A 71,492-nucleotide genomic window follows, 5' to 3' on the forward strand; every position below is an offset into this window, starting at 1 on the left:
TCCCATGACTGGAGTGCTGCAATGCATGGCTACAAGCTCTTCAGAAGGAACAGGCAACTAAGGAGGGAGGTAGCATAGCTCTTAGAGAGTGTTTCAGTGCTGTGGAACTCAGGGTTGGGAATGACAAGGTAGAATCCCTGTGGATAAGGATCAGGGGGTTGGCTAACAAGGCACACATCCTGGTGGGGATACGTTACAGATCGCCAAACCAGGATGAAGAGACATATGAGGTGTTCTGTAAGCAGCTGTAAGAAGTCACTCAGTCACCAGTGTTTATTCTCATGGGGGACTTTAACTTTCCAGACATATCCTGCAAATACAATACAGCCCTGAGGAAGCAGTCTAGAAGGTTCCTGGAGTGTGTGGAAGATAGCTTCCTGACTCAGCTGGTTAGTGAGCCTGCCAGGGGGGTGTCCTGCTAGACCTGCTGTTCATGAACAGAGAAGGACTGGTGGGAGATATGGTGGTAGGGAGCTGTCTTGGGCAGAGTGACCATGGAATGGTAGCGTTCACTGTTCTTGATGAAGTCAGGAAGGGGGTCAGTAAAACTTCTACCTTGGACTTCCAGAGGGCAGACTTTGAACTGTTCAGAACCCTGGTAGGGAGGGTCCCTTGGGAGTCAGTCTTGATGCGCAGAAGGGTCCAGAAAAGCCAGATGCTCTTCAAGAAGGAAGTCTTAAAGTCACAGGAACAGACTGTCCTCGTCTGCTGTAAGATGAGACACAAAGGAAGAAGACCAGAATAGATGAGCTGGGAACTTTTGCTGAGTGTCAGGGAGAAAAAGAGAGTTTATGTGGAAGAAGAGGCAGGCAACTCGGGGAGAGTACAAAGAAGTTACAAGCATATGCAGAGAAAAAAATCAGGAAAGACAAAGCCCAGCAAAGGCTCAATCCAGCCTCTATGGTTAAGGATAACAAAAAATATTTTTATAAATCTATTAACCGCAACAGGAGGCCAAGGAGAATCTCCATTCTTTACTGGAAGCAGCGGGGAACATGACTACTGAGGATAAGGAAAAGGCTGAGGTTCTTAATGCTTTCTTTACATCTGTCTTTATTAGCCAGATCCATGGGGTACTCAGCCTCCTGACCTGGACATCTGGGATGGAAAGCAGAAGACCCAACCTCCAGTTCAGGTGAAAACAGTTAGAGACCTGCTGCTCCACCTGGACATCCCCTTTAATATCTTCATTGATGATTTGGATGAGGGAATTGAGTGCACCTTCAGTAAGTTTGCAGACAACACCAAGTTGGGGGGAAGTGTCAATCTGCTGGAGGGTAAGAAGGTCCTGCAGAGGGACCTGGACGGGATGGGTCAATAGGCAGAGGCCAATGGGATGAGGTTCAACATGGCTAAGTGGTGGGTCCTGCACTTTGGCTACAACAACCCTATGAAATGCTACAGGCTTGGGGTGGAGTGGTTGGAAAGCTGTGCAGAGGAAAAGGATTTGGGGGTGCTGATTGATGCTCACCCAAACATGAGCTGGCAGTGTGCCCAGGTGGTCAAGAAGGCCAATGGCATCCTGGCTTGTATCAGGACTAGTGTAACCATAAGAACCAGGGAGGTGATTGTCTCCCTGTACTCAGCTCTGGTATGGTTGCACCTTGAGTACTGTGTTCAGTTTTGGGTCCCTTACTACAATAAGGACATTGAGACCCTGGAGCATGTCCAAAAAAGGGATATGAAGCTGAAGGGTCTGGAACACAAGTCCTATGGGAAGCGGCTGAGGGAACTGGGGTTGTTTGGAGCAGAGGAGGCTGAGGGGAAACCTTATTGCTCTCTACAACTAACTGAAAAGAAGTTGTGGGGAGCTGGGTGTTGGCGTCTTCTCTCAGATAACTAGTGATAGGACTAGAGGGAATGGCCTCAAGCTGCACCAGGGGAGGTGAACAAGTCTTGCTGATCACTCCTTGGCTCTCCAGATGATGAACCAACTCATGGATGGGAGTCATAGAGTCTCGTTTGGTATATTGCTGCCAGTGCACCACTGTGGTAGCAATTGGTACCTGCTCTTCTTCGACCCTCAGCAATCCTAAAAAAAAGGGTCCTCTGAGAGACCACACAGGGTAGACATCTGCTTAGTCTTCTCTGTGCTCAAAACAGCTATGCCAAAAGCCCACCTGTACCCTTTTGGGTCCTTGAAATATCCTCTCCTGAGACTCTCTTTGAAATACCCTCCCTCATCCCATGCCAAGGATGCACAGAGTGTCTGGGCCAGTCACAATAGGGCGCTTTTGCCACTCATTCCAAGTTAGGCTCACTTCAGCCTGTAATCAACAGTTAGATGTTGAGATCCCCCTGTCACTCCAGAGACACAGATGAGTTCTGCCCCTTGTTAGCCTGATGACATTAGGGTACGCTGTGCGCCGGTGTCCACTAGAGCTCTGTATTCTTGTGGTTCTGATGTTCCAAGCCATGTTCCAAGCCACACAGTCCAATTAATTGTCTGATTGTCTCCTCTACCTGGACAGAATCAGGGCCCCTCTAGTCCTGGTTGGAGTATCTATCAATTAATTCTTGAAAATGTGAAGCAGAGGTCCCTCCATCAGGGTCAAAAGTAACATCAGCCTTTCTACTCACTTTGGGGAATTGCCCAACAGAAACCAGAGCAGCAGTTTTCCTGGAACAACCCCTTTTTGCTGTTGTATTTCCTTGCACTTCACGTACTTGAACTGCTAGGGTCAAGGTGGGTTCACCATCCCACTTCCTCATATCTTCTCTGTGGTCACACAGACAAAACCTCAAAGTGCCGTGTGGTGTGCATTCTGGGTACTCCCTCTCTCAAGCAGGAAAATGCTGATTCTTAATGGCTGAAATACTACTCCATCTGTGTGAGGAGGGAGATGTATGTTCTTCAAGGTGGTGGACCCTTTGGGATAGTTTCTCCATAGACTAGAAAAGGGTCTGTAGTGAGGCAGAGAGATTTTCTTCATATCGCTGAAGCTGGCTGGACACAGCATTCATTGTGTCCACATTCACACCCATCCCATCTGTCCTATTCATCACTGCTAGAGTGTTGGCATGTGATAATAGTGCACCCCACACAAACTTACACCACATGGGTGTCATGCACTGGACTTCATCAGGATCTTTAGGTGTCTGGTCATTGTCCAAATCACTATAAACCATCTCCAGCACAGCTAATTCCCTCAGATGCTAGAAACCTTTCTCCATGGTGCTCTACTTGCCTATTTGATATACAATACCTTCCTTGTAGGGATACTTTCATACCTGACAGGAGTCACCTCCAGAGGCTGAGAACTTGTGCCTCTCTCCCAGTTTCTTTGTCAATGCCCCTTTCTCTAGAGAGGGATCCCAGCTGCTTAGCTTCCTTGCCTTCTAGTTCTTGGCTATTGGCCCCGGTGTCCCAGCATTGAAACAGCCAGGTGAAGATGTGCTCACCTGAATGTCGACTGAAATTCTTTCGTATATCTTGAAGCTCACTCAGGGATAGGGATCGGGTGGTTTCAGATTTATTTATGATTTCTGTCTCTTCTTCCTATTGTTGTTGTGATGACTCTGCTTTAGGGTTGGCTTCCTTTTTCCCTTCTTCCTCTTTCTTAGGAGTAGCTTCTTCCCTTTCTAAATGAGCTGACTTCCATTTCCATTATTTTTTCTTGACTATGGGGATGACTGATAACATAGTTGGTTGGTCCTTTGGGTTATCCATAGTGTGTGTTATCTGGTCATCATATTCACAGACTTCCTCCTTTCCTTGAGGGTGCTGAGCAGCATTAATTACTTTTTGATAGGTAGCAGGTCAAGGGACATGATCCTCCCCCTCTATTCTGCCTTGGTTAGGCCTAACCTGGAGTACTGTGTCCAGTTCTGGACTCCCCGGTACGAGAAAGACAGGGATCTCCTGGAAAGAGTCCAGCGGAGGGCCACAAAGTTGATAAGGGGCCTGGAGCATCTTCCCTATGAAAAAAGGCTGAGAGACCTGTGTCTGTTCAGCCTGGAGAAGAGAAGACTGAGAGGAGATCTCATCAATGTGTATAAATACCTGAGGTGTGGGAGACAGAGCGATGTAGCCAACCTCCTTTCAGTGGTTTGTGGGGATAGGACAAGGAGTAATGGTCACAAGATAGAGCACAGGCAGTTCTGCACCAACATGCGAAAGAATTTCTTCATGGTGAGGGTGACAGAGCACTGGAACAGGCTGCCTAGGGAGGTTGTGGAGTCTCCTTCTTTGGAGATACTCAAGGCCCGTCTGGATGCCTACCTGGGCAGCCTGCTCTAAGGAATCTGCTTTGGCAGGGGGGTTGGACCCGATGATCTTTCGAGGTCCCTTCCAACCCCTTCAATTCTGTCATTCTGTGTGATTCTGTGATAGGCCAGAACCCAGCACAGTGCTGCAAGCTGTAGTTCTCCAGCATTGCCAGGGTCAGCGCATGCAACTTTCAAACATTTTATCAGTTTTTTAGGATTTCACTCTTGCTCAGAGGTGAAGTTCAAAACTATTGCTGGAGACACCTGTGACAAGTACCTGCCCATATCCTTCCACACACCTTGCTACCTGCCACCACACTGTCTCAGGCGAAATTCCTGTTCTAAACAAATTGATTAATCTTAGTGAAAAGAAGAAACACATTATGCAGACTTAGTAATAGGAGTATGTTGGTTACACATGGATATTCAAAATGCTCAAAAACTGTTGCAAGTAGCCCTTTGGGAAAGAAGGAGAAGGAGGTACCATTCCTGATATTATTCATAAACTGACTTCCAGGGTCATAACAAACCCATGCAGTGATATAGGCTTGGGAAAGAGTGGCTGGAAAGCTGCCCAGCAGAAAAGCACCTGGAGGTGCTAGCTGACAGCCAGCTGAACATGAGCTAGTGATGGTGTAGCCGGGTGGCCAAGAATGCCAATGGCATCTTGGCCTGCATCAGAACTAGGGTGGCCAGCAGAACTGGCAAAGTGACTGTTCTCTTGTACACAGCACAGAATCATAGACTGTTTTGTGTTGGAAGGGACCTTAAACATCATGTAGTTCCAGCCCAGCCCCCTACCCCACCCCAATTGTGAGCAGGGACATCTTCCAATAGATCATATATGCTTATGAGGTCTCTGACAGCTGAACATCTGATAGGCTGGGAGCAGGCCCATGGCAGGTGCATGTTCCAGTGATGCCAGTGATGCCTGTGTAGCTGACAGGCCAAGAGCAAGGATGGCCTATGCTAGACATTGTGAGGACCCTGGTGTCTGAGAAGCTAGTGGGCCAGGAATAACCACATGGCTTGTCTTTTGGAGCTTATATCACATCAGTGATAGTACCCCATGCTTGATTACTCCTGAAATCCTACAGAAACCTCTGGCATCCCTCTACCAGTGCGTCACACTCATTCATAGGTGAGCAGGTAGCAAATAGGTGTCTATGTGATGATCAGGTCAGTGGTGCCTGTGGAACTGACAGACCAGCAGCAGGCCCACAGCTCTTGTAAGAGCTTGTGAGGTCACTGGTGCCTAAGAAGATGACTGGGAGGAAGGGGACCCATGCATTGGGAAAGTACTTGTGATGCCACTCTTGTCTGAGTAGCTGATAAGCCAGGAGCAGGTGTGTGGCTCTATGAATTTTTGGGTGGCCATTGGAGCCTGAGTCCTTCCATGGCAAACATGTGTCAGCTGCATGGATATCAGAGAATCACAGAATCATGGAATCGTTTGGGTTGTCTGAACCCTAATGACTATGCAGTCCACACCCCCCTGCTATGGAAAGGGAAGCCTTCCACTAGATTCTATATGTTTATGAGGTCACTGTCAGCTGAGAAGTTGATAGATGAGTAATAGATGAGTGACCTGATAAGCACAGACATAAGTTCTGGAGCAGGCCCAGGACTTACGTCTTTGCTTTTTCAGGTCACTCATTCCTGAAGGGCCATGGATTGTGTAGGCACTTGTGAGGACACTGTAGTGTGAGTAGATAGGTCAGGAGCAGGCCCATGGCCCATGTGAATGTCTTGTGATGTCAGTGGTGCCTGAGTAGCAGACATGCCAAAAGCAAACATGGCTTGTGCTAGATGCTGTGAGGACCCTGATGCCTGAGAAGCCAGTATGCCAGGGGACGGCTCATGGATTGTTCAAGTACCTGTGAGATCACTGGTGAATAGCTGATAGGTCAGGGGAAGGCACATGGCATGGGTAGGTGTTTGTGAGGCCACTGGTACCTGAGTAGATGACAGTCCAAGAACAGGCAAATATGTTGTGTTGGTTGTGAGTTCACTGGTGCCTGAGGAGCTGGTAGGTCAGGATCAGGCCAAAAGCTTGTGTGTTTGTGAGGTCATTGCTGTCAGAACAGCCAGCAGGTCAGGAGCAGGTCCATGAGAACTGTAGATGCTATATAGATCACACAGAATCACTTGGAATCGTCTAGGTTGGAAGAGACCTCTAAGATCACCTAGTCCAATCTCTGACCTAACTCTAAACCATATCACTAAGCTCTACATCTAAAAGTCTTTCAAAGACCTCCAGGGATGGTGACTCAACCACTTCCCTGGGCAGCCCATTCCAATACCCAATAACCCTTTTGGTAAATAAGTTTTTCCTAATGTCCAACCTAAACCTCCCCTGGCACAACTTTAGCCCATTCCCCCACGTCCTGTCGTCAGGCACACAGGAGAATAGACCAACCCCCACATTGCTTCAACCTCCTTTAAGGTACCTGTAGAGAGCAATAAGGTTGCCCTGAGCCTCCTTTTCTCCCAGCTCCCTCAGCCGCTCCTCATAAGACTTTTTCTCCAGACCCCTCACCTAGCTTCATTTCCCTTCTCTGGACTCTCTCAAGCACCTCCATGTCCTTCTTGTAGTGAGGGGCCCAAAACTGAACACAGTACTTGAGATGCAGCCTCACCAGAGCTGAGTACAGGGGGACAATCACTTCCCTAGACATTCTGGCCACACTGCTTCTTATACCAGCCAGGATGCTGTTGGCCTTCTTGGCCACCTGAGCACACTGCTGGCTCATATTCAGCCGACTATCAACCAATACTCCCAGGTGCTTCTCTGCCAGGCAGCTTTCCAGCCACTCATCTCCCAGCCTGTAGCTTTGCTTGGGGTTGTTGTGCCCCAGGTGCAGGACCTGGCACTTGGCCTTGTTGAACTTCACAGAACTGTAGGGGTTGGAAGAGGGACCTCGAAAGATCATCGGGTCCAACCCCCCTGCCAAAGCGAGTTCCTCAGAGCAGGCTGCCCAGGTAGGCATCCAGACGGGCCTTGAAAATCTCCAGAGAAGGAGACCCCACAACCTCCCTAGGCAGCCTGTTCCAATGCTCCGTCATTTTTACCATGAAGAAATTCTTTCACATGTCAGTGCAGAACTTCCTGTGCTCTAACTTGCAGCCATTGCCCCTTGTTCTATCCCCACAAACCACTGAGAAGAGGTTGGCTACATCCTTCTGTCCCCCACTCCTCAGATATTTCACAGAATCACAGAATCACAGAATCACAGAATTTCTAGGTTGGAAGAGACCTCAAGATCATCGAGTCCAACCTCTGACCTAACGCTAACAGTCCCCAATGTATTTATATAACAGTGTATTTATATACACTGAGGAGATCCTCTCTAAGTCTTCTCTTTTCCAGGCTGAACAGACACAGGTCTCTCAGCCTTTCTTCATAGGGAAGATGCTCCAGGCCCCTTATCAACTTTGTGGCCCTCCGCTGGACTCTTTCCAGGAGATCCCTGTCTTTCTCGTACCGGGGAGTCCAGAACTGGACACAGTACTCCAGGTGAGGCCTGACCAGGGCAGAATAGAGGGGGAGGATCACCTCCCTTGACCTGCTGGCCACACTCTTTTTGATGCACGCCAGGATCCCATTAGCTGTCTTAGCCACAAGGGCACACTGCTGGCTCATGGTCAACCTGTCGTCCACCAGGATCCTAGGTCCTTCTCCTCGGAGCTGCTCTCCAGCAGGTCCCCCCCCAGCCTGTACTGATACTTCGGGTTGTTCCTTCTCTCGTGCAAGACTCGACACTTGCTCTTGTTAAACCTCATTCGGTTTCTTCCTGCCCATCTCTCCAGCCTGTCCAGGTCTTCCTGAATGGCAGCACAGCCTTCTGGCATGTTGGCCACTCCTCCCAGCTTTGTATCATCAGCGCACTTGCTGCGGGCAGACACTATTCCCTCATCAAGGTCGTCGATAAAGATGTTGAACAAGACTGGATCCAGCACCGACCCCTGGGGAACACCGCTAGTCACAGGTCTCCAACCAGACTCTGGTCCGCTGATCACCACCCTAACTTCATACAGTTGGCCTCAGCCCATTGGTCCAGCCTTTCAAGATCCTCCTGCAGAGCCTTCCTACCCTCGAGCAGATAGACACACACCTAACTTGGTGTCATCTGCAAACTTACTGAGGGTGCACTCGATCCCCTAATCCAGATTGTCGATAAAGATATTAAAGAGGACTGGCTCCACTACTGAGCCCTGGGGGAAACCACTAGTGACTGGCCTCCAACTGGATTTGACTCCATTCACCATGACTCTTTGGGCCCAACTATCCAGTCAGTTTCTAACCCAATGAAGCGTATACCAGTCCAAGCCACAAGCAGCCAGTTTCTTGAGGAGAATGATGTGGGAAAGGGTGTCAAAAACGTTACTGAAGTCAAGGTAGACCACATCCACAGCCTTTTCCTCATCCACCCAGCGTGTCACTTTATCATAGAAGGAGATCAGGTTCGTCAAGCAGGACCTTCCTTTCATAAACCCATGCTGACTGGGTCTGATTGCCTGGTTGCCTTGCAAGTGCCGTGTGATGACATTCAGGATAATGTGTTCCATGAGCTTCCCTGGCAGTGTGGTCAAACTAACAGGCCTATAGCTCCCCAGGTCTATCCTCTGGCCCTTCTTGTAGATGGTGCAACAGATGCTGCAACTGGAGCTGGGTAGTGGATAGAATCATAAAATATCCTGAGCTGGATATGGTTATAAGTTATTCAACCCTGTATAGTATCCAACAGGGTACAAAATAAACCCCTATAGGGTTTTTGGACCAACTTCGAAATGCAATGAGAAAATATACCAATCTAGGCCTGGCTAGATGGACAGACGGACAGAGGCAATTCGCTGGCCTTGTTCTAGGGCAATCGGCCCCTGATATCAGAAAGAAATTACAAAAAAAGGAGGGGTCAGACTTGAGAGACTCACAAAGATTATTGAATGTAGTGTGGAAAGTATTTAGGAATAGGGAAGACATGAAGGAAAATAAATTATCTAAGGTGATAGCCATGGCAAGAGTGGCTGCACTAGAACAGAAAGAGAGAAGTTGGGGGGGGGGGGAACAAGGGGGAGTTGAAAAAGGTAAAGAAAGGACTTTGGGAGGGTTTAGAGGAAAATTAGGACAAAACCAGTGTGCATACTGCAAAAAGGAAGGACATTGGAAAAAGACAGCCCTAGGTTACAGGATAAACTTGCAACAGTCACCCTCAAGAACAGGGATGACGGGGACATGGGGCATCTACCCTAGTAGATCCACTGGTTGAAATAAAGTTAGGGAATGAAGAGAGAGGCATGATTTTTTTATTGGTTACAGGGGCTGCTTTCTCCGTGTTAAGGCAAAATTGATTCTGGAAAGCACTGAGTCTGTAAATGTAATAGAAGCAACTGGCTGTCAGGAAAAGGCATTTGTTTTGCAACTCTTAAAATTTAAATTGGGAAAAATGATTGGAATACATTGATTTTTATACTCATCTATTCACCAAGGCCCTTGTTAGGAAGAGACTTGCTGGAAAAATTGGACGCAAAAATTTCTTTAGAACAAGGGAAAATGAAAATTAAGATCAAGAATGATGAACATATTAAACTCAAGTCCTGGTGAGTCCAGAGAAAGCTCCAGACAGGACTCCCTAAATGAATGTAATTATGAACCAAGTGTATCTGGGAGTTTGGGCTACAGGAATACCTGTGAGAGCAAAGGAATTCAGTAACTGTAAAAGTTGATTTAAAGGAAAATGCTCCCAGGGTATGCCAAAAGCAATACCTGCTGAAGGTGGAAGACAGAAGGGGAACGGAATGAATAACCAATAACTTTCTTAAATATGGACTGCTAGTAGAATGTGAGTCAGAATATAATACTCCTATCCTCCCACTTAGAAAGGTAGATGAAACCTATCGTATAGTTCAGGACTTAATGGCCATCAATAGGATCAAAAAAGATTTATACCCTGTAGTAGCCAACCCCTATAACCTTTTGACAAAATTAGAAAACAGACAAATTTGGTTCACAGTACTAGATTTAATGGATGCCTTTTTCTGCTTGCCCGTGGCAACTGAAAGCCAGAAACTCTTTGCCTTTGAATGGGAAAATCCCAACACAGGACAAAAAACTCAGCTTACTTGGACTGTGTTACCACAGGGGTTCAAGAACAATCCAACCATATTCAGGAATCAGCTAGCCCATGATTTTGAAGCTTGGAAAACACCTTCAGGAAAAGGTACACTGTTGCAATGCACAGACAACTTGATAGCTATTGAAGAAGAAAAAAATGTGTAGAATGGACAACTAGTTTATCAAATTTTCTTGGATTAATTGGATATCAAGTTTCTCAACAGAAAGCCCAGCTGATACAGCAATGAGTCACCTATCTAGGCTACGAATTATCTGGTGGACAGTGAGAGCTTGGACCTGAGCAGAAGGAGGCAATTTGCTGAACTCCATTACCCACAATGGTAAAAGAACTTGGGGGAATGACAGGTTGCTGTCAATTTTGGATTTATAACTATGATAGCTAAACCACAAGTAAGCCATTATACGAGTAGATAAAAGAAAGTTCTGTCCAGCTAGTTTGGGTCCCTGAAACCTGTAAGGCCTTTGAGGACCAAAAAAAGGAACTGATTTGTGCACCAGCACTGGGGATGCTGGATGTGTCTAAACCTTTTTGGTTGCTCTCACATGAAAACCAGGGAATGGCACTGGGGGTGCTTACCCAATGTTTATGTCCCTACAAAATAACAGTAATGTATTTCTCCAAACAGCTGAACGAGGTAAGCAAACGGTTGCCAGGATGTTTGCAGGCAGTGGCCGCAGCTATCCTAAATATCCAAGAAGCCCAAAAGTTTACTTTTGGCCAGAAGATGACTGTTTTAGTACCACACACTGTGTCAACAGTACTAGAACAAAAGGGAAACCATTGGCTTTCCCCTTTGAGACTTATGAAATACCAGTCCATCCTAACATCCTGATGATGTAAAGATTATATTCACTAATATTGTGAATCCAGCCTCTTTCCTCAGTAACAGAGTCTCCAAATCACCCATTCATGATTGCATCAAGACCATGGAAATGGTATACTCCAGCTGACCAGACTTAAAGGATACACCCCTACAAGATGTGCTGTAAAGGACATCAAACACAGGATACTAACCAATGTAGTATCTACAAAGAGGAAGTAGATTGGCTGATGCAGAGGCCAAAGCGGCAGCAGATCTGAGAGTCAAATTTTGGCAGTAGTACTGGGAACAAAACCTGGCATTAACAAAAGCATTAGAGAATGAAATAGAACATTATAAGGCCAACAAGTAATTAATTGAAGATGTAAATGGAACAATATTACTTACAGGTTTAGCACAAATGAAGGCTGGGAGAACCGTGATATCCTCGAACCTATTATATTAGATGGTAATTGAAGAACATAACAAAACACGTTGGGGAGCTGAAGCATTATATCAGTTTCTAAGTAGAAAATGGGTAGGAGGTAATTTGTATACCATTGTCTGACAGGTATCAAAACAGTGTGTCACATGCCTTAAAAATAACCCACAGATGGGAATCAAACCCCAAGCGGGAACAATAGGGAAGATAAATGTTCTTGGGGAACAGTGGCAAATTTATTTTCTGAACTGCCAATAAAAGATGGGTTTAGATACCTATTGGTCCTAACACTTTTTCCAGATGGCCAGGCGCATTTCCATGTAGAACTAACAAAGCTAGAGAAATGTCCAAAGTATTGTTGAATAAAATTATACCAAAATTTTGTGTACCATCAGTAATGTCATCTGACAGGGGACCACACTTCACTGCAGAACTAACCCAACGAGTTGACAAAGTGCTGGGGATTGATTGGCAACTACACACTCTGCACAGGCCACAGGTGAGTGGCCAAGTGGAAAAAATGAACCATTTGATAAAATAACAGATTGGTAAAATCTGTCAAGAAACCAATTATGTATTGGTATCAGGAACTACCCTTGGAACTTCTTAGAACTAGAATTAGGCCTAGGACCAAGGAAAAAATAAGCCCCTTTGAAATATTGTATGATAGGCCTTACCTTACCAAATGCCATACAAAGGAGAAGGTCTAACACAAGTAGGAAACCAATATTTACGACAGCATATTATAGTTTCAAGCAAGCAACTGGAATAAATTAATAAGAACGTTTTAGGCACTAGAGCAAAGGGATTAGATCACCCCATTCACCCTTCTAAGCCTGGAGACTCGATTTATGTAAAGAATTTTTCAGGTGAGCCACTTGAAGAAAAGTGGGATGGACTATTCCAGATACTCCTCACCACCTTCATTGCAATCAAGATTGGAAAGCGACCTGCCTGGATTTATTACAGATGGGTGAAAAGGGCTCCTGATGGACAGTAGACCTCAGAAGAGACTTGACTTCTGAAACTACAATTACACAGATGCTGAAATGTTTCAAGTAATAACTATTAGTGTTATAAATATTGCAGCTACATGGAATCTTAATACACAGTATATGTTAACATGGAATATCTCCCTGATTTTAAAGAAGACCAATTGTTGGATATGTACGAAAATACCTGAACATAGGGGGAAGGCAGTTTATTTGATTGGAATGCCAATACCTAAAGAGGAATTTACACCAGTTGTGGATGGGCCTGACTAGGAGATACAGATAGGAATCAAAAACTGGAAATTACTAGTCCTGAAATTGGCACTCTCTATTGTACATGTGTTCAAAGATGTAATCCCCCAAAGGGTACCGGAAAGGTAGACTGTGATAGGAATACATACGTAGGGAGCCACACTACTTGTAATCAGACTTTAGGTATCGGAACCTCTTTAAACCCTAATGTTACTACTGCCTGGCTGGTACCAGAAGGGCGTGGGTAGTACTGGTTGAGTAATGACATAACCTATGAAATGGTACCTGAAAACTGGAGAGGAACCTACACCTTAGGCGCAGTAGTCCACAATATGTCAATACATACCTCCCTCCACTCTCAAGGAGGATGGCTTAGATTGCCCCTCATACAGATTCAAAGGATGAACCTTTAATAGAGAGACAACATGCTTTTCATAGCTTTGTCAGGTGGTTTCTTCCTTGGTTAGGGGTGAGCAAATTAGAAAAAGTAATAGTAAACATTTTGGCTGTAATACAAGGCATTGAAAACAAAACTTTAGATGCCATCCAGGCAATACTGATCTTGCTTTTACTAGTATTCTTAACTAGTGTTTTAGCACACTGTGCCTTTTGGTGCTGTAAGAAAGGACTAGATTATTATAAAACCTGGAAGTGTAACTGAATCAAGCACCAAGTAGAAATGTGTAAGTATTTCATGAAAACTTTGAATCAACTAGGAATGTTATAAGCTAAAGAATTTGAAGCAGACTCAGCCAGGTCCAGATCACTGGGCTGGACCAGGCAGAAGTACTTCATGAATAGGGAGATGAATCACTCCCCAGCTTCCTTTCTGCATGCTGGGTGTCCACTCTCTTCTCCGAGACTACAGAGTCACAGCTTCCCTGTGAACACCTGGCTTTAGTTCTTTCCCTGTGGCTGAGCTCACAGTGAGAGATCTCTCACTTTTGGAGGGGCTCCAGTCAATGCCAATGCCAGGTTCTGCTGTCCTTGGAGGTACCCTGGTCTCTGCAGGCAGCTCCAGACTCCCCTCCTGAAGGACATCATGTACGGGTCAGATGTGGGAACAGCCCTACCTATGTAATGCAGTGACCATTCTCTACCTCCACTGTCAGCAGACATCTATGGGTGAGTCTTAAATCTAGCCCTAGGTCTCTGACAGGTCACAATGCAACAATGAGCCATTCCTTTCTGAACCCAAGGAGAAACAGACCCTTCTGGGGACCAATTCTTTGGGCCTATTCTTGGCACTGGTTTGGGAAGGAAATCCCAGGCTTTGATGATGACCCATTTTAACACAGAAATCTGCACTGACTCACTGTACAGCCTCCATATGAGACAGAGCAGTTTCATTCATTCATACTAGTGGAAGGAATACACATTTTTATGTAAGAATGCAAGAAAAAAAAGCAGTCAAAATAAAACCAAGAATTAAAAAATCAGTAAAAACAATGGTAAGAAACAATCAAAAACCCAGAATGGGATGCACTGGCATTCATTTGTGGAGAGTGAAGGGTAACTTACAAGCAGTGAAAATCATCTTTAAAACCAGTTTCCTAACAACATCCTTGAGCTCCTTGTTCTTCATACTGTAGATGAGGGGGTTCACTGCTGGAGGCACTACTGAGTATAGAACTGCCAGCAAAAGGTCAATGGATGGAGAAGAGACAGAGGAGGGCTTCAGGTAAGTAAACATGACAGTACTAAGAAACAGGGAAACAACGGCCAAGTGAGGAAGGCATGTGGAAAAAGTTTTGTGCCAGCCCTGCTTTGAGGGGATCCTCAGCACAGCCCTGAAGATCTGCACATAGGACAGAACAATGAAAATAAAATACCCAATACCTGAACAAAAGCAAAATATGATGAACCCAAGTTCCCTGAGGTAGGCATCTGAGCAGGAGAGCTTGAGGATCTGGGGAAGTTCACAGAAGAACTGGTCCAGCGCATTGCCTTGGCAGAAGGGGAGTGAAAAGGTATTGGCAGTGTGCAGCACAGCACTGAGAACACCAGCACCCCAGGCAACTGCTGCCATGGTAATGCAGCTTCTGTTGGCCATTATTGTCCCATAGCGCAGGGGTTTGCAGATGGCGACATAGCGGTCATAGGCCATGACAGTGAGAAGATAAAACTCTGCTGTTACAAAGGCAACAAACATAAAGACCTGAGTAGCACAACCTGCATAAGAAATGGCTCTGGTGTCGCAAAGGGAGTTGGCCATGGCTTTGGGAACTGTGGTGGTAATAGTGCCCAGGTCGAGGAGGGCAAGGTTGAGGAGGAAGAAGTACATGGGGGTGTGGAGACGGTGGTCGCAGGCTATGGCTGTGAGGATGAGGCCGTTGCCCAGGAGGGCAGCCAGATAGATGCCCAGGAAGAGCCCGAAGTGCAGGAGCTGCAGCTCGCGAGTGTCTGCGAATGGCAGGAGGAGGAACTCAGTGGGGAAGCTCCTGTTGGACATTTGCTACCTCAGGGCATGTAGATCTGCTCTAGGAGAAGAAAAAATGACAAGTTAGGCAGACTTCTCTGAGCAAAACCAACTCCTCCCTCACAGCAAATCCCTGTGCTGAATGAAGAATGAGTCATCTAATTCAACAACCCTCCCAACTGAATGACAGTGTGCCCGACAGTTTAAAATGGCATTTGGGCATTTTTTCACCAGCAGTCCAGTTCAAAACAGAAACTTACACTGATCTGCACCCTAGACAAAGAGAGGAGAACCACACATGGGTGGAGAAATAAGAAAGAACACCACAATGTTCCAACCAATGCTTCCAGAGGGAAAGGCAGATGAGCATGCAGGGAAGCCTTTACTTTATGAAGCTTGCATGCCACCTACAGAAGTGACACAGCAGCGTGCTCTTAGCCTCTTTGTTGTGTATCCTATTTCAGGACACAGGCTCCTCTCCTATTCTGGAGGTTCCAGCTGAGGAGTAGGTGGCTTATGCCCTAAAGCCCCTGAGGGCAGAGGCTGCACAACAGCTGCACTACCCTGCAGCCAAAGACTTACCCTGTTCCAGGCTGTGAAGATTTCTCCCGCTGTGAGCTCTCAGCATCCCCCCCTCCACACTGCCTTTAACATCTCCCCCCCTTCTCTCAGCTGCCCTTGTCCCCTGCAGGCAGTGCCCCCAGCCCTGCTGTGCTGTGCAGAGGAGCTGCTCCTGGGCAGAGCTGTCTGTCTGCAGCGCTGCCCACTTGCCAAGAGCTCCCCTTGGGCCCAGGAGCCCAGCCCAGCTCATCAGCACTGGGACCTCTTGACAAGTCCCTGGACCTCCAGGGGATTTGTCTTTGAAACAGACTGAAGCAGTCACTGATTTTTCTTTCCTCAACTAGGGAGACACCGCTCTGCCAGTGGTGTCTTTTTCCTTCATTCAAAAGAAGAGTTTGGCATGGCAATCATCTATTCTTGCCCCATTATGAGACTGGACACCCACAAAGTGACAGGCAGGGTGCAAACCCTCTTTTCCAAGCACTTGTTTATATGCACGGGAAGGAAATGTTTTCACAGGAAATGAAACCCTCTGCCGACACCAGTGGCACAACCAGTTGGTGGCCTGCAGAATCTGTCCTCCCCTTTTCTCTCCTTCCCCTTCCCCAACAGGACCTAGGAAGACACCACCTGCTCCCCCACACTCTTGGTTTTGGTGCCCAGAGGCAGGTGGCCATGCTGGTTGATTTCTATGTTGCCTGGCAATATCCATGGCCCTTTTGAAGCAGGACACCAAGAGAGGAGCAGGCAGGGATTAAACCTATGTGGGCTGAGGGAAGTGATTCTTCTGAGTCAATTGAGGCATCTGTTTCTGAGCTTGCAGGGCTGGGCTGATAGGGGGTCAATCTCCTTCCATGCCTGACACAAACCCATGGGAGTTGGCAGTCCTCTTGCCTCGGTGATCACAGAATCACAGAATTTCTAGGTTGGAAGAGACCTCAAGGTCATCGAGTCCAACCTCTGACCTAACGCTAACAGTCCCCACTAAACCATATCCCTAAGCTCTACATCTAAACACCTTTTAAAGACTTCCAGGGATGGTGACTCCACCACTTCCCTGGGCAGCCTGTTCCAATGCCTCACAACCCTTTCAGTAAAGAAGTTCTTCCTAACATCCAGCCTAAAATTCCCCTGGCGCAACTTAAGCCCATTCCCCCTCGTCCTGTCACCAGGCACGTGGGAGAACAGACCAACCCCCACCTCGCTACAGCCTTCTTTAAGGTATCTATAAAGAGCAATAAGGTCGCCCCTGACCCTCCTTTTCTCCAGGCTGAACAAGCCCAGCTCCCTCAGCCGCTCCTCGTAGGACTTGTTCTCCAGGCCCCTCACCAGCTTCGTCGCCCTTCTCTGCACCCGCTCAAGCACCTCGATGTCCTTCTTGTAGTGAGGGGCCCAAAACTGAACACAGTACTCGAGGTGCGGCCTCACCAGAGCTGAGTACAGGGGGACGATCACCTCCCTAGCCCTGCTGGCCACACTGCTTCTTATGCAAGCCAGGATGCTGTTGGCCTTCTTGGCCACTTGAGCACACTGCTGGCTCATATTCAGCCGACTATCAACCATAGTCCCAGGTCCTTCTCTGCCAGGCAGCTCTCCAACCACTCATCTCCCAGCCTGTAGCTCTGCTTGGGGTTGTTGTGCCCCAGGTGCAGGACCCGGCATTTGGCCTTGTTGAACTTCATACAGTTGACCTCAGCCCATCGGTGCAGCCTATCCAGATCCTCCTGCAGAGCCTTCCTACCCTCAAGCGTATCGACACACGCGCATAGCTTGTTGTCATCTGCAAACTTACTGAGGGTGCACTCAATGCCCTCATCCAGATCATTGATGAAGATATTAAAGAAGACACATAAAAAACATAGATGATGCTACCCAGGGCATCTCAGACAGATTTGATGCCTTTGTGCCAGTGACTGAATCCCACCAGTGCAGTGACCAAAGGTCTAGCCTTTCTCTAGCCAGTAGATGAACAAATATCAAGTGCATCACACAGGGGTCTCCACTCATGTACCTTCTTTCTCCAGCCCTACTACTTCTTTTCTCCCCGTTACATGACCATCCATATAATCATGGATCTAGCCAATGATGTTCACAGCTTGCCAGTATCACAAGCAGCCTACAAGCAAGGACTTTTTCAACACTACCTCTTCCCTCCTCAGATTGGCTTCACCACCATGGGCTGTGAGTAGCTGCAGAGACACCAAACACGGCAAAGCCCCCTCCTGCTCAGACTGCACAACCCAGTCCTGTTTCTCCGGCCTTAGGGAGAGCAGGACTTGCTCTTTTCAGTTAGGTGTTCAGGTATTGGGAACGTGGACATTGGTGTTGTGTCCCTGTACACCACATAAAAGTGTTGCCTTCCTTTGTGGTTTTGTGCAAATCTGGGACCTGTCCGGGTCCTTTGGCTAAATAATAAACAACCTTCATGTTACACCTGCATCTCTTCCCCACAAAATGGAAAAAATATGTGGATCAGGAAGAATTTAGGAGCAACACTTTCTAGAAGTGTAACCTTTACAGGTCAACAAAGAGTTGGCAGTAAGAGAAAAAGAACAGAGTCTAAATACAGCCAGTGGCTAAATAAGGAGAACCTATAGGTAGTTTATCAGTTAAGAATCACTGTTGGGAAGGAAATTAAAGAGCTTTACTTCATCATCATCAAGAAGAAGGAGTAATTCCTTTATAACCTAGTATATTTCCTGTTATTAGTGACTCTGCCTCTAATTCCAAAAACATTCTGGAGAACTTCCTTATTTTGCCTTGACTCCAAAGCTTAACAAGCTCAAATCTTGAAAGGACAACCACAAACCTCTGCAAGTCAAATCTCTCCAAACTTCTCTCATTCGTGCTCTTTTAGCTCACGATAGCTTTTAATATCATTTCACTATGCTGCCCAATCTTGTGTACTTCACCTATAAAAAGTCAGCCTAATCACTTGAAAAGCCTTACCTACAAAAGTCTTCTCTATGTGCTGATTCCACTTGTATCACCTCATGTTATGTACAGCTCCATCCTCCTTCTGGAGAGATCAGTTTTCATGGGCAGTTTTCCTGGTTTTGTTTTCTTTTCCTGCCTATTCCCCTTCAAAACCTTTTGGTATGTACCCATGACAAATATTGTCTGAAGCAACACTGTCATCTCCCATGGTTTCAGCTGCTTCCAAATGCAGTTTTAGATATTTCCCTCTTAGAGAAGACATTGTACAAAACTGCTCCATATGTAGAATCACACTTCAATTCTGAATATTTTTTGAGGTTAAGAAGGAAATCATAAACACTCTGAGGTAGTTTTCCAAATACCATTTAAAAATGTCAAAGCAGATGAACTACATAAATGCTGAGAGCCTAGGTATAAAGAGAGGGTGAACAACAGGTGAGGCTGTATTGTCTTGATTCACAACTGCTCTGTTAGTAAAAGAAAGTCCTACAGCCTCTGGGACGTATTTGTTAAGTGGCCACATGGGAAGCTGGTTTTTCTGGACCTCCTGGTTTGAGCATGTAGCATTCGCATTCCCTGCAAGGGGAAAAGTTCCAGTCCAAGCATCAAACTGTTGCCCATGCTGTCTGGAGAGCCAGGACAGTCAAGTCACACACTAGCCAGTGTCTGAGGGAAGCTGGGGGTAGAGTGAATTGAAATGGTTTGGACTTGAGTGGAGGCTCCAACCCTGAGCTGGCAGGACAGCACTGTGTGACACAAGCTCCCTGACACACCTGTGAGTCCAGAACTTGTTGGCAGAGTTTCTCACACAGCTCACTGAGGAGGGAAGGGTACTGGGGAGAGGGGAACATGCTTCAGCTTCCCAAATCCCACAACAGTGCCCAAAGCTTCCTTTTCTTGCCCTCAGGCATCCCATTTCTTGAGATGTAAACCTGGTGAGGCTTCTGTCAAGAATCCTTCAATCATCTTTCATGTGTCTTTCTGATTTCCCTAAAAGTCTCAATACCTACAGAATAAAAGCATGAATCTACCTACATTTAAACACCTGCAATGAAGCAGACTACCTCTGTGGTATCCACTCAGAGCAATGCCAATGAAATGAGTGGTTGCAATGTGAGACATGAAGCCCTATCTCTAAGTACGTATCTACCAGGCTCTGATGAAGGGTGCTTTTGCAGAGGTCACCCTTCATCTCTTCAGGTGGCACAGACTCTGTTGATTTCCCTCTGCCGTGAATGGCAGGGGATGGATCCACTTCTCAGGAGAGACTCCTTGCTCTAAAGCCACAGGCCTATGGTAAGGTCATAAAGGTCTTACCGGCACTTGTCTCAGCATCTGTTGTGATCTCTTGTGTGCTTTTCTGTTACCACCTTCTCTGTGATCAGATAAACCCACCAAAATGTCACAAAAACTTGTCAGAAAGGCCATGGAGTAGAAAAGCAGTCTCACCAGGACCTCTCGTGGGATTGAGGAAGATTGTAATGAGCACCAGGAAGAGATGGGAAGCTAAAAGTCTCTTGTGCAGAGGGCCCTGAAAGGGTATGATTTGCAGTGTGTAGAGCTGGGAGACAGGGTCAGGGGATAGCAGTGAGAAACATGAAGATGAGTGATGGTCTGGGAAGTCCTTAAAAGCATGTGTGAGTTCAGACATGGAAAGCAGTTAGTGTCTGTGGATGGAAGGTAATGTTTTTCCTGTGAATGTGGGAGGAAGGAAGGCCCCTGCAACACAAGTTAATGATGACAGAGATGTTTCTATCTTGTGTGTGTGCTTCAGCTTAGGAGATGAGGAATGCCCATTGCTGTGGCTAGCTGTGCTCAGCCATGCCCCATGAGCTGACCTGGCTCTCTTCCCCTCCATTAACACTCCACACTTGGATGGACCCTAGGAAATGTCCATGAGCCTGGAGGACGCATGAACTTCCTGAAATCCTGGCCTGTTACTACAGGGGAAGAGGGCAGGGTTTGTGAGCCTCAGGGGAGTGCAGGGAGAGCAGAGTGATTGTGTAGCAGTGAGTGTTTGAAAAACAAGTAGAGCTGAGATACTGGGGAGAGCAGGGGTTCATGCTGAAGTGAAATAGGTGGAGGTGTGATGCTGAGGCAGCAGCAGAAGGAGGATGTGCATTTCAGCGCTGAGATGTGCAGTGACCCCAAGGAGAGGCACCTTGTCTGGTCATTCTTCTTATTCTTCAGTCATGGTTCTCAGTGTGGTCCACCAACAGCCTCAGAAACTTGAAGGTTTGCTCCTGTCTTTTACTTCTTCGGAGGCTTGTTTGGTCTTTCAGTAGCTACATTTCAGGAACTTAACACCAGAGGGCTTTTTCAACATGCAAAACTCGCTAAAATGTGCCAAGTCTCCATGCATGATTCCCTTTATCTTTGATTATTTGATTAGAGAGATTTCAGGTATGTAGTCAAAGGGAGAAGATTTCAATAAGAATGAAAAATAAGAATGGATTTCTTGTGTTCCCAATTTTATTTTATTTTCTGCTCACAGATTTAAGTGGTATCAACAATCTCCAATCCATGTTGACATGGGCATCTCTGAGTGGAGTCTGAATACATATACAGACCCCTGAAGTCAAACACTCTGTGGGCAGTCTTCATCACTGTCCTCCATCTCTCCCATTTCTCTCTTCACCTACCTACACTTTCAGCCACCAGGTAGAACTCAGAGTTTTCTCCACTGAACTCTGTAGCTGGACAGTTCAGCCCCGTTTGCCTCAGTTCACACTTGCTTTACATAGAGAACACGAAGGCAGTTTCTTAACTGGCAGCTCACTCTGGTGTCCTTGTTGGGGCTGGATAGTGCAAATTTTCTTCATAGAAGCTGGTATGGTGCTGTGTTTTGGATTTAGGATTAGAATAATGCTGATGAAACACTGATGTCTTAGTTGTTGCTGATTGGTACTTCCACTGAGTCAAGGACTTTTCTGCTTTTTCTGCTGTTCTTTCCAGTGAGGAGGCTGTGGTTGGAGGCTGGGAAGCTGGAGAGGAGAACATTCTGCTAAGGTGTGATCTTTGCCAAGGATGACATTCCTCCTGCATTATTTTTAAGGTTACACTACATACTCCAAACCTAGATGATTCATGTTTCTGTGGATGTCATTGTTGCCTTGAGATACCACAGCTGTGAGCTGCAACTGTCTTGGGCAAAAAGTGTCTTGTGCACAGAGAGATCATCACTTGTACAACTCATACTGCCCAGGGTGTCATTGGTCTGCTTTGCTGATGGCTTCTGTTTTGTCCAATGTAAGCTAAAGACCACTTGGGATTTTTCTGCAGTTACAATCCTGCTGAAACAGTTTTAGTCATCATCTGGATGCAGGAGTGGAATGCATCCTCAGCAAGTTTGAAGATGGCACTGAACTGGGAGGTTCTGCTGACTTCCTGAAGGGATGAGAGGACTTGCAGATTGATCAAGATAGAGCGGAGCATTGGGTGATTGGCAATGGCATGAAGTTCAACCAAAGACAATGACAAAGACAACCAGAGAGACAATGTCAGATTCTGCACCTAGGATGAAGTAATGATGGACACAGGTCCAGCACAGTCTGGGAGACAGGTGATTAGAGAACAGCTCAGCAGAAAGGGATCTGGGGGCACTGGATGATAGCAGGCTCATTATCAGCCAGCAGGGCGCCTTGGTAGCAGAGAAGGCAAACCACATCTTGGGATGCATTAAACACAGCACAGTCAAATGGTCAAAAGAGGTGAATCTTCTTCTATATTTAGCATTGGTCTGGCCTCCCCTTGTTTACTGTACACAGTTCTGGGCTCCACAACAGAAAAAGGATGTGGACTTGAAAGCACTGGTGTCCTCAGGGAGTCCGCTCCACCTTCATGACCTTTCAAAGATAGTGAAGCTTATTGCCCTCTCCGAATGCTTGGAAGCAGCCCCTCTGGCAATGAGCTTTTCTGCCTTCCAGGGCTGCTATGAGATTCCCTCTAACAGCCCCCTGAAAAGGCACAAATATGCCCCTCTGAGGTCTGCCATCTGCTGTCTTCTGTCTCTTTCCTTACTCCTTTTGATACCTACAAATTCAGCCTTTCAGGATCGTGACTGCCAAGGCTGAAATTGATCTTCATCTCCCTTCCCTTTGAGGGTAATATCCCGTAGGAAACGAACTGCATAAAACAATGCCACGTCATGACACCACAGAGAGATCTTCTAATCAGAGTTCTCAAAATTTTTCTAAAATATACATTAAGGTCTTGTTAATGACCACATGGAGGTGGCCATTTCCTACAGGATTCTCTGGAGGAGGTCAAGATTCCACAGGGAAATGTGAGTCCAGACATGTGGGAGGCCTTCTAAAGCTTGAGCTGGTTAGGGAGAGTACCTGAGGGAGGGTGCAGGGCATCCCCTGCACCCAGTGCTCCTGAGGATACTGAGAAGAGGCCTCCAGAGGCCTCCACCTGGCTGGCATGGTTCTTGTGTGATGCCCTCTTCTCAAGTACCTGATAGGCCCATAGAGAGGTGGGCTTGGCTTCCCATAGAAAGGCTGCAGGGAGATCTCTGATGGCATTGCATGGGTGTCCTCCCTGAAATGAGGACACAGAAGGTGATTCTTGGACCTCATACTTTTTCAGATATAAGGAACAACAGTGCTAGAAATGAGTTTTCTTACTGAGTAGAGGGAGGGAGCACGAGTGACTGATTCAGCCTATTTCAAAGTTGATTCCTCTGGACGCCCAGGGGAAGAGCTCCCTGTGCTGCTGAGCTGAGTTGGGCTCCTGGGCCCAATGGGAGCTCCTGGCAAGCGGGCAGCACTGCAGAGAGACAGCTCTGCCCAGGAGCAGCTCCTCTGCACAGCACAGCAGGGCTGGGGGCACCCTGGGGACAAGGGCGGCTGAGAGGAGGGAGGGAGATGTTAAAGGCAGTGTGGAGGGGGGATGCTGAGAGCTCACTGTGGGAGAAATCTTCACAGCCCTGAACAGGGTAAGTCTGTGGCTGCAGGGCAACACAGCTGTTGTTCCTGGTGCCATCTCCAGATTTGCTGGCACATCCCACAGCCTATGGCATTTTTCAGGAGGACTCCCAGTGTTTCTTTGTATAAGAGGAGAATGACAAACTCCAGAGCAGGGATTACCTGCCAAAGCTGTCAGAGGGACAGGACATGAGGGTTCCTCCTCATGGGGTCGGCTACAGGCTGTGCAGCTGGGGTGCAGGCAGGGGTGCCCAGGACTGTGGTGCGGAGCAGGGTCCCTGCTGTGCCCCAGGGGCTGTGTGCCATGGCAGGGCCTCTGCTACCTGCCAGGCTCAGCACTCAACCTGCGCAGGGAGCTGCCCAGGGTGCTGTGGGGAGAAGCTGCAGGTGGAGAGAACCCACCCAGCAGAGCAGGGCAGAGCAGGGCAGGGCAGGGTCCTGCTGCCCAGAGGCACCCTGGGACAGGGTGCTCAGAGCTTCACAGCACACCAAAGAAAAGTCAGCAGGAAATCTTCATGAGTAAGGTGAGAGTAAAAGATCCTTGAAGAGAATTGTTCATTTTTTTGAGTTTTCTTATGCAAATATTCCTGAAAACTGCCCTGGGACAGGAGGTATATGCAGGGCAAAGATGAGCACACAGCAAGTGGGATGTGGTCTGTGAGCAATGGCAGGAAGGAGTTGTGGTGACAGGGAAGCAGCTGCCAGCAGGGATGGCTCCAGGCAGCAGAGACCTGGGCAGGGAGGCAGAGACTCCTTTGCCTGAAACGCCAAAGGAGGGGGATTCAGGCACTCCCTGTCAGGCCTGCAGTGCAGGCACCTTCTCTGCAGCAACCCCCTGCTCTCCTCTGCCACCCACCACAGACTCTGTCCTCAGGGGCTTTAGGGCATGAGCCACCTCTTCCTCAGCTGGATCTCCAGAATTGGAGAGGAGCCTGTGTCCTACAAGTTGACAGAAAGGTGAGGCTAAAAGTACCTGCCCTGCAATGACACTTCCATAGGTGGCATGTAAGCTCGATAAGGTAAAGGCTTCCCTGCATACCCATATGTCTTTCCCTCTGTCAGCTAGTTAGAGCATTGTGGTATTCTTTCTTATTTCTCCACCTGTGTGTGGTTTTCCTACTTTCTTTGTCTGGGGTGCAGGTGTGTGTAAGCTTCTGTTCTCACACAGATTGCTGGTGCCCTGCCCTGAGGGTGTCTTCTTGGGAACAAGGTGCCCAAGCTCCATTTGAAAAAGTCAAGACACTGTCATTTGGTTGGGACGGTTGGAGAATGAGCTCATTACTCCTTCATCTCAGGGAATGGTGAGTTCTGTGAGAGAAAGAGTACATTTTTCTCAGGGAAATCTGCCTAACTTGTCATTGTCTTTTCCTCCATGGAGAGCCAAGCATGCCCTGAGGCAGCAAATGTCCAACAGGAGCTTCCCCACTGAGTTCCTCCTCCTGCCATTCGCAGACACACGAGAGCTGCAGCTCCTGCACTTCGGGCTCTTCCTGGGCATCTACCTGGCTGCCCTCCTGGGCAATGGCCTCGTCCTCACAGCCATAGCCTGCGACCACTGCCTCCACACCCCCATGTACTTCTTCCTCCTCAACCTTGCCCTCCTTGACCTGGGCACTATTACTACCACTGTTCCCAAAGCCATGGCCAATTCCCTGTGGGACACCAGGGCCATTTCTTACTTGGAATGTACTGCTCAGGTCTTTTTCTTTTTCTTTTTCATCTCAGCAGAGTTTTATCTTCTCACCATCATGGCCTATGACCGCTACATTGCCATCTGCAAACCCCTGCACTACAGGACAATAATGGCCAACAGAACTTGTGTAAACATGGCAGTGGTTACATGGGGCAGCACTTTTCTCTATGCAGTACTGCACACTGCCAATACCTTTTCCCTCCCCCTCTGCCAAGGCAATGCCCTGGACCAGTTCTTCTGTGAAATTCCCCAGATCCTCCAGCTCTCCTGCTCAGATGTATACCTCAGAGAAGTTGGGCTTCTTGTATTTAGTATCTGTTTAGCATTTGGGTGTTTTGTTTTCCTTGTGCTGTCCTATGTGCAGATCTTCAGAGTTGTGCTGAGGATGCCTTCTGAGCAGGGCCGCCACAAAGCCTTTTCCATGTGCCTCCCTCACCTGGCTGTTGTTTCGCTGTTCATAAGTACTGGCACATTTTCTTATATGAAGCCCCCCTCCATGTCCTCTTCATCCCTGAATCTTTTTCTGGCAGTTCTGTACTCTGTGTTGCCTCCAGCAGTGAACCCCCTCATCTACAGCATGAGGAACCAGGAGCTGAAGGATGCAGTGTGGAAAGTAATGACTGGAGCTTTTCCAGAAAGAATAAACTGCTTATCTTCCTAATGGATTTCAGAACAGACACTTTTTTTTTTTTTTTTTCTTTTTAAAGTATGGTTATTATTTCTTTGCTTTACTTCTCATAGCTTTTTCCACAGAAAAAAAATAAGTCATTGTACTTCTCCTTCCTTCTTTGTATGTACCTGTCTCGTGTGACTCCAGTCTTTGTAAGGGAAAGGCTTTCTGTGTATTTAAATAAAAAAGGATCCTGCCGTGACGTGCTTGTCTGAGATACTTTCTCTAAGACCTATGGTGGAGCTGCAGGGGCACTTGGCTGTGTGCAGAGGTGTTGGGGGAAAGAATCCTGGCACAGCAGCACTGCCAGTGAGCCCCAGGGCTTGGTCTTCCTTATCTTCTCTCTTTCACCTCCCATGCTCTCCTTCAGAGCTCTTGTGTTGCTGTGACATCTGATTGTTCTTGGCCCTTGCTCATCGTGCTGCTGTGGGGCAGTCCTGTGTCCACAGGTAGGGACAGGCCAGGGGCACTTCTGTAACAGAGCTGGCTCCACACCAGCATCTCCAGCTTAAAAGGGGATCTGCTGAGGGCAGTGTCTGAAGGCTCAGCTCTTCTCCCAGAGCTGCTGTCATGGATATTGCAAAGGAATAGACTCTAATGAGGCTCCTTGCTTTGCTTGTTACTTTGTGGACTCAAGCAAATGAGATCAGAGTCCCAGGATAAACTTTTAGGTGGAGAGAGTTGATTCTAGTGTTGCCTGTTGGTGCCCAGCACCCATAAAGATGGTGACTTCACTGGCCTGTATCCACAGCATATATCAGGGCTGATAGCAGGCAACCGTCTTTCTGGAGGGTAGCAGGAGTTGTCAGGAGAGACCAGGGGATGGTCTCCGGGTAATGTGTGCCAGGAAGTCAATAGAGTTAGGAGCCCGTAGAGCCTGAGTGTGTCCAAGGTTATAAAGTGACCCAGAAATAAAGTGGAAACAGGGAAAGGAGAGCTCTGCAACTCCAAGTAACATAGCAGGTATAGGAAAATCTGTCTGTTGAATTAGTTGTTATACCTCTGGTGAAATTTTATACACTGAATACAGTGAACCACCCCATCTCTCAACATTGGAAATTGGTATGACTCAATGATCCTTGTGGGCCCCTTCCATCTCAGGCTATTCCAGGAGCCTCTGACTCTGAAGGAGGCTGGCTATCTCTGTGTACCCTCCATGGCCAAAGAACCACTTGTGTGGGAGGCAGTCAGTGGCAGTGCCCCCCACCAGCTGCTTCTGCCTTCCAAGCCTGACCAGCACGGACCTGCTGAGTGCCCCCATGGCTCTGCACAGCACAGCCCCCTCACTGGGCTGGGAAGAGGCCTCATGAGCACAACAGCTCCTTGTAGCCCTGTGGATGCTGGCTGTTAGGTCACTTCTATCTCAGCCCCTGGCTGGCCAACAGCATGGAAGCAGAGCCTCTGAGGTCATAAAGGCCATCAGAAAGCTGCCCCAGACAGGCTGACACATTTCGGGAGGACAGTGGAAAGCTAGGTGAATAGAGGTGGGAGATTTCGTGGAGATTAGAGGGGTCTGGCTATCAGAAAGGGAAGGTTCTGAAGAGGAGAGGGGTACACCTCCCAAGGGAGACCAGGAGATGTCACACCACTGTCTTTCACTTGGCACTGAATACCCCACATCCCACTGCCTGTAGAAGAGCCTGGAGCCCCACATGAGGGACAGGAACTATCTGTCCAGAGCTGGCAGCAGGGCTTGTATTTTCTGCTTGATGAAACAAACACAGGATTTTCTCAACCTCAGAGCCACCTTTACCTTGGCTTACCTGCAATCATAGCCTCCAATTACCTGTTCTAAGGAGTCCTTGGGGCTTGGTCAGTAATGGACGTCAGTGGGACCAATCAGTGCTTTGAAGCACTGAAGTCTTTAGGGTTTGGCTTCTAACTTTGTCTTTCTGAGAGATTTCATCAGTCTTCTCTCAGGAGATTAAGTTGATGAACTTGGCACCTTGGGGCTTATTAGGACACAGAAAGCCATGAGATTCTCTTAAGGAGGTCTGGACAGGTAGGAGAAGCCTGACCCTCTATGGACATCTTTGCTCCTCACCTCCCAGGTTCACACCATTTCTATCATTGGCCCCTTAGGACTTGCTTCACTTCTCCTGACATCAGACTTCTCCACTGAAGTCTGCAGTTGCACCCTGTAGTTCCTTTGTCCCAACTCCCTCCTGCTTTCCTTAGAGAACAGGCTGCACACAGGTAGAGAAGGATAATTCTTACTTGCAAACAAACGAAACTAAAGTATGATAAAGCTCAATAATCAATAAAGTTTGTTCCTTAAGTGTATGTTAGGTCCAGGCTTTATCCAAAGCTCACAGTCCACAAGGGAGAGTCTTACATCACTTTTTTCAGTCAGTAGACATGAAAGTTTATCTAAAAACTCAGTTAAAAAGCTCCATAAAGACAGTATTGGAATACATAAAGCAACATGAATCTTTGAACTCCCTGAAGCTTAAAACAGCAACTTGATCATAGCATGATAGTCAGATAATCTTGCAATCAAATATTGATACAATCTATAAATTATTTGGTCTGGAACAGGGCTCTAGGATCATCTCGTCCAATCCCTCTGCCATGTGCAGGGACATCTCTCACTACATCAGGTTGATGAAAGGTCTTTCCAACCTGACTTCTAACACTTCCATCAATTGGGCATCCACATCTTCTCTGGGAACCTTTTCCAGTGTCACAGTACTCTCATCCTAAAATCTTTCTTTTTCACGTCCAGTCTAAATCTACACCTTATCAGTTCAAAAGCATGACCCCTTTCCTGTCACTACAGGCCCTGATTAAAAATAAAATAAATTAAAATAAAATAAAATAAAATAAAATAAAATAAAATAAAATAAAATAAAATAAAATAAAATCTCATTCTTTTAAGCCCCCTTGAAGTATTGAAAGGTAGCAATAAGGTCTCTCTGGACCTTCTCTTCTCCAGGTTGATCAACCCCACCACTTTCAGCCTTTCTTTGTAGCAGAGCTCTGATCACTGCCCTCCACTGTAGCCACTCGAATAGGTCTATATCTCTCTTGCACTGGGTGCCCCAGAACTGGATGCAGTACTGTAGGTGGGATCCCAGAAGAGTAGAGTAGAGGGGGCAATCACCTCCCTTGACCTGCTGTTCTCTCTTTTTTCCACGAAGCCCAGGATATTATTGGCTTTCTCAGCTGCAAGTGCACCCTGCCAGCTCAAATCCAATTCTTCAAACACCAATAATCCCAAGCTGTTCTCTGTAAGGCTGCTTTCAATCCATTCATCCCCAAATCTATATTGATATTTAGATTTTCACTGATCTGGGTGCAGCACCTTACACTTCTCCTTGTTGAACCTCAAGAAGTTTGACTTTGTTATACCTCTCAAGTCTGCCCAGGCCTTTTTGGATGACATCTCCTCCCACTAGCATACCAAGTTTACCAGCAAACTACCTTAGGGTGTACTCAATATCACTCTCCATTTTGTTAATGAAGATATTAACAGTATAGGTCCCAGCACAGACTTCTGAGGAATATCACTCCTTACACATTTCCTGTTTGTTTATTCCTGTTTGGATAGAACTCTTTGGACATGACCATCTAGGCAATTATTTTCTCCACCTACCAGTCATTCCAGCAAACCCATATTCCTCTAGTTTAGTGAGTGAAATGTTGCAGACCATACCAAAGCCTTACAGAAGTCCACGTAGATGACATTGGTAGCTCTTCCCTTGTCTGATGAGGAATATCAACGAATAGAACATAATCTAGTAGATCCTTTTTATGTATAAATACATATATGCTTCCTTGCAAAGAACCTGGGTTGCTCAGTGGCAGCTGGCAGCATTCTTTCTCAACATAGAGGACAATTCAAACACAGGGCTGCTTTAGCCCACCAGAGATCACAAGTTTAGGACTGTCTGCTTCTCAAGTTTCAACAAACACAACCCATGCAGATCTTTGCTGGATGAACACCAATGGGGATATTTCTCTGAAGGTTTCTGGAGAGATAAAAATTTGCTTAGGCCTGTAGCTCACCAGCTGAGATTTTCTCCAGAGGATACATTCAGGTCGGAGGCATGAAGAAAAAAGGAACTTCTCTCCAACCCCACCTTGGTAAATGGTCCAGGTGTAACATGTACAAACAAGTTTGCAAAGTACTGAGCTGATGCAACCCATGGTGGGGGTCCAGCTCTGGAGGAGAGATACCATGCAGATGAGAGTCTGTGAATAAAAATAGATGGTATAGCCTGGACATTATTTTCTGTGTCCATTTATGATGTCTTTGGTTATCTGAAGCCTTTTCATGGATCAGAAAAGCATGGCATAGGCCTTCAGGGTGACCGCCGCCTTCAGGAAATGGCAGCAGGAGGTAGAAAAGACATGGACTGTGACAGCTGATGTTCACTTCCTTACTAGCTACTGACTAAAAAGCAGCCTCTGCCTTGAATGTCAACACCAAATTGAGAAGTTCACCTATCAAGTTTGGATATGGACCTACATTTCAGTGTGACATGGACCCCGTTCATCTGCATTTCAGTGTGAGGCTCCCAAGATAGATCGGGATGCATATCTCTTGTCCTTAGCAGCAGCAGCAAGAAAAAAAAAAGTCCACTGTGCCTCTCTGTCCTGCCTTTCCAGCTAGGGCAGAGGCAGAGAAATGCTTCTCCTGCAATAGAAGTCGAACAGTGCTGGGAGGAGTCATGGACACTTGCTGCCCTTGGCTAACAGAAGAGACCCCCTGTGCACCTCCCATGTTGGAAAGAGGAATCCTGTTTGGAAGGACGTGTGAATTTCTCTGCTCCCTTCAGACTCCAACAAGACAGACCCCGCTGTCTCAGAAGAGCTGAGGCTTTTTACTCCCCATCTCCAGCTGTGCTCCTCTGGGTGCATCTCAAGTCTTCTCTCCTTGCCTTACGTGTTCTTGGACTGAGACAGGGACACCCACTGCCTTGCTCCAGACCCATCATCCCTGAAGGATCAGGCTGTCTATTTCAACCATCCTTTCCAACTACAAAGGTTTTGTCCAGTATACTGGGCCTGGTTGATCTCAGTTCGTTTGGAGTTCATTTGGATGGAGTTCATTTACTCTGAACTATCCAGTGCCAGGAAAGCTGCCTATTCTTCAAAGTTCATAGAATCAGAGACTCACACAATGTTAGGGATTGGAAGGGACCTTGAAAAATCATCTAGTGAAGTCCCCTCCACCAAGTCTGATCACCTCCTCCAAGCTCAGGAGCGATGCATCCAAGCAAAGAGGAAGTCAGGTGAAAAGGCCAGAAAGCCTGCATGGCTGAACAAGGAGATGCTGCTCAAACTCAAACACAAAAAGGAAGCCAAAAGGAGCCTACAGAGAGTGGAAGCAAGGGCAAGTAACCTGGGAGGAATACAGAGACATTGAAGCATGCATCCGCATGCCTCATTAGAATGATGAACCACCAACTGTAGATCAGGTTCAAGAGCATCTAAGGAATCTGAAGGGGCACAAATCCATAGAATCAGGTGAGATGAATCCCAGAGTCCTGTGGAAACTGGCAGATTAATTTGCAAAGCCATTATTCATCATAGTTGATAAGTCATAAATGGCTGGTGAAGTTGCTACTGACTGGAAAAGGTAAAACATAATCCCCACTTTTAAAAAGGGAAAAAAATGCATGCCCAGGGAACCACAGGCCAGCCAGTCCCACCTCAGTGCCTAGCAAGATCATGGAACAGATCCTCCTGGAAACTCTGCTAAGGTGCATGAAAAACAAAGAGGTGAATAGCAACAGCCAACATGGCTTCATTAAGGACAGATAGTTCCTGACATATCTGGTGGCCTTCTGGAGTGGGATTACAGTGTTTGTGTATAAAGGAAGAGCAATGTACTTCATATCTTGGAATTATGCAAAGCATTTGACACATCCCACGTGACATCCTTGTCTCTAAATTGGAGAGACAAGGATCTGACAGATGGACCACTCTGTGGATATGAGGTCTGGAAGGTTGCACTCAAAGAGTTGTGGTCAATGGCTCAGTGTCCAAGTGGAGATCAGTAGTGAGCGGTGTTCTTCAGGGGCTAGTATTGGGACCCAAACTGTTTAACATCTTTGTTGGTGACATTGACAGTGGGATCAAATGTAGCCTCAGCAAGTTTGCCAATGACACCAAGATGTGTGGTGAGGTTGACACACTGGAGGGAAGGGATGTCTCCAGAGGGGCACTGACAGGCTGGAGAGCTGGGCCTGTGAGAACCTCATGAAGTTCAACAAGACCGAGTGCATAGTCCCACACATGGGCTGTAACAATGCTGTGCATAAATACAACCTGGATGGAGAATGCACTGAGAGCAGCTGTGTGGAGAGGGTTCTGGGGGTGTTGGTAGTTGAAAAAAGTCAACATGAGATGGCAATATGCACTTGCAGCCCTGAATGCAAAATTCCAGGCTGCATCAAGAGAACTACAAACAATGGGTCAGAGGAAGTGATTCTCACTCTTTCTTCTGCTCCTTTGAGACCCCACTTAATGTGCTGTGTTCAGCTCTGGGGCTTCAGAAGAAGAACATGAACCTGTTGGAGCAAATCCAGAGGAGGGCCACAAAAATGGTCAGAGGGGCACCCATCATATGAAAAGAGGCTGGGGAGAATTGGAAAATTGAGAAGAGAAGGCTCTGGCAGATCTTACAGCAACCTTCCAGTAGCTAAAAGGGGCCTACAGGAAAGCTGGAGAGAAATTTATCAGGGAATATTGTGACAGAACAAAGAGTAATGGCTTTAAACTGAAAAAGGATAGATTTAGGTTAGGTATTCAAAAGAAATTCATTACTCTGAGGGTGGTGAGTCACTGGAACAGGTTGTCCAGAGAAGTTATGGGGTAGTGCCCCATCGCTGGAAGTGTTCAAAGCCAGGTGGGACGGGGCTTTGAGCAGCCTGATTTAGAGGAAGGTGTCCCTGACATAGCCAGGACAGCTCACCGAAACAGATCAAATAGATGTTCCAGACCATCCAGCACTCCCTGCAGCCTACCACTCCACTATCAAAAGCAACTCCCAGGCTGCAGCAGAGGAGGCTGCTGGGGAAAAGCTGGAGGGTGGTGGGAACCCAATAGCAGAAGCAGGAAGAGCAGTTTGAACACCATGTCCTGCCCAAAGGTCCAAGCCTTCTCCCCACTCAGCTCCCGCAGGAGAGGTTTCTGTGCCCATGGGTGCTGAGCGGGCATCCTTGGGCTCAATGGGGCTAAATGGGGGCCCAAGGCAGCAGAAGGTGCCCCCCTGTAGTGGGTTTACGTGGCAAGGTTTTGGTAGCAGGGAGCCATAGGGGTGGTTTCTGTGAGAAAGATCTAGAAGCTGCCCCATGTTTGGGAAGGGCCCCATTGTTTTCCAGATCCGAGCCAATAAGCGATGTTGTTTTTCGCCTCTGTGAGAGCATATTTAAGACAGGGAAAAAACGCTGCGCCACACAGCAGCCGGGAGAGTGAGAGGAGTGAGGAACAGCCTTGCACCAAGGTCAGTGTAGAGGGAGGGGGAGAGGTGCTCCAGGCGCCGGAGCAGAAGTCCCCTGCGGCCTGTGGTGAGGACCATGGTGAAGCAGGATGTCCCCCTGCAGCCCATGGAGTACCACGGTGGAGCAGGGTTCCACGCTGCAGCCCGTGGAGGAGACCACGGTGGAGCAGGTGGCCCTGCACCGACGGAGGCTGCCGCCTGTGGAAGACCCCTGCCGGAGCAGATTCTGGGCCGGACCTGTAGCCCGTGGAGAGGAGCCCACGCAGGAGCAGGTGATCTGGCAGGAGCTGCTGCCCGTACGGGAGCCAGGTTGGAGCAGTTTTCTCCTGAGGGATGGACCCCGTGGTACGGACCCATATCTGGAGCAGTTCTGGAAGAGCTGCTGCCTGTGGGAAGCCCACGCCGGATCAGTTCATCAAGGACTGCATCCCGTGGGTGGGACCCCACAGCACAGGGGACGAGAGTGACCGAGAAGGAGCGGCAGAGAAGAAGTGCTGTAGACTGACCATAACCCCCATTCCCCCGTTCCCCTGCGCCGCTCGGGGGGAGGAGGTGGAAGAGGGTGGATGGGGGGAAGGTGCTTTTTTTTTTTTTTTTTTTTTTTTTTTTTTTTTTTTTTTTTTTTTTTTTTTGTTAGTTGTAGGCAATAAATCTTACTATCTCCTTATGCCGAGTCTGTTTTGCCCGTTACAATAATTATTGCGTGATTTTCTTGTCCTTATCTCAATCCTTGAGCCCTTTTCACATATTTTCTCCCCATTCCTCTTTGAGGAGGGGGAGTGAGAGAGCGGCTGTGGTGGAGCTCGTCTGCCCACTCGAGCGGAACCACGACAGTCTTTTTGGGGTTTCACACAGAGCCACTTTGGTTGGAAACTGCCTGTGGCTGGCAGGATGGAAATGTCTGTCAGAAGGAATAGTGTCCAAGGACAAGGGGTTCTGGTAACCCCATAGCCAGACCCTGATCCTGCTGGCCCCAAGATGTGCCCCTTCCCCACCAGTGCATCTCCATCAGCCTCAGGGAGACACCCCAACACCTGGGCAGGGAAGCAAGGGTTCTAGGGAAAGCCCCCAGAGGGTTTTAATATGAAGAAATACTGACTCACAGCATAAAAAGAGGGGAATACCAAGAGAGGGAATACCCATGTGTGTCTGCTGACTGCTGGAAAAGGAAGACCGTTCTCTGGCACTCACGGCTCTCCCAGTGGCACTGAGCTCTCCTCCCTCCCAGCTGCGCCCAGCTGCTCGGCAGGGCTGGGCTTTGCTGGTCTGGGGCTCTGGGACACTTGTGCACTGGGCTCCGGTGACACATCCTGGATGTCCTCATGAAAACATGCCAGAGACACCTCTTCAGCATCGTCATAGCCCATGGTCCCCAGGTAAGGGGATGAGATATATCCCTCAGCTCCAGGGTCCCCAGCACTTCTCCAGGAGTGCAGGCTTCCCCCTGTAAGCATCAAGGCAGACTGTTGTGGTTGAGCACGTGGGGTGCCCCTCAGGGCTATACATCACCTTCCTCCTCCTCGCCAGCCCTGAGACATTCGGCCCATTCTCCCAGCTCCCAGGAAACCTCCCAGGGCAGGTTCTCCATGTTGAGAGGTCAGGCTCTCATTATGCCATGGACTCATCTGGCCCTGGAATTGGCACCTAGGAAGCACTTGCTCTGCATTGCCCTCTCACCTGCGGCTGCATCCCCGGGCCCATCTCCTTCCACTGGTGCCCCAGGAACTTCCCAGTCCCCCTGCCCACAGACAGGATCCTCCCCAGGCTCGGAAAACTCCCTGGCATTGTCATAGCCATCTGCTGGGTCGCTTTCGGTCAGGACAGGGACATCTGAAAGGAGAGGAGAGGTGGTGGCAGTGAGAAGAGATGTCCTGTAAAACAGAGGATGGGAGAGTGTGTGGGGACACAGGGCTGACATGCTGCTGGTGTCAGGGTCACAGCAGAGCCTTCATCCTTGCAACTCTGATGAATGTATCACTTGGTGACACTGCTGTCTGTCTGTCTGCAGGGAGGAGAGATGGAGTGCTTCCTCCTCCTCCCCCTCCAGTTCCTGGGGCTGACCCCAGACCCTCATCTTTCTCATGCTGACCGGGGTGGAGCTGCGGCTGGGTCAGGGACCCTTCTGAAAATGAGCCTGCAGAGAGCTGCAGTGAGTGGTATGGGGTGAACCCTGCTTCTCCGGATAATGGTCAGCACTGCTGGGGATTGGCACCCACAGAGCTAGGGCTGCGTGGGGAGGAGAACCTATTTTTCCCTGGGACCAGCCCCTTCTCAGAGGGGCTCCCAGAGCTCCCTGGGACAGACCCTTTGCTCAGACCTTGGCTGTCCCAGTGGTGCAGGGCTAGTCAGAGAGGGGCTGTCCCCTCTGGGATGGGCAGAGCTGGTGGGGAGGAAGCTCCTCTGTGGGGGCCAGCACCTGGATGCTCTCCCACAGACCCCGTGGCCCAAACATTTCAGGGACCATGGGCAGGAGCTGCAGGGGACAGTCGTGGTCTGAGGCAGTGAGAAGGGGCCCTGCAGATGTGCCCTCACAGGGACCCGCACCCACCTGAGGGACTGAACCTCAGCTGCTTCTCCCATGCCAGGCTGTAAGCGATCTCCTCGTAGACAGCCTCAGGGAAGGGCTCTCCAGCTCTCCCAGAGCCTGGGGACAGAGGCAGGGCTGGTCTGGGAATGGGCAGAGAGGGACAGGACCCCAAGGGCTTCCTCTGCCTCATTCCCTGGGCCAGCACAGGGCTGTCCCCACAGCACAGCCCCACTGTGTTGTGTTGGCACTGAGGCCACATCCCCAGGGAGGGCAGAATGCCCATGGGATGGTCTGGGGCAGTGTCAGCCTTGCACCATCCCTTTGGAGACAGCCCTTGTGCCCCTTTTGCTCCCTGGGTCACGTCCCAGTGCAGACCCTGAACCAATTCCCACATTTCCCATTCACATGGAGCTGCTCCATCTCTGCCCCACACATCAATAGCACAGCCCATGTCCTGTGTGGGTGGCTGACACCACAGTGATGGATCCTGCTGCCCCATGCTGCTGTGCATCTGCCCCATGCCAGCAGTGCATCTTCCCCATATCCCCCAGCCCAGATCTCACATTTCTCTCCTTCACCCAGGACTCACGTCCTTGGGATCTGGGCTCTCTCCGGCTCTTGATGCTGGTGCCCCATGGTCTGTCAGGCAGTGGGGCAGCACATGGGGCAGGAGGCAGCACACAGCTCTGCATGTGACCCTCACCAACACCCCCAGCCCTGCCAGGAGGCATCTCCCCCCAGGACCACTGGGGAAGGACCCACCTTTATGCTGAGCCCTGGCGCTTCGCACCTGCCCAGCCAGGAGGGCCAGGAGCAGGCAGAGGAGGGCCCCCAGGATGATGCAGATGACAACAGGCACTGAGAGTCTCTCACTGCTGGTGGACGGACGGCCCCGTGGGGGATCTGCATGGGCAGAAACATGGCAGGGGCAGCATCAGGCATGGGAGAGGTTGGGGGTGGGACACAGCACTCCTGACCACACAAGGCAGCAGGGTCTTGGGGGGACAGGACTGGGTGATGCAGCAGCTCCCACACTGCTGGGTACATCACAGACTTCCACCAGCTCCCTCGATTTCCTGGGAGTCTCACAGCCCAGCAAGGAGCCCCTTCCCCTGGCTGTGGGTCACAGCGTGGATATGGACAGACCCAGCCCCTGGGGAAGAACAGCTTACCTGCTTGTGGGGGGGATGTTGCTGTCCTGGGTGCAGCTGCAGGGGAGCAGAAGGAGAGCTGGGCTGAGAGGCTGGGGCTGTGGCACCAGGCAGCCTCTCTGGCAAATGACCCCAAAATTAGCCATGTGAATGTTCCATCCTTTGGGGCTGGGCAGGGTGGCAGGGACAGGGCCCAGCACCACTGCTCTGGGCTGCTCACAGGACAGTGCAGGCAGCCCAGGGGATGTGCTGGGACATCCAGCCCCACAGAGGCTGCTCCCCACCCAACACCAGCCTCCCACTCTGCAGAAACACCTTTGCTTGGGCAAGAACTGGGGTCATGCCATGATCCAGCAGGACATACGCCCAAGCCAGCTCCTTGCCAAGTCCCCAGCGATGTCTCCCAGCCCCACTGCTCACCTGAGCAATGCACAGCCGCATCTGCCTTATGCTGGCAGGCACTGCTGTCCCCTGGCTGGGCCCAGCAGTCCTGCAGAGACAGCTCTGTCCCCCTGCACTCCATCAGCCACATGGGGCCCGTCCCCTCTCCAGCAGCAGCCTGGCCCAGGGCATAGACTGCGGGGCCACAGCCCAGCTGCCTGCACGCCACCTCGGCGTCCCGCATGTCCCAGGCATTGTCACACAGCGTCCCCCAGGTGCCGCGGTGCCAGATCTCCACTCTGCCCGAGCAGCCGTCCTTGCCTCCCACAGCACGGATCTTCTCCCTGTCTGGGGAGGCAGAGACCTCCCATGGCACCGGGACAACTGGGACAGCCCTGCCAGGTGAGGGGGGCATGCGCAGGGGTAGCTCCCTACCTGTGCAGCTGGTGGAGTTGGGGCATGCAGCCACCTGCGGCCTTTCTGTCCATGTCCCAAAGGAAAGAGAAGTTGGGCTGAAGGGACTGCTCGGGGGTCATGCAGAAGAGAGCAGAGCTGACTTCTGCTCACACATCCCCATGCTGCCTGGGTCAGAGCAGCAGCAGAACCCCGTTCATTTAGGGGATGCTCACGGCAGTGGGAGTTGAGGGGGAATAGAAGGAGGACCAGACTGCTCAGGCCCACATTGTCCCTGGTTCACAGAGCAGCAGAAGGCTGTCTGTGGAGAGGGGGTTCCCGCAAGCCCTATCCATTCTCCTCTGAGACCTTTCCAGGATATGCCTCTGCCTCCTCCAGGGGCTGCTTGCAGTCTGGCTGGAGGCTGCTGGTGGGTTTGGGTGGCTTTGGGAGCTGAAGTCACCTTTATGCCACCAGCAGCAACAGGGTCTAATGCAGGAAGTCAAAGCCCCTCCTGGTTCCTTCTCTGCATTTGACCACACCCAGTGGGGAGCTCATCTGCCTTGATGGATCAGATTTACCATTGCAGGTTATGTGGGCCTCTTCTCGGCGGTCATCACACGACTGCGGATGCCAGGGAGCAGAGGGACACTGCCAGAAGGAGCTGTTGCTCTTCCCACACTCCACATGATCCAGCCACGAGGTTCTAGACAGCTTGGCATACCTTGAGGTTGTTTTCAGGTACCCTCTGTCCCCGCAGCTGAGTTGCTTGCACACCAGTGACGCTGTCTCAGCAGTCATCGAGTTGGAGCAAACGCTGCCCCATGTCCCATTGTAGAAAACCTGCAGGCGCCCGGAGCAGCCGTCGCTGTTCTGCAGCCTCAGGGCCATGAACTCTGGAAGGAGAAATGGTCCCAGGAGGAACAGGCTGGTCAGGGCTGGAGGAACAGAGGCTTGTCTGCACCCTGGGCCCTCAGGTAGGTGGAGGCACAGCCAGCAAATCCCTGTTGCACCCGGGAACAGAGAGGTCTCTGAGGTGCACCCTGCCCTCCCTGCTCACCGTCAGGGTGGATGTGCTCCCTGGAACCCCAGGGTCTGGGTGCAGGTGTCCCCAGAATGAGCTCAGGTGGCAAGGCCTCCAATGCAGCCAGGGACAGCTTCAGCCATGCCCAGCTCTACCCTCACCCTGGCCTCCCCATCCCTGCTCCCAGCCCCGCATCCAGCACAGACCTGAGCAGATGACTCCTGCGTCCTCTTTGTGCCTGCAGTCGTGCTGCCCCCAGGCCTCGGCAGGGCAGTCCCAGAGAGCAGCTTCGGCCCCGGAGCAGTTGACGCCATCCAGCCAGATCTGCCCGGAGCCCTCCCCAAACCGAGCAGAGCCGGCTGCCTCCAGGGCCCCTCCGCAGCCCAGCTGGCGGCAAACGACGGCGGCGTCGGCCAGGTCCCAGGCGTCATCGCAGACGGTGCCCCAGCGCCCCTGGTAGTAGATCTCCACTCTCCCGGCACAGCGCCCGGCCCCGTCCACCAGCCGCACCCGCCGGCTCCCTGCAGTGGGGAGAACCCCGACCCTCAGGGACTGGCTGCCCTCCCAGCCCCACAGATGGGGGACGTGCAGCACCACTCACCCTGGCACATGGCACCCACGTCCTCCATGACCCCTGCTGCCGGTGTGCTCTCGGGCAGGGAGGTGTTGCAGAGGCTCAGGTTAGCCTCGTGCCCTGCACACCGCACCCCACGCAGCCCCACAGGTCCTGGTCCTCGTTCGGCCCTCACGGGGGTGTAGGCTGCCTCTGCCTCTCCGCACTGCAGCTGCCGGCACACCACGCTGGCCTCCTGCATGTCCCACTGCTCATCCAGGACTCTGCCCCACGTCCCGTGCTGGAAGACTTCCACGCGCCCATCGCACCGACTCCTTCCGCCCACCAGCCGCAGGGACATGGGGCCTGGTGAGAGGAGAAATTCAGCCTGGTGCTGCCATGGGGTCCCCAGCTGTGGGTGGCCGTGTCACACACCAGGGGCAAATGGACTTTGCAGCACTGCCCAGCACTCACCTGAGCAAATGACAGCAGCAGCGTTCTCCTGGGAGCACGGCGAGGCCCCCAGGGCAGTCACCGGGCACTGCCCCAGGTGGGCTTCAGTCCCGTCACAGTGGAACGAGTCTCTCCAGACGGGGCCGGTTCCTCTCCCAAAATGCCCTCCTCCAGGAATGGACTCAGCAAAGCCACAGCCGAGGTGCCGACAGAGAACGTGGGCGTCCGAGAGGTCCCAGCGGGAGGCACAGAGGGTCCCCCACGTCCCCAGCACGTCGACCTCCACCCTGCCCTCACACGCTGTGCTGCCGTTCACCAGCCTGAACCCTGTGTACTCAAGGACAAAGGAGGGTGAGAGAGGCCACATTTGTGCTCTTGTTCCCACAGGAGCTGCAGGAGAGGCCAAAGGGACAGCGTGCCTTTCTCCTCCTGCAGCACTCTAGTTTTAGGGCTGCAGACCACCACCTCACCCCACCTCTTCTGCCCCCAGCACAGCCCTTGTGGGCACCGTTTCACCCCAAGTCCTTACGTGTGCAGGTGACATGAGTGCCAATGCCATGGGTGCAGGGCTGGTGTCTGGAGGCCTGCGTGGGGCAGGAGGAGAGGACGGATTCATTCCCCACACACTGCAGCTCTCGGTCCCAGACAGGACCGGCTCCTTCTCCCACGTGAGCTGCCCCATGGACAGACAGGGCTGTGCCACACTGCAGATCCCTGCAGACCACCTCGGCAGCTTTGGCACCAAAGTGGGAGTGACAGCTTTCCACTGGTTCCTGTCGTAGACCTCCACACTTCCTGAGCAGGGGCTGTTTCCTCCGACCAGCCGGACAAATCCTGGAGCAACCAAGGAGATCTGTGAGTTCCCAGATCCCTCTGGCACTTCCGTGTCCACCTCCCACCTCATCCCTGAGGTGGCCACATGCAGAGCCCCACGGCCATCCCAGCAGCTCTCAGGGTGTGCTGATGGCACAGAGAGGTCAGGGCCCCTCTGCTGCTCCTCAGAAATCACTCCAGCCCCCATGGGCTGCCCTCTCTCCCAGCCCCCAGCCATAGGTACCACTCAGACAAACTTCTGCTGCCTGGAGCCCCTGGGCTGCCTGACCCTGGCCCCAGTACTGCAGCACCTTGAGGACATGGGCCCAGGAAAAAAGGCCCAGGCCTGGGGGCTGCTGCAGCCTGCTCTGGGCTCAGGCCAGGCTGAGGAACCCCTTGGATCTGACAGAAAAAAACTTGTTCCGAGGAGGTCCTGGCTTCAACTGATGGACTCATGTTTGCTATGTCATGTCCCAAAGGTCCCCAGCACTCTCACAGCCGTCCTTGAAGCTGTGGGTGGCCATGGCCATGTGAGTCACACTCATGTGGCTCTGCTGTGGGGACCTGGTCTTGGTCCCTGCCAGACAGGTCCTGGGTGAGCAGAAGAAAGCTGTGAACTAGCAGCCACTCCAGTACAGGGTGAGGGGATTCATCTCCCAGCTCCAGGCATAGGCCCAAGCTGTGCTTACCCACCTTGGGGGCCATTCAGTCTGCAGGCACCCAACGTGGGCTTCCACTGGGCTTTCCCACTAATAGGGGACAGCAGCAATCACAGTCCCTGCTTGACAGCAGAACTAGCAATGTTGACCCGTGCTCTGGTGTCCACCTGTTGCTTCCTGAGGGCACAGACTGGTCCCTTACAACTGTCCTGGACCCAGAGGTAAGGGAAGGGGGGTCAACCCTTACCTGAACACATCACTCCAGCGTTCTCACTGGGTAAGCAGTAAACTTCTTCTGGCCCTTCATGTGTGCAGTCTGACAGGGCAAACTCGGTGCCATTACAGTCAACAACATCCATCCAAATGGGGCCAGACCCTGGCCCAAAGTATCCATACTGAGGAGCTTCAAGAGCAACTCCACAGCCCAGCTGTCTACAAACCACTGCAGCATCAGCCATGTCCCAGGAGTAACTACACACAGTCCCCCACTGGTCCTGCAGTTTCACCTCCACTCTCCCAGCACAGCGCCTGCCGCCATCTGCCAGCCTCACCTCTGCAGCCCCTTCAAACACACACAGGGAAGGGTCAGGAGAGCTTCGAGCCCCACACTGTTGGTCTGTGAGTACCCCCTGCCCAGACAGAGTAACAAGGGTGGGAGTCTTGTCCCCATGGGTTGTCCCAGGGGTCACTGCTGCTCCACTACTCCCTCCTCTCCCCATGGGCTATGCTGGGATGAGGATACACAGCTCCAGCACTCCTGGGACATTTTCTGCCCCACAGCCCTCGGCACCTACTCCTACCCCAGTGGGCCCCTGCCCCTGCCCACCCGTACACCACCCCCTGCCCTTCACAGGGCTCCTGCTCCTCCCCAGCCCAGAACCTCCTGAACAGTCCCATCTCCCTAGGCCCTCACCTCCCTCTGTCTATCCCCAGACACCTCCCAAACCAGGGAGTCTTGAGGTCCCTTTCAACCCCTACAATTCTATGAAACCCACCACCAGCCCCAGGACCTCCTGTGTGCACAGGGGACACTGAGCTTACCACAAAGATCCCCCCCATGGCCCTTCCTCATCCTTGCTGTCAGCTTAGCCTGTGTGCTAGTCCAGAGCCTCCAGGAAGGAAACCTGTCTGTCACCTCTGTGTGCAGATGCCTCAGTCCCCTTCTCTCTATGGGGAACAACCTGCTCTCTTGTGAATCCACAGATCCCAGGGGAAGGAGCAGCACACAACCTCTCCAGGACACCCCAGGCATTGGCTGTGCAATGGAGATCACTGAGCTTCCACTGTCACTGTCCGGGCCTCCTCCAGATCCAGTGACACAACACTGGGGAACAAGGGGCCCCAAAAGAGTACCCAAGGACAAGGTGTCTAAAATTGTAGCCAGACATGGGCTGCAATAATCACGGGAGTTGTGCAAATGGATTATCCTCTCCCACTCAGACAGGTACAGGTTAAAGCACATGGCTGAGATAACAAGAACCTTCTGCTTCTCATTTCAGTAGCGCCTGGAAAGCAACACCACTCCCAAAGGGATCTCAGTGACTCCACTGCTGCCCATTGGTCCCAGGCTGTGGGACAAGGGAGCTGGCACTTACCTCTGCACAGCTGCACCCAGAGGAGCAGACACAGCACCCAAGGGGACAGGAATCCCTCTGTCCCCATCCTGAGGCTCCTGCCCTGACAGCACGGCCCTGCTGCTGGAGTTCCTGGGGACCCACGAGGCAATGGAGATGATGGGAGGGCACTATATCTGTGCAGATGCAGTCCCAGCTGCAAGAGGAGCCAATCGAAGCAGCAGGCACCTTTTTAGACGTTATCGGCACTTATCTCCCCTCCAACGCAGCCCAGCTCTCCAATGAACTTCTCCAGCGCTCTTCATGACCATATATGAGGGACGGCTCTGCTGTGGGTCTCACGTCACTGCGGTGGGAGATCATCGTGGGGTAGGGCTGAGTGTGGGGGCAGATGGCTCTGACACCCCTTGCAGCACACTGTGAGGATCACAAGCACGGAGCATCTCCTATGCTGGGTGCATCCAAGTGCCCAAGGTGCAATATCCTGGCCATCTTTGCACAATGGTATACATGGGTCTGGTCCTGCAGCAGGGTTGTATCAGTCTGGGAAGGGACCAGCCCCTGCCCCTGCTACAGCCCCTGCTGTGCTGGCAGCAGCTGCTGGGAAAGGCCCTTGGGCAGGGCCAGAGCCCCATGCCGGGAGCGTTGGCTGTCCCGTCCTTCCCCAGGGAGCCTCCTGTGGGGTCCCGGCAGCAGCCAGAGCTAGTCCAGGGCCTGCCCTGGCAGCAGAGCTGCAGCCCAGAGCCTCAGGCGTCTCCCTGGCTCTCAGCGTGTCACCCAGGGGCCGTTATTCCCCGCGGCGGGTCGGGAGCTGGAGCCTGCCTGCCACTGCAGGTGCACAAACCGCAGCCCACGTGACATGGCGCCCGGGCAGGAAGACGGTGGTTTCCTCCTGGCCCCGTGCCCAGGCATGGCCCTGTGGTGCCTCCCAGACTCCTGCACCCTGATTGTGCCAGGCAGGGGCTGCTCCTTCAGCCTCACAGTCACAGGCTAGGCTCCTATCCCCCTGACGCCCCTCTGACTGCACATGTCTGCTCTGCACTGAGCCGCATGACCACGGGGGGCCATCGTTGACGTGACCTACACACCCTGCACCCAGTGCTCCTGGGTGGGCTGGGAAGAGGCCTCCTGAGCACAACACCTCCTTGTAGCTCTGTGGATGCTGGCTGTGAGGTCACTTCTGTCCCACCAGCTGGCTGGCCAACAGCAGGGAGGCTAAGCCTCTGAGGTCCTAAAGGCCTTCAGAAGCTGCCTCCAACAGGGTGACAGATATGGGGAGGTCAGGGGAAAGCTGGGTGAATAAAGTTTGGAGATTTGGGGGAGAACAGAGGGGCTTGGCTAACAAAAGGGAAAGATTCTGAAGTGAGAGAGGTTCAAGTTATGAGGACATACGGCTCAAGGAGGAGATGGGTGGGGATGCTCTGCTGAGGTCAGCTGTGCCTCAGGATCTCAGGAGGCAACAGGAGGCCCATGGCTGTGAAGGTGGGTGTCAGGGCACTTGTGCATGAGGACCTGACAGGCCATCTTCAGGCACATGGCTGCTGTATGCATTTGTCATTTTAGCTGGGCAGAAGGAACTGATAATACACTGACATGAAGATAGCATGATTATTTATTTTGAGGTTATTCCTGCTCTAGTACCAAATGGAAGTTGCAGAACACTCTTTTAGAATCATAGAATCACAGAATATCCCGAGTTGGAAGGGACCCACAAGGATCATCGAGTCCAACTCCTGGCACCACATAGGTCAACACAAAAATTCAGACCATGTGACTAGGTGCACAGTCCAAATGCTTCTTAAACTCTGACAGAGAAGCCGAAAGGCCATTAAGAGGTGCATAGTCTTGTAGCATGAAAACAACTTTACTTTTATCTGGTGCAGGTTGGGAGCCAAGGAGCATACCATGTTTGTATGTTCTTATAAGGTGTTTATTGTGCTTAAGAAACTCTGAATCCAGGAAGAAGCAATTGGCTTTGGTGGAGACTGTGAGCTCACTTCTGCCTCTGGAGCTGAGAGGCTAGCAGCAGGAGTATGGCTGGGCAAGGCACTGGGAGGTCCCATCTTCTGGAGTAGCTGCCAGGTCAACCCTTGCCTCCTGGCTGCCAGATGGGCTTTTAGGCTCACATCTCCTCCCAGTGTCTGTCACAGACCAGCAGAAGGCACCTGGCTGGCATGGTGTTTGCGTTATGCCCTCTGTTCAAGTACCTGAAAGGCCCATGCAGAATTGGGCTTGGCTGTGGATTGTTAAGTCTCTTCTGCCTGAGTACATGGCTGCAAAAGAGAGCAGCAAGCATGTGTCTTGGTTGTGTCTGTCTGAAGAGTTGAAAGGCCAGCAGCAGACACGTGGCCTGGAAGATCAAGGTGAAGTTCCTTCCCTTTAGTCAAATGACAGGAAACAAGAAGGATAATTTAGCATGCCTTTATGAAGGGTCGTTTAAAAGATGGTGGAGCTTTTCTTGATAGTTGGAAACAACATGTGAGAGAAAAACTAGGGAGGGTAGAGATATCAATGAATCTATGGAAATGCCAAGCTTAGTGTAAGGTAGGAAAGCAAGATAGGTGCTTGCATCCTGAAGGGAAATGGGAACAGGTGTGGGACATCATAGGACAGCCAGCGGTGGAGATGGCCAAAGGCACTGGCAAAGCTAGATTTATCCATGAAAACCAAGGCCTTTGTTCCCTTGGCTCTTTCAGGTCTCCCTGCCACCAATACCTAGGAGGAGACATTTTGTCCTCTTAGTAATGGGACCTTACCTCCCCTTTGTACCTCTTGATGGAGGTCAGGAGGTGTCACACCAGTGTCTTTCACTTGGCACTGCATATCCCACATCCCACTGCCTGAGGAACAGCCTGGAGCCCCATGTGAGGACAGGAGCTCCCTATGTCCAGTGCTGGCGGAAAATCTTGGCCTTTCTGCTTGATGAAAAAAAACACAAACAAACAGTAGTTTCTCAGCCTCAGAGCCACCTGCACAGGGCCTTGGCCTATCTGTAATCATGGCCTTCAACTACCTGCTCTAAGGAGTCCTTGGGACTTTGTCAGTATTGGCCCTCAGCAGGACCAGTCAGTGCTTTGAAGATCTTTGGGGTTTCGCTTCTGACTTTGGTTTTCTGAGATTTCATCAGTATCCTCTCAGGAGATGAAGTTCACGGACCTGGCAGCAACTACCCCTTGGGACTTACTAGAACACAGAAAGACCTGAGTTTCTCTGAAGGAAGTCTGGATAGGTAAAAGTCTGATCCTGTAGGACAACCTTGCTCCTCACCTTCCCACCTTGCACCATTTCTCTCATTGATCCCCTAGGACTTGCATCACTTCTTGTGACATCAGACTTCTCCACTGAAGTCTGCAGTTGCAGCTTGTAGTTCCTTTGTCCCAACTCCCTCCTGCTTTCCTTAGAAAACCTGCACACAGGTAGAGAGGAATGATTCTTAACTGTGAACAAACTAAAATAAATATGAGAAAGCTTAATAATCAATGAAACACACTGCTCAGTTGTATGCTAGCTCTATTTTTTTTTCTAATGAGACTCACCTCCCACTAGAGATATACTTATCAGCATTGTATTTCGGCAGTAGACATGAAAGGTTATGTAAAAACATAGATCAGGAGTTGCCTAGAGTCAGAGTGAGAATACATAACATTATATATAGATCATAACATTATAGAGTCATTGAATCATTGAATCAAAGACTGATAGAGTCTTGGATTGATTTGGGTTGGAACAAGACTCTAAATCATGTACTCCAGTCCCCCTGCAATGATCAGGGAAATCTCTCACTACATCAGGTTACTGAATGTCCCTGTTAACCTGATTTTCAACATTTCCGATGATGAAACATTCACAGCTTCTCTTGGAAACCTGTTCCAGACTGCCCTGGTTTCAGTTAGGACGGAGTTAATTTTCTTCCTAGTAGCTGGTAGAATGCTATGTTTTGGTTAAGAACTTTAAGGACTGTCCTTAAACTTTTGAAAATGACAAGATTTTTCCAACTCTGAGAAACGTAAGGCATTTAGGTGAGGACATTTGATAGCAAGAGAGAAGACCAACTGTTTGGAAACAACTGCATTTCAGTGCAGAATAAGGTCAGATGAGATTGTGTGACAGATCCGTTTCCATTGATCTGGTGGGACCATAATGAATTTTAGCCGTAATTTACAGTACTGAAATTATTGTACTTGGTTTTGCCATGTTCCTACCTCAGCAGGATGAATGGAAATTGCGCATGAGAGTAGGCAATGGAACTGTCATTCCTGAATTCATCCTCACAGGCTTCATCCTCATAGGCCATTGCCTATGGAAGCTGCATTGCTCTCTACGCACCCTCCTAAGGACATGTTTCTTTGGAGACCAACAGCATTGTAGCTTTTCTGAACACTGTCCTGTACCCATTCTTAAACCCATTCATCTACAGTCTTAGAAACAAGGCCATGATGCTGGCCCTAAAGGAAGCCATGGCCCGTGCAACAGCACAGCTTTTCCCCTAATCGTGATGCATTTCTGAAGAGCCATTTGAGTTCTCTGCTGTCATATCTTATGTAATACCACCGTCATACATATGTGACCTCCACATGCAGATGCCTCCAGGGGTTTATGTTATTGCTGGATTGCGTTAGGCTGTGTGATAAGAAGCACATCTGGACACAAAACGAAGGCCCAAGGAAATGATGGCAGGATGAATAATTGAGTTCATGCCCTGCTTTGGCTGCTTCCAGGCCTGTCACAGGAGAGCCCTCAGCTCATCAAGGACCCATCTCCATGAGCCCAGAAGAGCACAAAGCACAATGGCAGGTGGGAACCCAAGTCACAGGCTCCTGTGGAACCAAGATCTTGTCCCAGATCCTTCAACGACTGCCTTGGGAGGGCTGTCACCCCACTGTCCAGGCAGAAACCCATCCAGATGTATCACTGGCAACAGCTCTCCACATCACCATTTGGACTAATGGGATTGCTGCCAAGGGCTGTAGGTCACCTAATGATCATACATAGGGGTAAGTGCAGCAGCTGGACTAGAACCAGGGCATCAGAGGGCCCATGTGTCATTGTAGTCAGCAACAGGAGAGATGGGAGTGTGTGGACTTAATGTGTGTGTGCCTGTGTCTTTGTGAGTGTTTGTTAGATTGGGGTGGTGTGTGCCAGCAGCTACAGTGGGGCTGCGCCCACGGGGACTCATATGTCCAACTGTTTTCAGCTGGGCAGACTGGGAGCCAGGAACTTGTCCTGGGCAGGCTGAGTATCTGATCCCAGCTGCTGGAGGGATCTACCTTGCACACACGCACATGCACATGCATTTGCGCACACAAGCACTTTACATTTCCCAGTAATGGGCCTCCATCTTGCTCTGCCAGAGTGGCAATCAGGATAATGCTGCTGGTGCTGTTTGTGGTTGTGTGAATGCTGAGTGTGCCTGTCTGCATTCACCTGTTTCCTGTGTCATTGTGGACTGCACTCTGCTGCTAAAGGGATTGAGAAAAACACATTAGTGATATCAGTCGTGGCATAACTCTTGTCTGGCTTTGATTCTAGTTCATACTGGAGTTCTACCACGTCCAGCACTGCAGCACTCAGTAGTGGCATGATTTCATTCAGGCCACAATAGTCCACTGTTAGTCTCCACTTTTTGTCAAGAATTCGCACTAGCCATATGGGACTATTAAAGGGTGAGCAAGTCTTGCTGATCACTTCTTGTCTCTCCAGTCAATAAACCAACTCATGAATGTGAATCAGGGAGTCCCAGTTAGTGCAATATTGCTCCCTGTGCACCACTGGGGTAATGATCAACATCTGCTGCTCTTTGACCCTCAGCAACCCTACAACAGAAAGGTCCTCCAAAAGACTGGGCAAGGCAAACAGCTGTTTAATGTCATCATCTTAATGTAGCTCTGCTTCAGCCTCCAATACAGTTAACTGTCAGGATTCGCCTGTCACTCCAGAAATAAAAATGAGTTCTGCTCCTTTATAGCTGGATGGCATTACAGTACACTGTGCGCTGGTGCCCACAAGAGCCTTATACTTCTGTGGGTCTGATGTGTCAGGCCATCGAACCCACACAATCCAATAAACTCAGTCGTTCCTCCACGTGAACAACAAGGCAGAGCACCTCTAGTCCTGGTCAGAGTATTCATGGAAATTGGAGCAGCAATTTTCCTGGAAGGATCCCCCTCCCCTGCCCTCCCCTTTTACAATTGTTTTTCCTTGTAACTTACATACCCATGCCTCTAGTGTTGAAGTAGATTTCCCATCCCATTTTCTCATGTCCCCTCCATGGTCACGTGGGTAAAACCACAGAGTGGTATGTTGTGTGGACCGACCATATCCCCTTTCTTGTGCAGAGGCATGCTTACTCCTAACAGCTGAGGTACTGGTTCATACACGTAGAGGGAGGAAGGTATATGCTCTTTGAGTTGGTGGACCATAGTGCAGAAGACACAGGCCCATAGTGCAGAAAAAATGCCTACCATGACCATGCTGCATCTAAGGGGATCTACTTTCCATTAGGGCTATCTGCACAAAAGTCTTAGAAAAACAAACCATAGAAATGAAGGGATGAAAGACAAGGACTCCTGATGACTCTTGAACAGGAGACATTTATTGCCATTTTTTCACTACTACATATACTTTTCCTGTAGCCCTATGCGCTGTCCACATGCCCAAATTTGTCATACAATTGGTTAGAGACTCTCAGCCACATGCCTTGAGTCAGCCAGCAATTGGCCACTGCCAAGCTCTTTTATAACACTGTAGCCAAATTACTTTATCTCGACCTTGCTCAAGTTTTTGTTTCTACTGCTTGTTTCCTCATTATCTCTAATTCAGGGATGTGTGAAACAGCACAAAGCCACCTGCAAATTCTTTTTCCACATAGAAAGATAAATACTGTAAGGGAGTTCATGTGAGTTCTGGGAGATGGGGCAAGTTTCTAACTCTCTGAAGCTCATACAGCAACTGGGCAGAATAGAATCATAGAATCATTAGGGTGGGAGAGACCTCCAAGGTCATCTGGTCCAACCATGCCCCTACTACCAATGTCACCCACTAAATCATGTCTCTAAGCGCCAGGTCCAAACTCTCCTTAAAAATCCCCAGGGACGGTGACAACACCGCTTCCATGGGCAACCCATTCCAATGCCTGACTACTCTTTCTGAGAAGAAATGTCTTCTAATTTCCAAACTAAACCTCCCTGGAGCAACCTGAGGCCATTCCCTCTAATCCTATCAGTAGTTATCTGTGAGAAGAGGCTGACGCCCAGCTCCCCATAACTTCCTTTTGGTAGCTGGAGGGAGCTCAGTTCTCCCATGAGCCTCCTCTTCTGAACCTCCTCTCCTCATTAGAATTGTATTGCAGACCCTTCACCAGCTTTGTAGCCCTTCTCTGGATATGTTTCAGGGCCTCAATGTCCTTCTTGTAGTGAGGGGCCCAAAACTGAACACAGTACTCAAGGTGCAGCCTCAGCAGAGCTGAGTACAGGGGCATGATCACCTCCCTGGTCCCGCTGGCTGCACTATTCCTGACACAAGGCAGGATGCCATTGGCCTTCTTGGCCACCTGGGCAGACAGCTGGCTCATGGTCAGGTGAGCATTAATCAGCACTCCCAGATCTTTTTCCTCTGCACAGCTTTCCAGACACTCTGCCACAAGCCTGTAGCGTTGCATGAGGATGCACTTAGCCAAGTTGAACCTCATCCCATTGGCCTCTGCCCATTGATCCATCCTGTCCAGGTCACTCTGAGGGGCCTTCATACCCTCTGGCAGATCAACACTTCTCTCCAACTTGGTGTCATCAGCCAGGGGCTGCCAGCTTCTCCAGGAGAATGCTGTGGGAGACTGTGTTAAAGGCCTTACTGAAGTGTAGGTAAACTATGTCAACAGCCTATCCCTCATCCACCAGGTGGGTCACTCGTTCATAGAAGGAAATGAGGTTGGGTCAGGCAGGTTCATGCCTTTCATGAGCCCATGTTGACTGGACCTGATCCCCTGGTTGTCCTGCACATGCTACGTGATTGCCTTCAAGATGGCCTCTTCCCTCACCTTTCCTGGCACCGAAGTCATGCTGGCAGGCCTGGAGTTCCCCAGGTGTCTGTGATCCTGTAGCTGAAGACAATTGTCTCCTACAGAGAACCACAGTTCTGGGAGAAAGAAACAAATGAACAAACAAAATGCTAATAGACACAGACTCTCCTCAATGACTACTGTATTAAACCAAAAGAAAACAAACCCCGAAAGAATTGTAGAAGCTGAAAAGTGTGTGGACATATTTTCTTAGATTTTAATCTTTCATTTTCTTGTTTCATTTTAATTGATACTAATTGACATCAATTGACACCTACAGACCTAGAGCTTGAAAGAAAAAGATGGATAGGAGTCTTGCAAAAGGCCTGGTACCACCACAACTTTTTCTGCTCAGGACTACCCGTGACACCCCTCAGTCTCTGCACAGAGCAAGTCACACTGAGGTCTTGACCTCTCTTCATTGGTTTGGATTGTTAGGGGATCCCGTTGTTTCCCCTAGCAAGAATAGGTCTTCCCAGGCATCCAAAATTCATTCAGAGTTGACTTTTATTTAACACAGCAAGAATTTAATGGTAGCCATATATCAGCTTGAGCTGGGTGCTTCCAAGGAGGGACTGTGCTCAAAGCTTTCCCTGGGTTCTCCTACCCACAAAAGCTTAATTTCCTCTGCTAGAGTCCAATCAGTTAACACATACATGTTATGTTCCTTCAGATTGGTGGTTCTCTGTTGCAGGGTAGGATGGCTGATGTTATGTCCCAGGGCAGGCTCCCATCTGGCACCTCCATGGTCAGCACATCCCCCGTCCCCCATCAGTGCCACCCAGAGCCCCACACAATGCTGCTCAGTCACCACTACATGCCACATGCCATGTTCAGGTGAGGCGGAGTTCCTGCTATGGCCTGAGGCTTCACTACATTTCCTCCACTAATGTCAGATAATAGGTAGCCCAGTCTCTTACACTTCAGTGGCTTCTCTCCCTTTCAATGAGCTCCTCATAGGTTCTGGCAGGCTCCAGGAGATCCCCTTCAGCCTTTCCTGCCCTAGGCTGGACAAGCCCAGCTCTCCCAGCCTCTTCTCACAGGTGAAATGCTCTGGGTCCCAACCATCCTGGCAGCCCTTCCCAAACCCACTCCAGATGGTGACATCTTCCCTGGGTTTGGGATTTAAAATCTGGATGCAGTATTCTGGATTATGCCCTGCCTCCATCTCATGGCCAGGGACCTGCTCACACAACCCAGGATGCTGCTGGCCTCCCTTGCAGCCAGGGCACAGTGCAGTCCCCTGCACAGCCCCCTGCCCACCAAGGCCTTTCCCATTGGGCTGCTCCCCACCAGGCAGCCCCCAGCCTGTGTCTTTGCTGAGGTTAGTCCCCTGCAGGGGCAGAAACTGGCATTTGTCCTGTGGGATTTCATGAAATTCCTGTCCATTCCTGCTCTTCTCTTCCTTGATCCCTCTTCTGAAGCACAGAGGATTGAAGACCTGTGGAGTGAGAAGTGAAAACTAAGGCAAAGAAGGCACTGGGTGCCTCCAGCCCCATCAGGGTCTGCTGTTCTGCAGTCACACTCCTCCTTTCAGCAGCAGCCCTGCTTTTGTCTTGTCCAGCCTTGAGCTCTAATGCTGTCACTAAAGCTTGAATTTTTACTCTTGACTTTTCTTGCAGCTACAAGTTCCAGGTGAACACTGCCTTTCCCCCAGTCGTAACTGCATAACAAAAGAATCATCCATTAATTCATTTTTTATGCCCTTCCTTGCAGTCACCTCCTGAAACAGAGGCTTCACGGTCCCTGTCTGGGCTCTGTCCCTACACCAGCCTGTCCCTTCTACCCCACACATGGTTCCATTGTTCAGGCACAGCACAGGGAAGAGTATGTTCAGGGTGGGCAGTGGTCCCCCAGTGTGATCCCCACTACAGCCCTTGGCTTTCCCCTTCCCCATGCGCCTGGTGCCTGCCATGCCCTGACCATGTCCCACAGGGGGTTCCACAGACATCCCTGTTCTGAGGTCTGAAGGGGTCTGGACCAGGGAAGAGGTTGGAGAGAGCTTGTCATTTCCCCAACACAGGCAGGGAGCTTAAGGTGAGGATGGGGGTGGGCTGGCAGCAAACCTCAGCCATAAATCAGAGTGAGCAGCCAGTACTAGGAACAGCCATCCTCAGAGTCTGGGGATAATGAGTGTCCTGGGCCATCTTCACATGCTAATCATTCCACCAATGGCCTAGACTGGCCACCTGCCTCCTGTACTTGCATGTTACTCCTGTCCACAAGCCCTGGCTCTGCACCACAAATCCCCTGCTGTGAGTCCTCACCTGGCATGGCCACACAACTCAGACAACATCCGAGTTTTCCTCTGCCAGGCAACTTCCAGCTCAGCCCAGCCCCTCCCCAGCTTTTCCAAATCCTGCCCAGCCCCTCCCCTGTCTCCAACCAGACCAGCAGCACACTCTGGGCTGGCGCCACTGAAGTGCCCACCGTGGGGTGCTGCAGAGCTCTGAGTGCTCAAGCACAGCCACAGACCCTCTGAAGGGCACAGCAGCTCCAAGCTCAAGTGCTTGGAGATCCTTATCAAGAGATCCTTATCCCTGACTGTCTGAATCCCTTCTGTGCCAGCCCCTCTCCCCAGCACAGGACTCCTGCACCTGGAGCTCTTCGGGCTGCTGCTGTCCCAGTGACAGAGCAGCCTGCCTTCAGCTGATGCATCCAGAAGAAATGTTTCCTTGCTCGTTTATTGCTCCCTGTAGCTTGTCCTTGCCTTCAAAGAGGCTTTCCCTAGGGGAGTGTGTTCATGCTGGCCTCACCTGCCACTCCTGTCCCCTCCCTGTGCTCCCTGCAGGGCCCAGAGCTGGTGATGCTCTGCAGAGTGAGGGGCCTAGTTTAAAACTGTTTCTGTTATAAATAGCTCAGTCCCAAAATAGGATTATAATCAAAGTTTACAATTTATTAAAAGAATAGAGGTAAGCAAACAGTGCTGGGTGTGTCAGGAGTCTCTGCTCCACCCAGACGCACACCAGTTACATCAAGTAGCTGATTTTTATGCTCCTAGGCTGATACATATTCATTACTACTTCTAAAAGAAAAATGGGTTATTATAATTAGTTTCCGGAATCCAGTCCCTCCTACTGGAGCATGCGTATCAGTCTCCGGTGGTCCCCCTGGGGGTCTCCGGGGGTCTTTCATGCTGAAGGCTCGTAGCCTTCCTCTCAGGTTTTTTTTCTTGTCCTTCCCCTTTGTGCTCCTTGGCAGCATGTCAAAAGCTTACGCAGCGTTCCCTGCAAGTTTTGTCTTCTAGCTGTCCTTCAGCTTCTTTCTTCTCCTTAATCTCCTGGCCAGATACCAGGGGCCTGCATAGTGTCCCATTCAGAAGCCATAACAGTTCCTAGTTGTTAGCAGTTGTTCTGAAACCCCCAGACATCAGAGACTTCAAAGAAAGAACATACAAATACAAATAGCTCTCTATTGACACTTCACGAATTGTTAAAACATTCCTCACAGGCCATTCACAGAGACACTCCAGTCACATCTATAGCAGTGCTAAATCAATCACAAAGGAGGCAAAAAAGCTGTAACTGTTAGGAATAAGAGTTCGGAATCAGTAACAAAAGCAAATAGGCTCATGGATTTGAGGAATATTTCTGAAGATTTGATAAATTGACTATAATGAGGGGGAGACTAGGACACGGGGAGGAAAGGGAAGAAACCACATCTGTGGAAGAATTAAATTGCCAGTGCAGGACCCAGAGACAGACAGAACTGCTCTCTATTGACGCGAATCAGATGAACATATCTCACAGTTTCCTTTTGTTTTATCATTAATGGCCTGAGCAAAAAGTTGTTTTCCATTTATTTATTTATTTATTTATTTATTTATTTATTTAATAAGCCCCCGTTTAAGCACTGAAAAGCTTCAATGAAGTCACTCCAGACCCTCCTATTCTCCAGGCTGAACAGCCCCAGCTCTCTCAGCCTTTCTTCACAGGAGATGTGCTGCAGCCCTCTGATCAACTTTGTGGACCTCTGGACACACTCTAATAGATAAACATCCTTCTTGTGCTGGGGACCCTGCACTCCAAATGAGGCCTTACAAGGGCAACCAGAGGGGCACAATCACCTCCCTTGACCTGCTGGCTACTCCTCTGCTGATGCAGCCCAGGGTGCAGTTGGCCTTCCAGGCTGCAAGTGCACACTGCTGGCTTATGTCATACCTTCTGTCCACCAGAACCCCCAAGTCCTTCCCTGCAGGGCTTCTCTCAATGAGTTCTCCCCATCTGTACCCATGTATGGGATTGCCCTGAACCAGGTGCAGCACCTTGCACTTGGACTTGTTGAACCTCATTATGTTAACATCGGGCCCACTTCCCAAACTTGTCTAGGTCCTTTTGGATGGCATCCCTTCCTTCTGTTGTATCAACTGCAACACTCAGCTTGGTGTCATCTGCAAACTTGCTGAGAGTGCACTTGATCCCACTATCTATGTCACTGATAAAAATACTAAACTGTACTGGTCCCAAGACAGACCCCTTAAGGGCACCACTTGTCTCTGGCTGTAGAGCCATTGAGAGCAATTCCACAGTGCAATGTTCTCCACCTGAATATAATGCAGTTTCCTCCAGATAAAACAAATTCTTCAGCCTGTTCCTGACCTCAGCTGTGGAAGAAGAGACCAACCTCCAGGCACAAGCACTGAGGAAATCCTCCTTTATTACGGAGATATGACAGAGCCGTGCCATAGCACCAGATATATGTACATGGGCCTATGGGTACGACAGAGTGTGTTCAGACCTCTGCAGAGGTGGAGTGCATGCAGAAATTCCTGGACAAACAAGATCATCACAGCCAAAAAGATCAAAGACCAGGAGTTTCCTGAGATCAATTGGAAATCCCTTGTGAAGGACTTTGGCAGATTATGGCTTCTGAAGTACTGCTTACTGAGTCAGCTTCTTCAGTGCATCCTTGAGATCCTGGTTCCTCATGCTGTAGATGAGGGGGTTCACTGCTGGAGGCACCACTGAGTACAGAACTGTCACAACTACGTCCAGGGATGGAGAGGAGATGGAGGGGGGCTTCAGGTAGGCAAACATGCCAGTGTTGGAAAAGATGGAGACAACAGCCAGATGAGGGAGGCACGTGGAAAAGGCTTTGTGCCGGCCCTGCTGCGAGGGGATCCTGAGCACTGCTCTGATTATCTGCATGTATGAGAAAAGAATGAAAACAAAACAGCTGAGTACTAAACAGACACTAACCACAAGAAGCCCAGCTTCTCTGAGGTAGGCATCTGAGCAGGAGAGCTTGAGGATCTGGGGAATTTCACAGAAGAACTGGTCCAGGGCATTGCCTTGGCAGAGGGGTAGGGAAAAGGTATTGGCAGTATGCAGGACAGAGTTGAGAAAACCACTGCCCCAGGCAGCTGCTATCATGTTGACACAAGCTCTGCTGTCCATGAATGTCCAATAGTGCAGAGGTTTACAGATGGCAATGTAGCAGTCATAAGCCATGATGGTGTGTCGTGGTTTAACCCGGCTGGCAGCTAAATACCACGCAGCCGTTCGCTCACCCTCCCACCTCCCTCTCTGGGACGGGGGAGAGAAATGGAAAGTGAAGCCCGTGAGTTGAGATAAAGACAGTTTAATAAGACAGGAAAATAATAATAATAATAATAATAATAATAATAATAATAATAATAATAATAATACAATGATGATAATAGTACTACTAATAATAATATGTACAAACAAGTGATGCACAATGCAATTGCTCACCACCCGCTGACCGATGCCCAGCTTAACCCCGAGCAGTCCGGCCCCCTCCCCCCGGCTAGCCACCCCTATATATTGTTTAGCATGACGTCAGATGGTATGGAATACCCCTTTGGCTAGTTCGGGTCACCTGTCCTGGGTCTGTCCCCTCCCAGCTCTTACTGCACCCCCAGCCTGCCTGTTGGCAGGACAGAGCAAAAGTCTGAAGTGTCCTTGGCTTGGTATAAGCACTGCTCTGCAACAATTAAAACATCGGGGTGTTATCAGCACTCTTCTCATCCTAAGCCAAAACACAGCATTCCACCAGCTACTAGGAAGAAAATTAATTCTGTTCTAACTGAAACCAGGACATCTATCCACCCCTTATTCCATACCATTTATGTCATGCTCAGGTTACACTCTTTTCCATACATTCTAATTAGTCACCTATAGTAGTCATGGTAGTGGTAACATACAGTATTATATAGCAATTAACATGGTACAATTCAGTTCATGGGCTATTCTCACCCAGTATTAAATCTTCTTGAGGTACACACCGGACCTCTCCGTTCTTTTGCATCACCCACCAAGTGTATCCAGGTCCCTGAGTGAAAACAATTCCACGAATGGGTTTGCCTTTTCCTGAGGCAGGAGTAGCCCAGACTGTTTTACCCAGCATATTTTTTACATGCACTACAGGAACTTTATCCCCATCTACAGTACGTAACAGGTTTGATTGGGCAGGTCCAGCTCGGTTGGCAGATCCCCCAGTATTGACTAGCCAGGTGGCCTTTGCCAAATGCGCATCCCAGTTTTTGAACGTCCCAGCGCCCATTGCTTTCAAGGTAGTCTTTAACAGTCCATTGTATCGTTCAACTTTCCCGGAGGCTGGTGCATGATAGGGGATGTGATACACCCACTCAATACCATGTTCTTTGGCCCAAGTGTCTATAAGGTTGTTTCGGAAATGAGTTCCATTGTCTGACTCTATTCTTTCTGGGGTACCATGTCGCCATAGGACTTGCTTTTCAAGGCCCAGGATAGTGTTCCGGGGGGTGGCATGAGGCACAGGATACGTTTCCAGCCATCCGGTGGTTGCTTCCACCATTGTAAGTACGTGGCGCTTGCCATTGCGAGTTTGAGGGAGTGTGATGTAATCAATCTGCCAGGCCTCTCCATATTTATATTTCAGCCATCGTCCTCCATACCAAAGAGGCTTTGACCGTTTGGCTTGCTTGATTGCAGCACATGTTTCACAGTCATGAATAACCTGTGCTATAGAGTCCATGGGCAGGTCCACCCCTCGATCACGAGCCCATCTGTATGTTGCATCACTACCTTGATGGCCTGAGGTGTCATGGGCCCATCGGGCTATAAATAATTCACCTTTATGCTGCCAATCCAGATCCACCTGAGCTACTTCAATCTTAGCAGCCTGATCCACCTGCTGGTTGTTCTGATGTTCTTCAGTAGCCTGATTCTTGGGCACATGAGCATCTACGTGACGTACTTTCACAGCCAAGTTCTCTACCCGAGCAGCAATATCTTGCCACAATGCAGCAGCCCAGATGGGTTTGCCCCTACGCTGCCAGTTGTTTTGCTTCCATTGCTGTAACCATCCCCACAGGGCATTTGCTACCATCCATGAATCGGTGTAGAGATAGAGAACTGGCCATTTTTCTCGTTCAGCAATGTCTAAAGCCAGCTGAATGGCCTTCACTTCTGCAAACTGACTCGATTCACCTTCTCCCTCAGCAGCTTCTGCAACTCGTCGTGTAGGACTCCATACAGCAGCCTTCCATCTTCGATGCTTCCCCACAATACGACAGGACCCATCAGTGAACAGGGCATATTTCTTTTCATTCTCTGGTAACTGGTTGTACAGTGGGGCTTCTTCAGCACGACCCACCTCCTCCTCGGATGATATCCCAAAGTATTTGCCTTCTGGCCAGTCCATAATCACTTCCAATATTCCTGGGCGACTGGGGTTTCCTATTCGAGCCCGCTGAGTAATCAGTGCAACCCACTTGCTCCACGTAGCATCAGTTGCATGATGCGTAGAAGAAACCCTTCCCTTGAACATCCAGCCTAGTACCGGCAATCGGGGTGCTAGGAGGAGCTGCGCTTCAGTACCGACCACCTCTGAAGCAGATCAAACTCCTTCATATGCTGCCAATATCTCCTTTTCAGTTGGAGTATAGCGGGCCTCAGACCCTCTGTATCCCCGTCTCCAAAACCCCAGGGGCCGACCTCGAGTTTCCCCGGGTTCTTTCTGCCAGAGGCTGCAGGTGGGGCCGTTCTCCCCGGCTGCAGTGTAGAGCACATTCTTTACATCTGGTCCTGTTCGAACTGGCCCAAGGGCTACTGCATGGACTATTTCCTGCTTAATTTGTTCAAAGGCTTGTCGTTGTTCAGGGCCCCATTCAAACTCATTCTTCTTACGGGTTACTTGGTAGAGCGGGTTTACAATCAGACTGTAATTTGGGATGTGCATTCTCCAAAACCCCACAACACCTAGGAAAGTCTGTGTTTCTTTTTTGTTAGTTGGTGGAGACATAGCTGTTATTTTGTTGATCACATCCATTGGGATTTGACGACGTCCATCTTGCCATTTTATTCCTAAAAACTGGATCTCTCGTGCAGGTCCTTTGACTTTATTTTGTTTTATGGCAAAACCGGCTTTCAGAAGGATTTGGACTATTTTCTTCCCTTTCTCGAAAACTTCCTCTGCTGTGTCACCCCACACAATAATGTCATCGATGTACTGCAGGTGTTCAGGAGCTTCCCCCTGCTCCAGTGCAGACCGGATCAGTCCATGGTAGGGCTGTGTTTCCACCCCTGGGGCAGTCGATTCCAAGTATATTGGACTCCCCTCCAAGTGAAAGCAAACTGTGGCCTGCACTCTGCTGCTAGAGGGATGGAGAAAAATGCATTAGCGATATCAATTGTGGCGTACCACTTGGCTGCCTTCGATTCAAGTTCGTACTGAAGTTCCAGCATGTCCGGCACTGCAGCACTCAGTGGTGGCGTCACTTCGTTCAGGCCACGATAGTCCACTGTTAGTCTCCACTCGCCATTAGACTTTCGCACTGGCCATATGGGACTATTGAAAGGTGAATGAGTCTTGCTGATCACTCCTTGGCTCTCCAATTGACGAATTAGCTTATGGATGGGAATCAGGGAGTCCCGGTTAGTGCGATATTGCCGCCGGTGCACAGTTGTGGTAGCGATTGGCACTTGCTGTTCTTCGACCCTCAGCAACCCCACAACAGAGGGGTCCTCTGAGAGACCAGGCAAGGTAGAGAATTGTTTAATGCCCTCTGTCTCTAAAGCAGCTATACCAAAAGCCCACCGGAACCCTTTTGGGTCCTTGCAATATCCTCTTCTGAGATAGTCTATGCCAAGGATACATGGAGCATCCGGGCCAGTCACAATACGGTGCTTTTCCCACTCATTCCCAGTCAGACTCACTTCAGCCTCCAATACAGTCAACTGCTGAGATCCCCCTGTCACTCCACAAATATAGATGGGCTCTGGTCCTTTATAGCTTGATGGCATTATAGTGCATTGTGCACCGGTGTCTACTAAAGCCTTATACTTCTGTGCGTCTGATGTGCCAGGCCATCGAATCCACACAGTCCAATAAACTCGATTATCCCTTTCCTCCCCCTGGCTGGAGGCAGGGCCTCCCTAATCCTGGTCGGAATCTTCTTCGTTTCTGTGTTTGAAGGACTGTCTGCTGGAAGTTGGAGCAGGAAGAAAATTAATTCTGTTCTAACTGAAACCAGGACATGGTGAGAAGAGAATATTCTGCTCCAAGCATGAAGAAGAGAAAAAAGACCTGGGTAGCACAACCTGAGTAGGAGATGGCTGTTGTCTTCCTCAGGGAATTGGCCATGGCTTTGGGGACAGTGGTGGTAATAGTGCCCAGGTCGAGGAGGGCGAGGTTGAGGAGGAAGAAGTACATGGGGGTGTGGAGGCGGTGGTCACAGGCTATGGCTGGGAGGATGAGGCCGTTGCCCAGGAGGGCAGCCAGGTAGATGCCCAGGAAGAGCGCGAAGTGCAGGAGCTGCAGCTCTCGTGTGTCTGTAAATGGCAGGAGGAGGAACTCATTGGGGAAGCTGCTGTTGGACATTTTCTTCCTGTGGGCATGGTTGTCTGTCCATGGAGGAAAACACACAAACCGTCAGGACACAAAACGTCACAAAACGTCAGGGTCTCTGAGCAGAATCGACTCTGTTTCTCACAGATTCCTTACACACTCAGTTCCATTTTCCCCTGCTCAGGATGGCATACTTACAGCTCCCTGGCTGGTGCTCTGTTCTGTTTTGTTTGAGTGAACTGTGAGGAACACAATTCCCTGCCTGAGGGCTCCTTCACAGGACACTCAGCTTACCCCAACCCTGCTGCCCCAAAGAGCTGACATACCCAATGGCCCCAGCATAAGAGAAAGGAAGCAACACAGAGAGGTAGAGGGAAAAGGACAAGCAGCATGACCGAGAAAGGGGAGGGATAGATGAGCAAGCAGGAAGGGGTCACTCTGCCCAGCCGTGCCTGCTGCCTACCAGGCAGCACCATGACAGAACAGTGGCTCTCAGCCCTTTGCAGGACAGTGGGACAGGGCACAGAACTGGAGAGGCAGACCTTCCTTCTTCTGGGGCTCTGGCTACCCAGGAGGCAGCTCCTGCCCAGGATCCCCCAGCCCAGAGGGCAGAGGCTCTGCTGGGTGGGAGAGGAGAGCTGAGGGGGGTTGCTCAGGGATGGAACCTGCACTGCAGGGGATGGTAGGAGGTGCCTGTCTATCCTCTGCAGCAGGGTTTCCCTTTGCAGTTCCTTTTCTCCCTGCCTATTTCTGCTGCCTGCAGGAGTCCATTCCAGGAGCTCCTTTTCTTTCCCCATGTCTGTGCCCTTCCAGTGCTCACACACCCCATCCCATCTGCTGTCTGCTCAGCTCTGTCCTGCACCTTTTCAGTGTGTGTAGGTGCTGAAGAGCAGGCCACACAAGCCCTGATGAAACTGGGAAGGTGATGCTGCTGCATTATGAATGACTGAGGATGCTGAAGGCACTTTCTGAGGTTCCTCATAAAAATTGAGGTGACAGAAACTCCAAATCTTCTGTACTCTGTACAGCTCTGTTTCCATTCCTATCCTGACGAACCAAAGAAACCTGAAAGCACAGCATCAGGAAAGCCCAGACCACATCAGGCAACCACAGACTGGACCTTCTGTCTGAAAAGTCCTGCTGATATGGCCTAGGGGTGCTGTGGAGCTGTGAGCATCCTGCCTCAGGCATCAGCAGGACCCTGCCCTGCCCTGCACTGCCCTGCCCTGCCCTGCCCTGCCAGGAGGCTCCTTCCATCCACAGCTGCACCCTGGGCAGCTCCCTGGGCAGGCTGAGTGCTGAGCCTGGCAGGCAGCAGAGGTTCTGCCCAGGTACACAGCCCCTGGGTCACAGCAGGGACCCTGCTCTGCACCACAGCCCTGGCCACCCCTGCCTGCACCCTGCCTGCACAGCCTGCAGCCAGCCCGGTGATTAGGAAGCCTCACGTCCTGTCCTTCTGACAGCTTTGTCAGGTAATCAGTATTCCAGGGAATGTCTATCCCTGTTCTCTGTACTAGAGAAGCCAGCACAGCTCCTGTGACATGTCTTATAAGCCATGGGAACTGGCAGCTATAGAAGAACCCTGTAGGATACTGCATTTCCTGCCCTCACTCAGACACTTACCATGTTACAGCTGTGAAGATTTCTCCCACAGTGAGCTCTCAGCATCCCCCCTCCACTCTGCCTTTAACATCTCCCTCCCTTCTCTCAGTCACCCTTGTCCTCTGCAGGCTGTGCCCCCAGCCCTGCTGCGCTGTGCAGAGGATCTGCTCCTGGGCAGAGCTGTCTCTCTGCAGTGCTGCCCGCTTGCCAGGAGCTCCCCTTGGGCCCAGGAACCCGGCCCAGCTCATCAGCACAGCTCCAGCCCAATGCGTCCCTGTGTCTACCCCTTCAGCCTCCCTGGAGGTGTCCCTGGACCTCCAGGGGAATTGACTTTGAAAGTGAAGCAATCCCTGATGTTCCTTCCCTCCACTGGACAAGGGAACTCATTTCCAGCACTGTTGTTATGCATTATCAGATAAACAATATGGGGAATGACACAGAATCACCTTTCCATGTCCTGGTTTCAGGTAGGTATTCCATGCAAGGACCTGGAGAGATTTTTCTTTCTCCTGGTGAGGACAGGATTTCAGCTTAGTCAACCAGGACATCTCATTCTTTGCAGTCCAGAAGCTAGAAGGGGGTTCAGCTCCCTCCCGTGCCTTACACAAGCCCACAGGATTCCTCTTGCCTGGGCACAAACCAGGCATCTGCATGTAATCTGCTTGCCTCAGCTCCCAGCACATTGAATGGAGACAGAGGCCAGGAGGGAGCTGATTTTCCAGAGGTGGCCAGAGACAGATGCAGGTAACTGCATGCTCTGATGGATTAATTGTGGGAGCCAGGGAGTATCCGAGAGCATCATTTTTAAGTGCAGGGAGATTTTCTTGGGCTAACAGAAATGAGAGCAGATGCCTACATTTAGCACCACTGAATCTTTTTAGTGTCCATTAGTATTTTCTGAGCAACCTACACTGCTTTCACTTGACGATATGGAGTCATGTAGCACAGGGAGAGCTAAGTTTCTGTCTTCTCCATCAACCATGTTTACAACATCTCCATTACTGACCATAATGGCAGTGGCCTCATGGACATCTCCACATTGCCTAAGCCAATTCAGGGAAGGTTCTTGATTTTGTTATGGCCAAATACCGGGCCTGTAGCGCTACATCAGATGTCAAGACTCTCACACAAAACTACCTGCGGCTGGAAGGGCCAGCACTGGTCCTGGGAAGGAAAGCCATCACCATCCAGAGCAAACGCATGGCAGAAAACCAAGGCAGCAATTGCAGACAGTTTGCTCCCTCCCTCCACTTTTACTCAGCCTCTTGATGTCATTGAACAAGCCAACAGTTTTCACAGAGTGCCTGTCAGCAGCACCTGGTTGTTCCTGGAGATCAGCTTCACCTCTGCCAGAGGCCTTCAGGGGCTGCAGAGACACACCTGGCAGCAAATCTGTTTCCTGCCAGGCCTGTCCAGGGCATCCCAGCTCTGATTCTCTCTGTCCTTGGGGACAGCAGGGTTTTCTCTCTCTGTTGACGTCCCATTTCAACTGTACGTTCCCAACTGCTGTCCACTCCAGCATGTCTCTGGCTTTAAAGTCTTTGCACACGTGGAGTTTTGGAAATTTGCTACCAGGCTTCCCAAAGGAAAAGAAACATCTTGGCCTGATGTCAGAGCTGAGGGACATAAGGAAGGAGATAGAGGACTTAGGTGCCAGATCTCAAAGCAGCATTTCTGGGCCTGTTCAGGAGGCTGTTAGTGGAGATCTCATTGTCAGTAGCCCTGAAAGGCAGAAAAGCTCATTGCCATAAAACATTCCTCTGCAAAAGTTGCATGCAGATTTCAAGAAGGTCCACGAGATGAGCTGGGGAGCTAAAGCTTGCATAGTATTACTTTGGTTGAGGAGTCTTTTCCAGAGCATGTCCTCTTGGATCTCATTGCTTGGAGTATTGATAAGAAAGTGACTGAAAGTGAGGGTAGACCATACCTGACCACCTGCAATATTTCCTAGGATGAAATGACCACATCTCTGAGTGAAAGGAGAGGAGTGGGTCTCATTTACCTGGATTCAATACAATCCCCCACAGTATTCCCTTTTCCAATAATAACAGTGTTGGAGGGATAGGCCAATTGAAACGCCATGATGTCCAACAAGGACAAAACCCCATTTCTGCTTCTGAGGTGGACAACTGCCCTACTGTGACACAGGCTAGGGGCTGTCTAGATTTATAGAATAGAATTTAAGTGGATCAAAACAAATTGAGCCAAATGGAACAGAATAGTTCAGTTTGAAGAGACCTTCAAAGGGTATCTGGTACAAGTGACCAATCTCTTGAGGGCTAACCAGGAAGTCAGAGACTGTATATGAGAGCATTGTCTAAATGCCTCTCTGACACTGACAGGCCTGAGGCATCAACCAGGTCTCTAGGAAGCCTGTTCCTGTGTTTGACCACCCTCACAGAAGTGAAAGGTTTCTTATCTCCAGTGTGAACCTCTCCTTGTGTAGCTTTGTTGTTATTCTGTCGCGTTAAGGGGTGTAGCTGATTAACCGTTACGGGCCCGGTCAGGTTCAGGGTACTGAACCAGTCGGACATTCACCAAAAACACATTAACCACCTGGGGGTCCAGTCAGACATTCACCATCAACGCATTAACGGCCTGGGGGTCCATTCAGGCATTCACCAAAAATGCATTAACCGCCTGGGGGTCCGTTCGGACATTCACCAAAAATGCATTAACCGCCTGGGGGTCTGGTTAGATTCAGAACACTGAACTATCACGGATAACCACCCTCACCCTCGTTGCACTTAATGAGAGTTATCACAATGCAATCAAGTATGGTTTATTACAGCAACAGATAATCAGGTTCTTTTGGATTGCCGGCGATAGTGACTGTCTGCAAAAGCAAGCTAGTATGCGTAAAATACATAGGGGTTGTAGGTGTTATAGATGTTACAGATGTTATAGGTGTTGCAGATGTTACAGATGTTACAGGTGTTATAGATGTTATAGATGTTACAGATATTATAGATGTTATAGGTGTTGCAGGTGTTACAGATATTACAGGTGCGCAGCCTAGAAATAAACGCGTTAAAAGGATCAAAGACTCTATAGAGGTTTATAAGCAAGTATTCAGATCTCACCCAAAGGCGTCCCAATGGGGGGGAAGAGAGGCTCAGCCCGTCGACTGATCCCAGGAGTCAGGAGGTCCTAAGGATGTTGTCCTTGGGATGGTATCTCCCCTGACGGTGGTATCTTCCCTAACATCCCCTGTCTCTTGGGCCAATTTATATTATTTTCTATGTTTTAGGTGGAGCTTGAGTGGCTCTAGTCAAGCATATCTTAGTTATGATTGGTGTAAAGTTTTCCCGTCTCCGTTTAAAGTAATAGGCTCCGAGAAATTCAGAGCGCATGCTCAGTGAGGGATGGTCGCACCTTGGAGGCGGGTAGCTTTTGGGATGGAGGTGTGTTTTGGTATTATAATGATATTATAATGAGCAAAAAGTACACTAGGGTACAGCATTTGTCAAAACATGACAGGTCTTTGGCTTAGGGTGGCAAAAAGTGCAGCTTTGTGCACAAGAACAATCGAGGCCCCACCTGATTACAGAGCCTAGCTGTGGTGTCTCCACTCCACTCTACGCTCCGTGCTGTTCCTTGGAGCTAGCACACCAAGTTTCCCCAGCACGACAGCATCTAAGGTTGGGAGCCTAGGGAACGCTCAGGTAATGCAGTTATGCCCTACCCTGAAAGCCTCTTCAATGCTGTACCTTTTCCTTAAAAATGTGAATGTTAGTTTTATTTTCCTAGTTACTTCAGGCATTTACACCACACATTCCCACACATTCTGTCAGTTACCAGGGAGAAAAGATTGTCACCTCCCTCTCCACTTCTCCTTCTCTGGAAGTTGTCAAGAGTAATGAGGTCACCCCTCAGCCTTCTTTTCTCCAGACTAGACAACCCAAGTGTCCTCAGGCTCTCCTCACAGGACATGCCTTCCGGCCCACCTTTGCTGTCCTCCTCTGGATGCTTTCAGCTCCACATCTTTCTTCTATTGTGAACACCAGAATTGCATACATGATTTAAGGGGAGGCTGCACCAATGCTCAATATAGCTGAAAACTCACCTCTTTTGACCATCTGTCTGTGCTGTGCTTAATGCATCCCAAGATGGTTTTTGCCCTCTTGTCTGCCAGGGCACCCTGCTGGCTGATGTTGAGCCTGCTGTCAAGCAGCACCTTGAGAGCCCTTTCTGCTGAGCTGCTCTCTAGCCACTTGTCTCCCAGTCTGTGCTGGACCTGTGTCCAGCATTACTCTGTAATCATCTGAGGTGATCAGCTCCAGGCAGTCACTTTCTCCAGAGCAGTGGCAGATCACAGCCTACAAGGGTTTCCTGAGCAAGGACAGTACCAGGGGAGTGCAGAGACCTGCCTAGAGCTTGCAGCTCTCACCAGAGTGGCTGACAAAGCATGGGCATTGATGGCAACCAACCCCCACCCCCACGAGTGCCAGTGACCAGGAGCATGGCCAACAATGTGGGGAAACGGAGTGGGTCTGGTTGGTGCTGTTGTTGGTGCAGCCATTGGCCCAGGAGGTGCACGGAGGGCACCCAGTGAGGGAGGGCCATTCAGCAAAGGGTGGGAGGCACCAGGTACACCTGCACCCCACACCCAGGCCTGCACAGCCTGAGGGCATGCACCCCACTGATCCTCAAGGCAGAACAGTAGCCACTCATCTCTGGGCAGAGGCTGCAGCTCCAGCTGGGCCACCAGCACCATCTGCCCCAGCGGTGGCTGATGCCTGCACCCAGACAGAGCTGCCGAGGAGTGAGGCTGCCGTGCAGACCTCAGGCTGCTGGAAGTGCCCAGGCCTTTCCCCTGGGGCAGGGGCAGGCAGTAGAATTGCCTGCCAAAGGTGCGCCCAGTTGGAGGACCTCCTGCAGCAGGGGGCCGAGCTGCAGGAGGCAGGGAGAAGGCTGCATAGCAGCAAGGAGGCTGATGAGGAGTTGGAAGGCTGGATCCTGCAGTCTGCAGGGCACCCACAGCCCACAGCCAAATAACCCAAAACTCCCTCGCTGCACTCACAGAAGGGAGGGGGGCCAATATCGCCAGAGGATGGAACGTGGCAACGACAAGGGAAGAAGAGTCTTCCCCCAAAGCCTGAGGTGCCCTTACAGAAAACGTCACCTCTCTATTGATGGAAAAGGAAAGACCTGTGGCAGGGGGTTGGAGCTGGGTTAGACACACCAGTCTGTTCCCCACATAATGGTTAGGGCAATCCCAAGCACAAACACAGGCCAGAAAGAATGGATTGAGAGTAGCCCTGATGAGAAGGACCTGAGGGTGCTGGTTGAAGAGAAGCTCAACATGAGTCAGGAATGTCCACTTGCAGCCCCAAAAGCCTACAGTATCCTGGGCTGCATCTAAAGCAGAGTGACCAGCAGGTTGAGGGAGGTGATTCTTCCTCTCTTCTCTGTTCTTGTGAGAACCCACCTGGAGTTCTGCATCCAGCTCCGGGGCCCCAGCACAACAGACACATAAGATTTTGGACATAGGACTTAGAGAGTGGGACCATAGCAGAGCCACAGCAATAATCAGTGGAGTGGAACACCTCTCCTGTGAAGGCAGGCTGAGTCAGCTGGGTTCGTTGAGCCTAGAGAAGAGAAGACTCTGGGGGGAATCTTTTTCTTGCCTTCCAGTACTTAAAGGGAATTTACAAGTAACATGGGGAGCGACTTTTTCCAACTCCAACCAATTTGTGATTCAGTCATTCTGGAATGTCTTGCAATGTCTCTGAGAACTTTTCTGTAGTATCATTGCACCAGCTGTACTCCAGGTTCCCAAGGGCAGAGACTCATTTTGAGAATGACACCACTCACTGTGTAACCTTGAGGAGCAGGGATTACAAACAGCGGTGAGGCCTCAAAACACAGCATTGTCATGCACTCTAACTCCACAGTCTAGCCCTTTCTTCCCTGAGTCAGAAGGGACCTCTGGAGGTGTTCACTACCATAATCTTCTCTGAGCAGTTATAGCTTTACGGTAGATCAGGTTAGTCAGTGCTTTCTGCAGCTGGGTATTGAAATGTCTGAGCCCATGACCCAGTGCTGATCCACAGTAGCTGTTCCACCATTACAGACGCTGATGCCAGCAGGAAGATGGAGCTGGTCAAATTTCAAAGATTAGCTCCCCTTGGGTAGTGGGGAATGGCCATCCCCACACTCCCCACAAGTGGTCCCCAAGCTGCTGCTGCTGCTGCACACAACAACCAGGCTGTGGTTCTGTACCAGACAGAGGTACTTTACGAAGGGAGAAATGAATCACTCCACAGCTTCCCTCTCCTCTGCCTGCTGGGTGCCCACTCTCTTCCCTGAGATTGAGGAGTCACAGGTTCCCTGAAATACCTGGCTTTAGTTCTTTCACTGTGGCTGAGCTCACAGTGGGAGATCTCTCACTTTCAGAGGGGCTGCAGTCACTGCTCACACCAGGCTCCTGTGTCCCTGGAGGTATCCTGGGCTCTGCAGGCAGCTCCAGATTCCCCTCCTGAAGGACATCACCTATGGATCACATGTGGGAATGGCCCTGGCTCTGTAACGCAGTGACCATTCGCTGCCTCTGCTGTCAGCAGACACCCATGGGTGAGTGTTAAATCTAGTCCTTGGTCTCTGACAGGTCACAATGCAAAAATGAGCTATTCCCTCCTGAACTGAAGCAGGTACAGATCCTTGTGGGGAGCAATTCTTTGGGCCTATTCTTGACACATTTTTGGGGGGAAGGAAGTCCCAGCCTTCAGGCATTGCACTGGGGTAATTCCATTTTATTACTGAGATGTCATGAGAGAGTCTTCACTGACTCACAGTGTTAGGTGCACATCTATACGGCCTACTAATGGGTCAGTATAAGCTTGTTCATTCACAGCAGTGGGGGGAATCCAAATATTTATGTACAAATGCAAGGAACAGAAGCAGTAATAATAACACAACCCCCTAAAAAAATAATAATTAATAATAATAATAATGAGTACAAAGACAACACAAGCTTGGAAGGGGATGTACTTGTATTCATTATTGGACAGTGAAGGGATCTTTATAAGTACTGGAAAACATTCCCCAAATCTGTCTCCTAACTGCACACTTGAGCTCCTTGTTTTGCATGCTGTAGATGAGGGGGTTCAGAGCTGGGGGCACCACGGAGTACAGAACGGCCAGCAAAAGGTTGAGGAATGGAGAAGAGATGGAGGGGGGCTTCAGGTAGGCAAATATGCCAGTGCTGATGAACAGGGAGACCACAGCCAGGTGAGGGAGGCATGTGGAAAAGGCTTTGTGCCGGCCCTGCTGCAAGGGGATCCTCAGCACAGCCTTGAAGATCTGCACATAAGACAGCACAAGGAAAACAAAACACCCAGATAATAAACAGGCACTAACCACAAGAAGCCCAGCTTCTCTGAGGTACGCATCTGAGCAGGAGAGCTTGAGGATCTGGGGAAGTTCACAGAAGAACTGGCCTAGGGCATTGCCTTGGCAAAGGGGAAGGGAAAATGTATTGGCAGTGTGCAGCACAGCATAGAGAAAAGTACTGCCCCAGAGAACTGCTACCATGTTGATACAAGTACTGTTGGCCATTATTGTGCCATAGTGCAGGGGTTTGCGGATGGCAACGTAGCGGTCATAGGCCATGATGATGAGAAGATAAAACTCTGCTGAGACAAAGAGAATAAAGAAAAAGACCTGGGTAGCACAGCCTGCATAGGAAATGGTCGTGGTATCCCACAGGGAATTGGCCATGGCTTCGGGAACAGTGGTGGAGATGGAGCCCAGGTCAAGGAGGGCAAGGTTGAGGAGGAAGAAGTACATGGGGGTGTGGAGGCGGTGGTCGCAGGTTACAGCAGTGAGGATGAGGCTGTTGCCCAGGAGGGCAGCAAGGTAGATGCCCAAGAAGAGCGCGAAGTGCAGGAGCTGCAGCTCGTGTGTGTCTGTGAATGGCAGGAGGAGGAACTCTGTGGGGAAGGTGCTGTTGGACATTTGCAGCCTCAGGACAGGACTGGCTATCCATGGAGGAAAAAAGCAGAGACAAGTTAGAGAGACTTCTCTGAGCAAGATTCACACCTCCCACAGAAATTACCCTTCCCTGATCTGAATGAGGAATGAGTCAGCTTATCTCCAACCCTCCCAAGTGGATGACAGGCGTGTCTGACAGTTTAAAATGAAGCTTGGGCACCTTGTTCCCAAAAAGATGCCCTCAGGGCAGGACCCAGCATTTCATGTCAGAACAGAAGCTTACACACACCTGCACCCCAGACAACAGAGTAGGAGACCCACACACAGGTGGATAAATAAGAAAGAATATCACAATGCTCTGACCTGCAGACAGACAGAAAGGCAGATGGGTATGCAGGGAAGCCTTCAGCTTAAAAAGCTTGCATGCCACCTTTGGAAGTGGCACTGCAGGGCAGGTACTCTTAGTCTCATTCTTGTGCATCACCTTGCAGGACACCGGCTCCTCTCCTCTCTGGGAGGTCCAGCTGAGGAGGAGGTGGCTTATGCCCTAAAGCCCCTGAGGGCAGAGGCTGTGCTGGGTGTCAGAGGAGAGCAGGGGGTTGCTGCAGAGAAGGGGCCTGCACTGCAGGCCTGGCAGGGAGTACCTGAATCCCCCCTCCCTTGGTGTTTCAGGCAGCAGCTCCCTCTCGCTCCCTGCCCAGGTCTCTGCTGCCTGGAGCTGTCCCTGCTGGCAGCTGCTTCCCTGTCCCCACATCTCCTCCCTGCCATGGCTCACAGACCCCATTCCACCCGCTGTGTGCTCAACTCTGTCTTGCAGACACTGCCTGTTCCTGTATAACTTTCAGGAATATCTCCATGTGTTCAGTGGCTAAGGAGTAGCGTGTACCTATTAAGAGCTAAGAAGAACTGGGCTCTCAGGGTCTTCATCAAAACGTAGAAATACATTCCCATCTCCCACTGCCACCCAGGAAAACAAGAGGAGAGAAGTCAAAATGCAAACACCTTCCCTTCAAGAATTCCTTGCTCTGATCTTCCTCCTGAAGAGTCTCCTCCAAAATACCCTCAGGGTGCTCTGGAGCCTGACTCATAGAGC

The 71,492-nt window shown here is 50.0% G+C and overlaps 2 protein-coding genes across 2 annotated transcripts; one reads left to right on the top strand and one right to left on the bottom strand.

Moving 5' to 3' along the window:
- Positions 1–17,862: 17,862 nt before the first annotated feature.
- On the top strand, positions 17,863–26,030 carry LOC311216366 (olfactory receptor 14I1-like; the record flags this gene model as incomplete). Its single annotated transcript, XM_084297909.1, has 2 exons — positions 17,863–17,992; positions 25,129–26,030. The coding sequence occupies 2 exons, from the start codon at positions 17,863–17,865 to the stop codon at positions 26,028–26,030; spliced, it is 1,032 nt and encodes a 343-aa protein (XP_084154035.1).
- A 6,508-nt stretch (positions 26,031–32,538) lies between these two features.
- On the bottom strand, positions 32,539–41,901 carry LOC311216367 (antigen WC1.1-like; the record flags this gene model as incomplete). Its single annotated transcript, XM_084297910.1, has 11 exons — positions 32,539–32,624; positions 35,167–35,319; positions 36,038–36,133; positions 36,779–36,919; positions 37,588–37,896; positions 38,523–38,837; positions 39,172–39,486; positions 39,567–39,884; positions 39,993–40,305; positions 40,714–40,805; positions 41,691–41,901. The coding sequence occupies 11 exons, from the start codon at positions 41,899–41,901 to the stop codon at positions 32,539–32,541; spliced, it is 2,349 nt and encodes a 782-aa protein (XP_084154036.1).
- Positions 41,902–71,492: the final 29,591 nt, after the last annotated feature.

Source organism: Netta rufina, assembly GCF_964035555.1.
Source record: "Netta rufina genome assembly, chromosome: 18".
Classification (NCBI taxonomy): domain Eukaryota; kingdom Metazoa; phylum Chordata; class Aves; order Anseriformes; family Anatidae; genus Netta; species Netta rufina.